The 68,843-nt window shown below is 55.9% G+C and overlaps 3 protein-coding genes and 2 non-coding genes across 5 annotated transcripts in view; 1 reads left to right on the top strand and 4 right to left on the bottom strand.

Moving 5' to 3' along the window:
- ATCAY (ATCAY kinesin light chain interacting caytaxin) overlaps positions 1–26,025 on the top strand; it is a 31,760-nt gene extending 5,735 nt beyond the window's left edge. The window contains exons 3-13 of the mRNA XM_038567784.1: positions 8,228–8,286; positions 11,041–11,262; positions 12,155–12,340; positions 12,653–12,755; positions 13,586–13,717; positions 14,418–14,504; positions 17,359–17,457; positions 18,139–18,174; positions 20,076–20,147; positions 21,657–21,689; positions 23,880–26,025. Coding sequence (XP_038423712.1) covers positions 8,228–8,286; positions 11,041–11,262; positions 12,155–12,340; positions 12,653–12,755; positions 13,586–13,717; positions 14,418–14,504; positions 17,359–17,457; positions 18,139–18,174; positions 20,076–20,147; positions 21,657–21,689; positions 23,880–23,889 — 1,039 coding nt within the window. The 3' untranslated portion in view covers positions 23,890–26,025. The remainder of the gene's footprint in view (positions 1–8,227; positions 8,287–11,040; positions 11,263–12,154; positions 12,341–12,652; positions 12,756–13,585; positions 13,718–14,417; positions 14,505–17,358; positions 17,458–18,138; positions 18,175–20,075; positions 20,148–21,656; positions 21,690–23,879) is intronic.
- MIR8802 (microRNA mir-8802) lies at positions 22,783–22,923 on the bottom strand. Its single transcript, NR_128742.1, is given in 1 exon segment — positions 22,783–22,923. It is a non-coding gene; the product is annotated as a microRNA mir-8802 (primary transcript).
- A 5,711-nt stretch (positions 26,026–31,736) lies between the features above and the next one.
- DAPK3 (death associated protein kinase 3) lies at positions 31,737–45,982 on the bottom strand. Its single transcript, XM_038567778.1, has 9 exons — positions 45,863–45,982; positions 44,918–45,057; positions 39,516–39,876; positions 39,149–39,278; positions 38,813–38,861; positions 38,102–38,128; positions 35,174–35,326; positions 34,416–34,461; positions 31,737–34,005 (listed from the first exon to the last, which is right to left on the bottom strand). Exons 2-9 carry the CDS (start codon positions 44,977–44,979, stop codon positions 33,469–33,471), a joined length of 1,365 nt encoding a protein of 454 aa, XP_038423706.1. The 5' UTR covers positions 44,980–45,057; positions 45,863–45,982; the 3' UTR covers positions 31,737–33,468.
- Positions 45,983–49,509: 3,527 nt separating this feature from the next.
- On the bottom strand, positions 49,510–58,748 carry EEF2 (eukaryotic translation elongation factor 2). Its single transcript, XM_038567777.1, has 15 exons — positions 58,592–58,748; positions 57,418–57,632; positions 56,341–56,522; positions 56,044–56,255; positions 55,386–55,564; positions 55,073–55,178; positions 54,516–54,629; positions 54,147–54,285; positions 53,782–53,977; positions 52,916–53,174; positions 52,375–52,482; positions 51,484–51,837; positions 51,017–51,199; positions 50,803–50,935; positions 49,510–50,219 (listed from the first exon to the last, which is right to left on the bottom strand). Exons 1-15 carry the CDS (start codon positions 58,592–58,594, stop codon positions 50,026–50,028), a joined length of 2,577 nt encoding a protein of 858 aa, XP_038423705.1. The 5' UTR covers positions 58,595–58,748; the 3' UTR covers positions 49,510–50,025.
- LOC119864850 lies at positions 55,641–55,705 on the bottom strand. Its single transcript, XR_005375326.1, has one exon. It is a non-coding gene; the product is annotated as a small nucleolar RNA SNORD37 (small nucleolar RNA).
- Positions 58,749–68,843: the final 10,095 nt, after the last annotated feature.

Below are 68,843 nucleotides of genomic sequence, written 5' to 3'. Positions count from 1 at the left end.
ACAGAAGGAAAGCTGAGGGGGGATCTTGGCCAGTGCCTCACAGCAGAAGAGAGGCAGGTACAGGGTTAGACGTCTGACGGGCGCCCCGGCCTGCCCTAACCTCCACCAGCAAGCGGCCGGCCATGGCCGTGGATTTGTTTGTCTCCAACTTTTTATTCTGACACAGTTCCAAACTGAGAAAAAAAAAAATTACAAGAATGGTGTAAGGCATATCTGTGAACCTTTCCCCGGATTTGCCAATTAAATTTCACTCCCTGTGATTTATCACTCCCTCCCCACCTCTCCCTCCCTCCTCTGCCGCTCTCTGCCCCTCCAAACATATACATCAGTTCCCTGTTTGTATCTCCCCATCCCGCCGGGGCAATGCCAGCGCTTCGTCTCTCCCCCAGCCCAGCACACGCGCAGAGCTGATTTTGTGTGGCACACACCTCAACAGCCCCCCCAAAATGTGTGCAGCCACTGGGGGTTCAGGGCGAGGAGCAGGGAGGGCTCTGGGCAGCCTGAGCATCATCGAGGGGCGCCCCTCCGCCGCTCTGCTGCGGCCTCCGCTCTCCTCTGCCCCAGTCTGCTCCGGATGCCACAGCAGGACGCCACGGTTACCCTTCTGCTCCCACAGTCCCGGAGGCTGGGAGTCGGGTCGGGGTCGGGGGGGCTGGGTGAGGGGGGGCTGGGGGCCGGCGAGGGCTCTGTCCATGGCTTGTGGCTGCCTTCGGGCCGGGGTCTTTGTGCCATGTGTGGAGGGATCACTCCTGTCTGTCTACCCCCCCTTCTCCTAGAGCCACAGCCCACTGGGATCAAGGCCCCCCAATGACCTCATGTGACCTTGATTGTTTCTTACCGGCCCATCTCCAAATGCAATCATATTGGGGGTTGGTCCTTCACTATGTGACTCTGGGGGCTGGGGGCATGCGATTCAGTCTAACATCCTCTTTGCTGAGACGGAGCCCCACTGCTGGAGCCTTTGGTTGGATCACTGAGTGGGGGTGGGGGCAGGGCTTGGTGCCGCCGCTGCCCGTGGTTCTGAGCGTACCCCAGGCCTTGGGACCCTCCCTGGGGGTGGCGGTGCTGGGGGAAGGAAGGGGAGCGAGATGAAGGGACAGACGTGTTGGACATCGCAGCACATTTGTCCAGTCTACGGAAGCCACCAGAGTGGCCAAGAAATAATCTGTTCGCCCTCTCTGGTTCCCTGGGTGGGGCTTTGGGGGTGTCAACGCCGTTGGCCCAGTCTCGAGCCTCGGGAAAGCCTCCCTCTACCCAGAAAGCGATTTCTGTGGTCATCGTGCACCAAATGTGGCCTCGGTCGGGCAGAGGCAGAGGCTGGCCAGCCCCGGAGGGGAGACCGAGGCAGCAGAGGGCAAGCTTGATACCCTCCAAGTCCTGGAGCACAGGCTGGGGTCGGGGCAGGGGGCAGGTCAAAGGTCATTCCCAGTCCCCTTGTCTCCAGCATGAGAGACCAAAGCCAGAGGCGGGGAATGTGTGGGTGGAACTGGACCCAACCGGGGAGGTCAGAACTGTGCTCCCCCCATCACAGGAGGTGCCCTCACCCAGTCTGCCCTGCGACAAGCCACTTCTCTGAGGGCCAGACCGTGACTCACCAAAGTGAGGTAGGAGGAGGCAGTTTGTCGTCGTCCCAGGAAGCAAGCAGTTAGTGGGTGCGACCGCTGGGTTCTGGGGCGGACGGCGGGGTAGCTGGAGGCCGGGCTCACTCAGAACCTCCCGGAGAACCCTGCCCCAGCCTTAAAGGCTAAGCAACTTTACCACACAGACAAGGCAGGAAGCAGCACTCTGGACGGGGGTGGGGGGGGTGGGGGTGGGGTGCAAAGGCACTGGGGCAGAGGAAGGGAACGCAGCCCAAGAGCCCAGCCAGATCGCGGCCGTGGGGCTGCAGGGTTCACAGACGGCACATCCTGGAGGGGTGCCCAGGTGGGAGGCCAGGAGTCCACATCGCGGGCAGCACGCGTGTCCCAGGGTTGCCGCACTGGGTGGCCTGTGATGACAGACATGTGTCCTCGCACGGTCCTGGAGGCTAGAAGTCAGCAGGACCCTGCTCCCTCCTAGGACTCCCCAAGCTCATTTCCCCCTACCAGCCTCTGCCCAAATGGAACGCCTTCCCCCAGTCTTCCCAGGCCACCAACCTCCTGCCTTCGGGTCTCCATTCACAAGTCACCTCCTCAAAGAGGCCTTCCCTGACTGCCTGCAACTGCACCTCCCCTCCTCCCCCTTCTCCTGGCTTATTTTCTTTGTGGCAAGTATCACCATCCTGCTTCCTTCACCTTCATCTATTTTGATGTAGGAACAGATGGTAGGGTTCGAAGCCAATGGCCAAGGAGGAATTCTTGAGAAGTCTTTGGTGCAAGGGTCCTTTGGGACAGGACCCGGGGGCAGGAAGAGCTGCACTGGGCTCGTGAGGAGTGGCCCATGATATTCTCTCAAGTTAGGGAGGGGGTTAGGGAGAGGCAAAGTCTCCAAGGTATTTTGGAAACAAGGCTCCCAGGACTCTGAGGGCTCTAGCTATTGTCGGGAAAATGTCATTTATCACCGTCTGATAAAACCTTGGTCAGGGCGGCCCGGGTGGCTCAGCAGTTTGGCGCCACCTTCGGCCCAGGGTGTGATCCTGGAGACCCGGGATCGAGTCCCGCATCGGGCTCCCTGTGTGGAGCCTGCTTCCCCCTCTGCCTGGGTCTCTGCCTCTCTCTCTCTCTCTCTCTCTGTGTGTGTGTGTGTGTGTGTGTGTGTGTCTCATGAGTAAATACATGAAATCTTAAAAAAAAAAAAACTTGGTCATAAGACCCTTCAAATGTATATTGGTGGGTCATATGCTTGGCAGATGATTGCTCGGAGGGTTATATCTTGGGGGGTAGAGATAAAGGAAGTTTCCAAAGGGATTTTTGTATGTCAGAGTAGACGCACAGGGTCCTGGGGTCGGGCTAGGGCTGCCTCTTGCCCTTGGCAGAGCGTCACATCAAGGCAGCCGAGTCCCTAGAGGAAGGTCGCTCTGCCTGTTGCAAGGACTTTGTCAGCGGGCTGTAGGGAGTAAGGAAATGGAATAATTTCCTTCTGCCTTTGTTTCCCACATCATATATGTCGACTCCATTGTTCTCTTTCTCCCCTCTACTATCAGTCAGGTTCCCCGCAAAATAACAGAACCAACAGTTTTTTAATATATCTACGATATCTAGTATTAATAATACTTTATATTAAAATCATATATTAATTATGTAACATATGTTCTATAATTAAATGTGTATATATAAATTACTTATATTTGGAAATTACTTATATTTGTGTTACTTTATTCATTTATACGTTATTGATATATATTATGCTTATTGTATTTTTGTGTCGTACATACAATTACATGCAATTACACATAATCAGATCTATAATTATGTATATTTTATATGTAATATAAAGTATAAAATATATTATATATTTTCTATATTATTTTGTACATGAGTATGTATATATTTTTTTGAGAGAGAGAGAGAGAGTGAGCAGGGCAAGGGGAGAGGGAGAGAGAATCCCAAGCAGATGCCCCCTGATGTGGGGCTCGATTTCACGCCCCGAGATCATGACCTGGGCGGAGATCAAGAGTCGGAGGCTTAACCGACAGCCACCCAGGCGCCCCGAGGAGGTGTGTTCTCCATGCACCTGACCTATTCCAAGGCACCAGCTCATGCACTGCGGGGACTGGCGGGTCTGAAACCCAGGGGGCAGGCTGGGATCGCAGGCGGTAGTGATGCCACCGTCCTGAGGGAAAGTTGCCTCTTCCTTGGGGAAACCTTGATGCCTTCCAGCTGCACGAGACCCACATCAAGGAGCGTCACAGGACTGCGGAGGTCACGCCTACCCAACACCTTGACAGCAGCCCCTAGATGGGGTTTCTGCGGCCGGACGAGTGTCTCTCTGCCCTCACTCCACCCTGCAGTTAGCCCGGAGCCCCAACGCCTACCATGTACCCATTAGCTGCGTGAAACGAGGTGCTAGCTCGGGTCCCTTTTAAAGATGAGGGAAACCGGCCCAGAGCAGGAAGGGCACCACCCCCAAGCATCGCGCTGGAGATCAGTGGTGGGGCGAGGGGTGCTTCCAGGCTCCCGGACATCCGCTCTGTCTCCCTGGAGCCTCGGTTTCCCTGTCTGCACCTTGACAGTTTGGCGGTGGCCGGGTCACAATCCTCTGGGTCAGCGGCCAGCATAGGATTTACGCGGCCCTGTCCAGGGTCGGGCGGCTGAGTCACATCCTGATGGGAATTGGACAGCCTGGGCTGCAAAACAGCGCAGCTTCCCTCCGGCTGGGGGGTTGGTGGCAGGACGGGGGGGAGGGGGTCCAGAGGGCCCCTGGCTGGATGGAGGGTGGGGCGCCCAGGCCAGTGGATTGTTCCCTGGTGTCCTCATTGGGGTCGTTGCCCTTGCGCTGACCGGACACAAGGGGGCAGTAGAGGGCAGTGGCCGGAATCTGGGCTGTCACTGGGTAGTTTCTACTCCCCTGTGCCCCGGGGGGGACCCCAGGCCGGCCTCAGTTTCCTCCTCTGTGCAGTGGGCTCCCCCCTGCCTCCTAGGGTGGCTGTGAGGAGCAAGTAAGATCATGCCACGAGCATTCCAAGCCGGCACGCCGCGAGTGCCCTGCCTGTGGGGTAAGTCGTGATTCCAGCTCGTTCTAGAACAGGGATTGCAGCCTGAGACCTCGTCGATGGGCGCTGGGCAGGCGGTGGACGTGCTAGAAGGAGCCAGAAGCAACCGCATCCTGGCGCCCAGGGGAGCAGGAGTGGCCCGCAGTCGGCTGCTGGTGGCTTGTCACCACTCGCGGAGGGCAGGTCCCTGATTGCAGAAAAGATAGAAATCCAAGTTTTTTGTGTGTCACGTCTCTGATTTGACAGCAAATGTAAAATGTTTCCAGATGCTGTGTGGGCAGGACAGAGCTGCAGGCGGTGCGCCCGCCGCCGGTCTGCAGGCTGGGGTCCCCCGGCAGGTGGCTGGTGTTTCCTGGGCTCTGGGGCCCTGGGCCCCTCGCGGGTCACCCGCAGTGCGGAGCAGGAGCGCCCGAGACAGGCTGGCTCTCCGGCCCTGTCCGCCTCTTCTGACTCTATTCCAAGCTTGTTTGCTTTTCTTTTAAATGAGGGAGGATTCACAGAGCGTGAAAGCGACGGGGTTAAGTGCACGGCTCAGTGGCATTTGGTACATTTGGAATGTTGTGCAGCCACCACCCCTGTTGCATTCCAGAACATTCCACCTCCCCAAAATGGAAGCCCCTCCCCATCATTCCCCGTCCCCTCCTTGGCTCCTGTGAGCCCCCTTCCCGCCCGTAGATGAGCCTGTCCTGCACGTGTCACACACGTGGACTCACACCCCCTGGGGCCTCCTGTGTCTGGTTCCCTCGCTGAGTGTCGTGGACTTGGGGTCTGACCCTGGGGCAGCGTGTGGGCTCCTCGCTCCTGCTCGCGGGCTAGTGACGCGCCCACAGGTGGGGGACACGTTGTCTATACCCCTTCGCCCCTTCATGGACACTGGGGGTGTTTCCAGCCTTTGGCTGCTGCAAACCTTGTCACCGTGAGCACCAGGGGGTGAGTTCTTCTGTGGATACGTGTCCTCACTTCCCGTGGGCCTGTTCTGACCTGTGACCTCTGCGAGGGAGCAGAGTGGGGTCCTGTTCCTCCCTTACCTCCCCCCCCATCACTGCACCTGGCGGTGGGGGAGGAAGTGGTTTCTCAGGGAACACCCGATGCTCCGTGAGCAGGAGGAAAGGAGAGAGAAGAGGAAGACAAGAGCCGACTCAGGCCCTGGCAGGAATGAATTGTTTTCTTTTTCTTTTTTTTAAGATTTTATTTAAAAAAAAGATTTTATTTATTTATTCATGAGACACAGAGAGACACATAGGCAGAGGGAGAAGCAGGCTCCACGCAAGGGGCCAGATGCAGGACTCGATCCTGGGACCCCGGGGTCACGCCCTGAGCCAAAGTCAGATGCTCAGTGAAAGGGAAACGCATTCCAGCACCCTCCTCTCCTGACCAGCACCCCCGGAGCCCGCACACCCTGCAGCCAGAGCCCCTGGCAGCCCGCGCTCTCTGCCTACACCTGTTGCCCAGGAGCAGAGGAGCCGGAGCGTCCGGCTCCAACTCGGGCAGTGTGAGCCGGGGCCCCAGGAGTGGTCCAGGCTGGTCCAGGCAGTGCGGCCTGAAGAAAGGTCTTATTTTGCAAATCCACGCTCAGCTGGCCGTTACAGGGGCACCAACGCATAGTTGGCGGCGTTATTTTAAAGAAATAAAACAAAACTTTACCTTTTAGAAGTTTCAGATTTACCAGGGGCGCCTGGGTGGCTCAGTTGGTTAAGTGCCTGACTCTTGATTGGGGCTCAGGTCACGATCTCGGGGTCGTGAGCTCCAGCCCCAGTGTCTGGCCTCCACAGTCAGCGGGGAGTCTGCTTCTCTCCCTCTCCCCCTTCGCCACCCCCACCCCCCCCAAAAAAATAAGTAAATAAATTAAGAGTTACAGAAAAGTTGCAAGAATATGACAGAAAGTTTCCATATATTCTGCAGTCAGCTTGTCCTGGGGTTTACATCTTTTTAAGATTTTATTTATTTATTTGAGAGAGAGAGAGCGAGAGAGCATGAGCAGGGGGAGCAGCAGAGGGAGAGGGAGAAGCAGACTCCCCGCTGAGCAGGGCGCCCAATGCTGGGGGCTCGATCCCAGGACCCCAAGATCATGACCTGAGCTGAAGGCTGGGGCTTAACCGAGTGAGCCCCCCGGGCACCCCCATGATTAACGTCTTACATTAGGAGACTGCATCTGTTACAATTAACAGATCAATGTTGACACATTCCTAGTGAGCGAAGTCCACGATTGATTCTGATTTCCTCAGTTTCCCCAACGTCCCTCTTCCGTCCCAGCATCCCCCAGGATACGCAGGCGTCACATCTCCTCGGGCTCCTCCCGGCTGGGACAGTTTCTCAGACTTTCCTTGTCTCTGATTCTGATGCCCCTTGACGGTAGCATGGAGGTCTGGGCAGGGCTTTTTTTTCTTTTTTTTTTAAGATTTTATTTATTTATTCATGACAGACAAAGAGAGAGAGAGAGAGAGACAGGCAGAGGGAGAAGCAGGCTCCATGCAGGGAGCCTGATGCAGGACTCGATCCCGGGACTCCAGGATCAGGCCCTGGGCTGAAGGCGGCGCTAAACCACTGAGCCACCCGGGCCGCCCCCGGGCAGGGCTTTTGTAGGAAGCCCCTTCCTTGGGTCTGTCTGGGGTTTTTCTCATGGCAAGGCCGGGGTGATGGGTTTTGGGAGGAAGACTCCGGAGCAAAGTGCCCTCCTCCTGGGGCCATCTCAGGGGGCACGTGCTGTCACCATGGCTTGTCACCGCGGACGTTGGCCTTGGTCCCCTGGCTGGGGTGGGCGGGCAGGTGTCTCCCCTGCAGGGTCCCTCGCTTCCTCTTTGCTGACTGTCCCCGCGTCCTGGCCCACACTTACAGAGAAGGGAGTCATTCTGTGTCCTTGATGACAGAGAATCTACATACATGATTTGGAATTCTATTCCACAAAAATTTGTCTCTTCCTCCTATTTATTTACTTATTCAATCATTTATCTACATCTTTATGGACTCATAGCTGTTTTTTTTTTAAGATTTTATTTATTAATTCCTGAGAGACACAGAGAAAGAGGCAGAGACCCAGGCAGAGGGAGAAGCAGGCTCCATGCGGGGAGCCCGATGCGGGACTCGATCCCAGGACTCCGGGGTCACGCCCTGAGCCACAGGCAGACGCTCTACCGCTGAGCCACCCAGGCGCCCCTCGTGGCCGTTTATTTTGTAGTTCTGGCTCAGAGTCCAATAATCCATGATGTCCTTTGTGGCTCGAACCATCCCAGCGGTGACCACGGAGAGCCTTTCGGTAGATCACTGGGTTTACCCGACAACGCCTTGCAGCATTTAGTAGCCAAAACGCATCCCGGGGACCAGACTCTGCAGGGTCACCCCTGAAAAGTGCTGTGCATATTCCGAAGGGAAAGTGCGTGTGATCCGCCCCCCATCCGTGGGCTTTGGCATTCTGCATCCAAAAGAAGGCAAGAAAGGCTGAACATCCATAGATGATCAGAAGGGGAACCCCCCCCCGCCGCTCTGGCACTGACGGGTTATGATTTTCTGCGCTGAGAGCAGGTGTGTCCCGGCCCAGCGACTCCCCAGAACTAACCAAGTCTTATTGTTGTTGTTGTTTGCCCTCGGCCCGGCCTGCAGGCCGCTCCCGGAAGAGACGGGGATGGACCCGCTTGGCAGCCCCACGGAAGACACGTCCTGTAAGTGTCCGCGCGAGTGGCCTGGGGCGCGCTGTTTCCAGCTCTCGCTCTGCGTGAGGTTGGACTGTAGAAATGTCAGGGGAGGGGGTTGTTCTGCTTGGAGGCCCGGAGGGAACTCAGCCACGGTGGGTCATGAAGTTGGCACGTGGCATTGCTATGTGTCCTTGAGCTGGTTGCTCGGCCATTCTGTGCCTCCAGGTCCTTATCTATTAAATGTAGGTAGTGAGCTTCCCACAGAAGGGGGTGTGCAAGGATTTAATGAAGCGACATGTATAAAGTGCCCAGGGGTTGCCAGGTGCAAAGTCAGGCCTGGGAAGGCTCTGCTGCTCCAAGCGCTCAGGAGGGCTCACAGCCCCAGGATAAGAGGGGGTCCAGGGCAGCCAGAGGAGCTCCCCTGAATAAGTCCTCCTCAGTGGCATCTCCTCAGAGTCCAGCTGCGGTCCCCGCTCTGCCCGCATCTCCCCCATGCAGCTCATCACAGCGCCCACCCTTTCTGAGGGAAGACTGACGAGAGAGGGACAGCCACATCCCTGACGTCACACAGCACTAGGAGCCAGGTCTGCCTGCGAGCCAGACGGGGGGCCAGCACGGCCCAGTTTTCTGGGGCCATTCAGGATGGTTGGTCACCTTAGGGTACCGGTCCTCCTCCCGGCCTGAGCACACAGGCTCTGCCTGCTGTTGTCACATCCCCAGAGGGTGATCCTGGTGGGTCCCTTCACCCCTTTGGGCCCTGTTTCCTTTTTTAAAAATTTTTTAAAGGATTTTATTTATTTATTCATGAGAGACACAGAGAGAGAGGCAGGGATGCAGGCAGAGGGAGAAGCAGGCTCCCCACAGGGAGCCCGATGTGGGACTCGATCCCAAGACCCTGGGACCATGCCCTGGGCCTAAGGGCAATGCTCAACCCACTGAGCCACCCAGGGGTCCGTGATTTTTATTTAGTTAAGGAGCTGGAGAGATAGGGTGGTGAGTTGTATGTGTCCACGTGGCTGGGCCACCCCACCCAGAGATGTGGCCAAGCATTATTCTACATGTTCCTGTTGAGAGTCACTTTTCTGATGAGATTAACATTTAAATGAGTAGACGCTGAGTAAAGCCGATTGCACTCCAGAGCGTGGGTGGGCCGCATCTGATCAGCCGAGGGCCGTAGAGGAAGAAGACTCCAGTGTGGCTCACCCTGGGACAGAATTCCTCTTCAGCCGTGAACACGGGATACCCAACAGGTTTCCGGCTTCCGTAATATGATGGTGGGGCAGGCGTGGGACACACAACCTCATTCCCAAAAGGAAAAATAGGAAGGAAGACAGAGATCATCGATCCCAGTCGATCCCAGCAAGTCTGAAGCTTGGCAGGACAAATTCTATCAGATTTTTTTTTAATTCTATTGGATTTTAAGGCTGGAGAGCACTCCTCTGGCTCGATGCTCTGTGCTGCGGGTGCCCACCCCCCACCCCACCCCCGTGGCATTACCCCCGCCTTGCTTCCCTGCTGGGGAGAATCGTTGTGCGGACAGCCTCTGTCTCCCTGTCACCATGCTGTGACCCCGCAGCTCCACCCCCTGGGAGAGGGAGCCCCATTTCTACCGAGCACGCTGGATGCACCGCGCCCCAGCCACGTGCTCCCGGCAATCACCACCTCGGTGTCCCCATCTGTAAAGTGGCTGATGCGACCTGCCACGCCGGGTCATGCTGAGATCGAGGCGTCACGTCAGTGGCGGGAGCACGGAACAGGCACAGAGTGAACAGGGCGGTTTTGTTTTTATCACTTTGTGCCAAAGCGCACATTTACCTCCAAGCCACTTGTGAAGCGGTCACCTCTGACCCGTGGCTCGGGGCCGGAGAAATTCAGAGAAAAAAAAGAAAAAGAAAAGTGAGGAGCTGGTGCATTTAATTGTGGATCGAGGAGCGTCTTCATCCGGTGAGAGAGGGGCAGGGCTCTCGCATCGGCCCATTTATTTTGTCCTCGATGGTGAACCTGGCCGCGCCTTCCCAGGGTCTCCAGAAGAGCGGGCTTGGGGGCAGCCGGGGGCTCTCCTCGCCCGTAGGGTAACCTCCGGCCCCCCCCCCACCCCGGTTCTGGCTCTGCTGCACTCACTGCGGGATCGGCTCTAACCCCTTGGGGAGGAGCCACCTGTCACAAGGAGACCGCGTGCAGGCTGAGGGTGTCCGGGAGAAAGCAGTGCAAGCCTGGAGGTTCGCGCACCCTGACCAGCTCCAGAGGGAGCACCTGTACCCCCCGTGCCTCAGTGTGCTCACCTGGCAAAGGGGATGATAACAGAACTTGCCTGGCATGGATATCAGTGCAAAGATGGCCCGTGAAAAGGCTGGGGGAGCACTTCATGGGGGGCCTGGCCCCAGTGCCGGGGTCGGTTCATGCCAGTTATTAAAGGGAGAGGCCAAAAGTCACCCGTGGGGGTTCATCCGCTGGCCGGATGCAGAGGGAGCTGTGGTCGCAGGGACTGGCGGGTGGGGAGCACAGTGTCTGGGGCTGGTCCGCAGGCCCCGGGGTGCCCCTGACCTCACTCACCTCATGGAAGTCGCATCTGGCAGATGGCGAGAGCAAGGCAGGCCCAGGGAGGCGAGGCGAGCTAGGAAGCAGCCCCTCCGGGCAGAAGGTTAGGGCATGAACCCCCACCGGCCCCACAGGACGTCCTCCGATTTCTAGATTTCTAGCCGGTCCGCACGATGGGGCTCAGCCCTGGCCGGGTCGGCGAAGCCGCAGCTGTTTTGTCTCCTTTCCCGGTTTTCCGAACAGCCCCTCCCAATGCCTTGAACTTCAACGGAGCTCATCGCAAGCGGAAGACGCTGGTCGCCCCGGAGATCAACATTTCCCTGGATCAGAGCGAGGGCTCCCTGCTGTCTGACGACTTCCTGGACACCCCCGATGACCTGGACATCAACGTGGATGACATCGAGACCCCCGACGAGACCGACTCGCTGGAGTTCCTGGGCAACGGCAACGAGCTGGAGTGGGAAGGTGAGGCCCGGGCACAGCAAAACCGATGGGCACAAGCTCGTCGCAGCTGGTCGTCCGTGCTGTGAGGCGTTGGGACAGGGTGGGGGGTGGGTCTCACCTGAGGGGCCATCCTGCCCCAGGGGTCACGGGGCTATGTCTGGGGCTGTCACACTGGGGGTGCTCCTGGGCCCACCCTGCCCCCCGGCGACTGGGATGCCCCGAATTTTCTGCAGTGGCGAGGGACAAGGATTGGTGTTACCCACTTATTCATTTTAAAAAGATTTCATATATTTATTTGACAGAGAGAGGGGGAGCGCGAGTAGGGGGTGCATAGGCAGAGGGAGAAGCAGGCTCCCTGCAAGGAGCCCGAGGCAGGACTCGATCCCTCTTTAGATGTTTGCTGGAATTCAGGACACCTGGGGGGCTCAGTGGTTGAGCATCTGCCTTCCGCTCAGGGCGTGATCTGGGGTCCTGGGATCGAGTCCTGCCTCGGGCTCCTTGCAGGGAGCCTGCTTCTGCCTCTCCCACTCCCCCTGCTGGTTCTCTCTCTCTCTCTCTCTCTCTCTCTCTCTCAAATAAATAAAATCTTAAAAACGAAAAGAAAAGATAGGTGTCTGCTGAGTTTTAGCCACAAAGTCACCCGGCCCTGGGCTTCTCCGCGCTGGGGGCTTCCCATCACTGACCCGGTTTCCTTCTGGAGAAGGTGGCAGTTGAGCTGGAGCGTGAAGGGAGAGCAGGAAGGGACAGTGGACGAGCAGGGGCTCCGGGCAGGGAGACACACATGGACCAGTGTCACAGGAGAAGGATGGGGTGACACGTCCACAGGCAGCAGGGCACAGGGGTCCCGGGCAGGAGGTTGCAATAAAACGTCTGGCCTCAGGCGTCCCTTCTGCTCGTCCCGGCCCGCTTCTAGATGACACCCCCGTGGCTGCCGCCAAGAACATGCCCGGGGACAGCGCGGACCTCTTTGGGGACGGCGCCACGGAAGATGGTGGTGCCGCCAATGGGCGCCTGTGGAGGACGGTGATCATCGGAGAACAAGAACACCGAATCGACCTGCACATGATCCGGCCCTACATGAGGGTAGTGACCCACGGAGGTGAGACCGCACCCCTCGGGCTCCTCCTGGCTCCAGCCAGCCGCCTGCAGGTCGTCGGAGGGCCTCTCTGAGCCTCAGTCTCTTCTGCAGGGATGTTACGCCCTCGTCTCTGGGTGGGCGCACACAAGGGTGCTCACGGGTGCCTGTGAGGGTGGCCAGATGGGGGTGGGGGTTGCTGACTCCCCCGGGCGAGGTTCTAGGACTCAGAGCTGTGCCCTCTGGGAAGGGGCCTGGCTGGCGAGCAGGTGGGTGCCTGGGCCGGAGCACGGGGCCTCTCAGAGCTCCCGCCGCTCACCGGCCGCCTGTCCCCAGGGTACTACGGCGAAGGTCTCAACGCCATCATCGTGTTTGCTGCCTGCTTCCTCCCGGACAGCAGCTCCCCCGACTACCACTACATCATGGAGAACCTCTTCCTGTGAGTGGCCGCTCGCTCCATCCCGGCCCGGGGTTCTGAACGCCCCCCCATTGCCACCCGAGCTTACTGAGCATTTACCGTGGGGCAGCCACGGGCCCAAGCACTGCGTGTGCAGAAACACCACCAGTAGGTGCTGATGCCCCTCCCTCTGCAGGTGCGACACCTGCCCAGGACAGCCTGGTCCAGTCCTGTTATCAGGGAGACGGATAATACACCTGCGGGTAACAGAAAGGGCTCGCAAATCACGATTAGTCCTGTGTTTGTTATTGTGAAGATTTCCTTCTCACCCCGTGGGGCTGGGGGGCCCGTGGTTCAGAGGATGACCGGTCAGAGCCGGAAGAAGCCGAGAAACCAGGGAGCCCACCCCCCCCACCCCCCACTGACAGGTGGGGAAGTAGAGGCTGAGACAGAGGAGAGGATTTCTCTGAAATGGCTCAGGGAGGAAGGGGCAGGGACGGACCCCAGAGTGGTGAGGTCCGATGGGGGGGCTGTCCACGGGGTGCCCGTTCCCCACCTGTAACTGGGGCTGTGAGACCCACCGCTCAGGATTAACCGAGACACTCTATCCTCACGCGTATAAAACACTTGGTGCCTGGTAAGTGCCCCATCAGGTAGTAACGACTGCTGTCGGTCTGTCCACTGACACGAATCTCGAGGGGGCTGCGTCTACCCCTTCCCCCGCCCCCAGCGAGCCGGGAGGGCCGCCGGCTGAGCAGGTGTGGCTGGCATGGCGGGGGCGAGAGAGCCCAGAGGCCAGGTGCCCCGGGTGTTCAGCCGTGGGGACCGCGGCTCCCTAACTCTTGCCCCCCGTCTCCCGCACCTGCGACCAGGTACGTCATCAGCAGTCTGGAACTGCTCGTGGCGGAGGATTACATGATCGTGTACCTGAACGGGGCCACCCCCCGGCGGAGGATGCCCGGCATCGGCTGGCTGAAGAAGTGCTACCAGATGATCGACAGGAGGTGAGTGCGGCGGGGCCGCCTCGGGGGCGAGGGCGCGTGGAGGCTCACCCGGAGCAAGGGACCCCCGGGCCCCTGCATGGCAGCCGTGTGGTCGTCAGCCCGGCCCCGGAGGCGGGCGGCCGAGGATCGCTGTGGGCAGGGCTGGGAGGGGGCGTCTGTCCCTGTGCCTCCGGGCTCCCGGGGGTCCTCGGCCATCCTGGGCGTCCCTCGGCTTGTAGACGCGTCGCCCCATCTCTGCCTCCGTGGTCACATGGCCTGTCCCCCTTGTGTCCGTGTCCAAACATCCCCTCTTTGTAAGGACACTGGTGACAGGATAGGGTCACCCTGCTCTGGCATGGCCTCTTAGCAAATTACCTCTGTGATGACCTTATTTCCCAATGTCCTGATCCGAGGTGCAGGGGGCAGGGCTATAGCATAGGAATCGGGAGGGGGGGGCGATGCAGTTTGACATGACTGTGACAGGTGCTCAGAACCAGGTGGGGGAGCGGCGGTTCTGGAGCAGGTGGCAGCGAGGACTAGACATCAGGGTGGCCACCTGCAAACCCCACAAAGCAGTCACGCAACCCAGCTTCACGGACCCCTCTTCCCCACCCCCTGGAAACTGAAGACAAGCGTGGCCGGACCAGGGAGCGCAGGGGAGGAACCACCCCTTAGCTCCTCCCTTCCCGGGGGCGCTCCCTCTGCTCCCTCCTCCCCCCAGATTGCGGAAAAACCTGAAGTCCCTCATCATCGTGCACCCGTCCTGGTTCATCCGCACCGTCCTGGCTATCTCCCGGCCCTTTATCAGGTAAGGACGCTGTGCCCTGTGTGGGGCCCCCACTCGGGTCATGGGCCTCTGCTGTTCTATTCCGGATTTTGCAGCTTCTCTAGGGCGACTACGTATTGTTGCTTTAACCCGTTTTCAGCCGTAGGTGCGGTTATTGAGGAACAAACAGGAAAAATAATAGCAGGCAGCCCCCCGTATTACGTGTTGGATCCCTCTTAACATTTACAACCGCAGCCTGAGAGGCCGATGCTGTCGCGAACTCCTTGCCCGGATAAGGGAACCGGGACCCTGTAGGGTCAAGGGACCCAGCCCGGGTCACGCAGCCAGGTCGCTAGCCCACGGAGTCCCCAGAAGTGGGCCGAGCTCCGTCCGCCACAGCATCTGCGCAGGGACCCCGAGGACGCCAGGAGGGTCCGAGCCCCTCCCCGCAATGATGCAGGAACCCTGTGCGTTGGGGTCCTCGAGACTCAGGTGTGGTGATTCACGGCAAGGGCTCACAGCTCAGAGCAGCTGCTACGGTTTGCTGCAGGGGAAGGATGCAGTGAAGGTGCAAGGGACGAAGGTGCACGCGGGCGGGCGTCCAGACTCCACTTGTCCCCTCCCGTGCGGCGAGCTCCCCTTGCTCTCCAAGGTTTACACCGGGTTTAGCCACACGGGGATGGAGTAGCCAAGGGTCCGACCTTAGCTGCTGTCCTCGGGTGGCCCAGCGGTCACACTGACGTGATGTGCCCGAGACGCCCACCACGAGTCACACCCTTGACACAGACTGTGTGACAGGGTCCCGGCCCAGGTCACCAGGGCGCTCCTCGCGGGTGGGGCATTCCAGGAGCCGCCAGGCGGCCTCCCCGAGCATCAGGAAGCCGGTTCTTTCTTTTCGATGTGCAGGCTTTGGGGACCCCCACCCGCTGGGTTCACCGCGCGATATAAGAGCACCCGACATGCAGATCAAGTAAAGCGAAACTAGTCGTAGGAAATGCCCCAGTCGATGGCATAAACCCCATATTGAATCCAATATGCTTCAAAGCGTTGAATCGGATCGAGACCCTTCAGGGGCGCCTGGCTGCCTCGAGCCGCAGAGCACGTGTGCAGCTCTTGATCTCAGGGTCATGAGTTCGAGCCCCGCGTTGGGTGTACAGACTGCTTACGTAATAAACTTGAAAAGAAAAATCCATCACATCCACATTCCCAGTTCACGATGTGTGGCGAGGTTGAGGGAAGGTCCACGCTCTGAGAGGGTCACGCTCTCGGCGTGAACAGTTTGCAAGGAGGTGATGTCAGACTGTGTGTGTTCAGGGACTTGGTGGCACCCTGAAACACTTGCACACTAGTAAAACCAGGTAAGTGCGCTAATCACGGGCCGCGTGTGCTCATGATGAAACCCCCCCTCCCCCAACCGCTGGGCAAAACGGTGAAGACGTCCTCCTGCCCAACAGAAGCTCGCTCTGCCGTCCTTGGCACCCCCAACCGGGAACGTACGTTTGCCCTGATGCAGGTAACTCTCTCACTTGGGATTGCTTTCCCACGGCGAATTTTGAGGGGTCAGGTTTGAGTTTCTATTTTTTCTAAGATTTTATTTATTTATTCATGAGAGACACAGAGAGAGAGGCAGAGACACAGGCAGAGGGAGAAGCAGGCTCCGTGCAAGGAGCCCGATGCGGAACTCGATCTCGGGTCTCCAGGATCACGCCCCGGGCTGAAGGCAGGCGCTAAACCGCCACCCAGGTGTCCCAGGTTTGAGCTTCTAAAGAAAAAAGAGGAGGCGGGAGAGAAACATGAGCTTCCCCATTTATAAGCCTAGGAAGGTGGAGGCCATTCTGAGCTCGCCGGGAGATAGGACGTGGGCCCCCCAGGCAGACGGAGCCTTGTCACCGCGGAGATTCGGGCACAGTGTCAGGGGACGGGCACGGTGGGCATCGCGGGGCCGCAGCGGCCGTGCTCTCCGCCTGTATGGATAGCCCGGCACCCAGAGCAGCAGGTGCGGGCTCTGCGTACCCTAAAACCCTTCCTAACGGATCAGATCGTCCACCCTCAGAGCCCCTGGGCCTGGACGCACTCAGGTAACATGGACACGACTCCTGCCTGGCTGGCTGAGGCCCACGCCCTGCCCCCGGTCCCTTCTCGAGACAACTCCATGTTCCAAGAATAACTGGGTTGGGTTTTTTTTTTTCCTTTGTATTAAAAAAAGTGATTTGAACTGCATGAAGGCAATTGGGGCCACTCATTGTGCCGCACATGGCCGCTTGTGACCCTCCGTGGGGGGACACCTGTCGTCCCGAATCAGTGACCAGCCGCCTTCTGCCAAGCAGCCGCTTTATTTTTCCCTAATGGACACTGCGAACCGTGTGATTCCTCATCTGTCCCCCTGTGCATCGGCTGCGGGAAAGCTGGAGCCAAATTCTTATCTCATCTCTAAAAATAGATATGAAACGCCTTAGCACACTTCTGTACATGTTTGGCTTTATCTTCTCTCTTTTTTTTTTACTGTTACTCTATCATTTTATTATTTCTGTAGTGCTGTATGCTCCGGGCCTTATGTTTGTCGTTCAGCAACATCGTTTGACCTTGAAAAAAAGGTCATTTAACACTTTACGTGTTACCGAAATTAAGTTTAATTAAATGTGAAAAAAGTAGTCGCGGCCATGAGTTCACAGCAGCATGCTGGTGACACAGCCCGGCAGGGACCCTGCCCCTTGACCCTGGGCTCTGCTCTGTGCACCCCCACGAGGGGCGGGGGTCGAGGCTAGCCTGGGCAGCCAGGGAGGTTTGAGGGAAGGTGCTCGGGACATCGTGCAGGAGGCTTGTGTGCTCATCCCCGACTGCCAGCGCCCCCTCCGGGCCCGGACTTCAGGCGTCTGCCCCCCTCTCCCCCCGCCAGCGTCAAATTCATCAACAAGATCCAGTATGTGCACAGCTTGGAGGATCTGGAGCAGCTCATCCCCATGGAACACGTGCAGATCCCAGACTGCGTGCTGCAGTAAGTGTCCCTGTGCCGTGTGAGTGTCCCCCGTCCCCAGCCCCAGCGATGCTAGCCTCCTCATCTCCCCTCTCCGGGATGGGGGTGGTGGGGACCAGCCTCTGGACGTGAGTGGGAGCAGCGGAGCAGAGGGGAACACAGTGGGCATCTAGCGCAGGGCAGGGGCCGGCAAGCCACGGCCCACAGCTTGTTTTATAAATAAAGTTTTATCGGCACACAGCCACGCCCGCCCACTGACGCATCAGCTGTGGCTGCTCCCGAGCTGCCTCTGCATGGAGTAGCGCGGCTGCAAGTGGCCTACAAAGTCGAAAATATTTACTCTCTGGGCTGTTACAGAAAAGCTGCCCCGATGTTGGGGTGGCGGCCAGCCCTCATCAGCGAGGATGCCGCTTCCTGACGGCACTGCTTCAGTTGCTGGTGCTGAATCAGGCAAAAAAAAAAAAGAAAAAAAAAAAATCTGCTGAGTGGCCTGTACCCCGCGCTGGAGTTCGCCAGCGAGTCAGGTGTTCCCGGCTGGGGCGCTGCGGGCCGCTACGGGGCTCGCTCTCCGCTCCGGAGCCTGGCGTGTGTGCACACCTGACAGTGAGCTTTTCTCCCCTCCCGGGAGGAAGGACATCCCGCCGGGGCGCCTTCGGGGGGCAGGAGGGCCGCGGCCGACCGGCTGTGCTTTCTCTCTTCCAGGTATGAGGAGGAACGGCTCAAGGCCCGGAGAGAGAGGTCTGTGCGGGGCGGCCGTCGGGCCGGGGCCGGGCCGGGTCGGGCTCACGTCTGGGGGGCAGGTGGGGGCGTCAGCTGAACAGGGGCCGGTGACCCCCTACACACACACGGCTGGGGGCCTTGTCAAGGGCCTTGAATCAGACCCGGGTTCGAACCCCGTCGGCCCCACGGGCGGGTTACCGTGGGAGATCAGGTCGACGGGACCCCCCGGCAAAAACAGTGGCTCATCGTCATCGTGATTAAATTATCGTGCAGCGTCCTGGCCCCGGACACCCCCAGAAACGCCCCGTCGCTAACTTACTGGCTCAATTTTCACTGGTGGCATCACCGTGTGTGGCGGTCACGGGGCCCCGGGGCTACTCCAGGCCCACCCTGTCACGGGGCCCTGCGCCATCTCCCCTTCACCCCACCCCGCTCCCCACCGCCCGGAGCAGGCCAGAGCCAGGGCTCCTGACAGCATCTTACCGCCCAGGAACCCAAGGGCCGGAGTCGGCAAGGCAGCTGCCCCAGGCCGCACCCCGAGTCTGGGAGACGGGGCGGGGCGATCCCTGCCAGGCCCCGTGCCTGCCCTGGGGTGGGGGGGCAGGTGGCTAAGACAGGGTCCTGGGCTCTGCAAACAGCCCGGGAGAGGGACACGGCGCCAAGGAAGGAAGGGGGAGCCCGCGGCAGGGTGGGCGACATGGGTGGACGGGCCACAGAAGGAGCAGAGCTATGGTGGCCTTGCACGATGACGAGCCGAGGGCGACAGGGAGGGAGGCCGAGGGCAGGCGGACGCACCAACCCCAGCCTCCTCCCCTCCCCGTCCCGCCTTCTGTCCTCTCTCTCTCTCTCTCTCTCTCTCTTTCTCAATGTTTTATTGTGTTAAATATATATAACATGAAATTCACCATCGTAACCCCCGGTAGGCGCACAGCTCGGGGCACGAAGCACACTCACCCCGCCGTGCACCGCCCCCCACCGCCTCCAGAACCTTCCATCTCCCCACACGGAGGCCCCGTCCCCAGGAACCACTGACCCCCGCCCCCCTGCCCCACCCCTGGCTCCCACCACCTCCTCTGTCTCTGTGGACGGGCCTCCTCTGGGGACCTCCTGGGAGTGGGGTCCTGCGGGAGGCATCCTTCTGGGTCTAGGTCCCCTCCCTGAGCCCGGTGTCCTCGGGGTCCATCCATCCACGTGGGGGCAGGTGTTGGGGCCCCTTCCTTCCCGAGGCTGGGTCGTATCCCGGGTGTGGACAGAGTGCACTGGGTTTATCCTTCATCCACGATGGACACTGGGTTGCCCCCACCTTTGGGCTGCTGTGAACGGGGTGCAAACATCCGTTTGGGTCCCTGTTTTCCCAGATGGAATCACTGGGACAGCTGGTAATTCCACTTCTAAGAGGTAGAGGAACGGCCACGCCGCGCTCTGCGGCAGGGTCACTGTCTCGGGCCCAGTCCCGCAGCCTCTCCCGGCTCATCGTCGCTGCAGCTTCTGGTTTTAGGACAGGAGCCCCGCCCTGGGTGTGAGGCGGAGATGTCTGTCTGTCTGCCTTTCTCCTCCCTCTCTGCCCCTCTCTCCATCTCTCTCTCCCTGTCTCTCTGAATCTGTCTCCCTGAGTAGTGCCCCCCCATCCGGGCCCCCCAAGCCTTAGCTGCGGGGGGGACAGAGACCAGCACCACAGGCCAGAGTCAGGGCACAGGGTGGCAGCATCCATGCCACAAGGGCCACAGGACGAGGGCACAAGCATCTGGGATGATGGGCCACCCCGGTCAGGCCCCATCCCCGTGGCCGCCTCTGCTGCCAGTAACCCCTGGGTGATCTCTGCACCCTGGGGGCCTGTGCAGGGGCAGGGAGACCCCCGACACTACCCGCAGAGACCACAGTGGCCAGCTTGTCACCCTGCCGCCTCTGTCTGTCCCCAGCACCAGGCCGCAGCCAGAGTTCGTCCTGCCCCGGTCTGATGAGAAGCCAGAGGCCGCGTCGGCGGAGGACAGGTGAGCGTGCAGGTGACCGTGGCGAGGGCCGCCGAGCCCCCAAACCCCTGGTGAGCGTGCCCCCCACGCTGTCGTGACAAGGGCATAAGAATGCGGGTGTGAACAGCCAGCATGATGCCCACTCCCTTGTGGGGGCTCAGTATCGGGGTCCCCCTTCCCTCCACCCGGGCTGCCCCTCGGGGACACCGCAGAGGCCGGCTCAGTCAGTGGAGGGTGGGACTCCCAGTCTCCGGGATGTGACTTCAAGCCCCACGTTGGGCACAGACAGGACTTAAAAAAGTAAAATCTTTTAAAATAAATAAACATGGGGGCACCTGGGGGGTTAGTTGGTGAAGCATCTGCCTTTGGCTCAGGTCATGGTCCTGGGGTCCTGGGGTCCTGGGATCGAGTCCCACATCAGGCTCCCTGCTCACTGGGGAGCCAGCTTCTCCCTCCCTCTGCTGCTCTGCCTACTTGTGTTCCCTATCAAATAAATAAAATCTTTAAAAAATAAATAGGTAGGTAGACAGATGAACTAACAGTCAATAAAATGGAAAAGCCTGCTCCTCTCTGGGGCTCGGCTGCCTTCTCGGGGCCACGGGGGCTCAGAACACACGCGCCCACCGTGCAGCACGACCCTGGATGGCCGGCCATGGTCCCCCCTCTTCTCCGGGGGCTTCCTCACCACAGTGAAATTCATGTGATGTGCAATGAACTATTGTGGGGTATTTTTTAAAAGATTTTATTTATTTGAGAGAGAGAGAGTGCGCAAAGCAGGGGGAAGGGCAGATGAGGAAGCAGACTCCCTGCTGAGCAGGGACCCCCCCCCCAACTGGGACTCGATCCCAGGACCCTGGGATCAGGACCCGAGCCAAAGGCAGATGCCTCACTGACTGAGTCCCTGAGGCGTCCCTCAATGAACCGTTTTTAGTGCCCATTCCAGTGCCCATCACCCCACGAGGGACCCCAGACCCATTGAGCAGTTGCTCCCATTCCCCCTCCCCTGTTCTTTCTTCAGCAAATATTGTTACAAGTCCTTTAGCACCTTGCCCTGGGACGGGCAGAAACACGGCGCGGCCCTGGCCCTCTCCCTGCCACCCACCGCCACCTGGCCGGCCTGCCTTCTGCATCTGGCCCGGGTCACCCTCCATCCCTGCCCTGCACGACCTGGGGGCAGGGGCTGTGTCTCGGGACCATCCCCTGCCCCCACCCCCTGCATCCAGCACAGGCCAAGGGTAGGGACCGTGGGTGGCTGAGGCTGGCAGGTGACTATCATGCCACTCCGCGGGGGTGGGTTTGGCCTCCCCAGGCCAGGACCCTGAGGCACATTACTGGTCTCATTTTGGGTTAGTGAGGAGCCTCGGCCCCTCTTCTCCGGACCGCCTGGCTCACTGACAACCCAACAGACACGTGCTGATGCTTGCTTGGCCCCAGATGACGACAGGGCCGTGCTGGCCCTCGTGGAGCTCGCGGCCAAATGCCAAGGCTCCCCAGATAGGCCAACGACATTAAGACATCTCTCTTCCACAGGTCTGCTCTGGCCACGGAAGATCAGGAAACAAGGTGAGGCAGAAGCAGGGCCATCTTGGTGCCCGGTTTTCCACGCACGTGGAGCCTACCCCATGGGAACTGCCCCACGATTTATTGTCTGGGGTCAGAGGGGCACCAGCTATCAGGACAACAGGGTCTTCTCTGTGGCAAGCAGCCTGTCCCCGCACAGCTCCAGGGGGTGCCATTGACAGGAGGCCCCAGAGCCAGGCTGCACGGCAGCCCTGCCTGAGACGCGTGCCTGGAGCCAGGCCATGTGGAGCCTGGACTTGCTATCTATCTATCTATCTATCTATCTATCTATCTATCTATCTATTTACTTTTTATAGCTATTTATTTTTAAATTTTAAGTAGGCTCCACGCCCAACATGGGGCTTGAGCTCATGACCCCAAGATCGAGAGTTGCATGCTGTAGTGACTGAGCTGGCCTGGTGCCCCAAGCCTGGGCTGTATTACTTAGCCATGGGTACACTGCCTGCCCACAGCCAGTGTCAGCGTCCACACCTGTTCTAGATGCCAGGAGAAGCCTCTCAGCGTGTGTGTATTGTGGGGGGGTGTCCATGGAGACCACCCCCAGGTTCAGGTTTGCTAGAATGACCCACAGGACTCAGTAATGCTGCTATGCTCACGGTTATGGTTTAATACAGCCGAGGAGTGATGAATGCAGGTGAAGATCAGCCATGAGCAACGGTGCATGATTCCAGGGCCAGGAGAGACCAGGGCAGGGTTTCCAGCAGTTGCCTCCTGGGGGACTTATCCAGACAGCCCTTAGTTCTCTCAGCAGCATGTGGTAATACACAGGTCATGCCGCCAACCAGGGACACTCTCCCCCGTCTTGGTGTTCGGGGTGTTTGCTGGGGGCAGTCCCTTATGCATGGCTAGTCACCCCCAGGGCTGACCTCAGCCTCAGCTCCTGTAGAGGCCGGGCTGATCCCCCCATCCTAGGTCACATTGTTAGCACAGACTCTCCCATGTGGCCCAAGGTCTCCAGGTGGACAAAGGCACTCTTACCAGGCAGGGCCCTCCAAGGAAGGACTGCGTTACCTCCTGCGATCTGGGAAAGGGCCGTACCTTCCTTTGGAACATGCAGCAGTAAGGGCTAACCCTTGACCACACGGTCTCCTACAAATCTGGGACACGGCCTGACCACATGCCTTAATAGCAGCTGCTCGACCGGGAGGCCCCAAGCCGAGAGAGAAACATCAAAAATGGTCTTAGTGGGTGCCCAGGTGGCTCCATGGTTGGACGTCTGCCTTCAGCTCAGGGCATGATCCCAGGGTCCTGGGATCGAGTTCTGCATCATGTTTCTCCCACAGGGAGCCTGCTTCTCCCTCTGCCTGTGTCTCTGCCTCTCTCTCTGTCTCTCATGAATAAATAAGTAAAATCTTAAAAAAAAAAAAAAAAAAAAAAAAGGTCTTAGACCAGCACTGCCCTGGGTACACTGAATGGAAGCAAGTTCTCGGTACATCTCCGAGGTCATCTCAATCCCTGTCTTCCGGAGATGACTTTGTGTCCACAGACACAGAACATGCAAGGAAGGCAGCCACCATGAGTGAGAGCCAGCAGATACAATGAAAAGCAGGGTTAGACTCCTCGTGGGAATCCTCAGGTAGGGGTGATAAATCAAGATGTTTTAAATGATCAAAGATGAGGCACCTGGGTGGCTCAGTCGGTTAGGCATCCGACACTTGATCTTGGGTCAGGTGGTGATCTCAGGGTCGTGAGACCAAGCCCCATGTCAGGCTCCTCACTCAGCGCGGACTCTGCTTGTCCCTCTCCTCCTCTCTGCTCCCTTCATGCTTGCTCTCTCTCTCTCTCTCTCTCTAAAAATGAACAAATAAAATCTTTAAAAATCATTAAGGACATGGAAGAGATTGTAGGAAGCAATGGATGGATGGACAGACAGGTGGGTGAGTAGATGGGCAGACGGAGGAACAGAAAGATGAGTGACTGATTTGAAGTGTCCCTCTGGTCTGATTGGTGGCGCCAGCCCCGGAGCCCCATTCCACTAAGGCTGAGAGATAGAGAGAGAGAGGTCCCCTTCAGAACCACATCTGGAGGGTGGGTGGCGGGCAGGTACACCTCTTGCTGCTGAGGACCCCCAAAGCCGGAGAAGATCGTGCTCCTGGATTCCACACAGGGATGCATCCCCTACTTTCTTTAAAAACAATCCTAGTGACCTGGTCTGTGTTTATTCCTCTCTAGCATGTCCTGAGGTGACAAGAATGCAGAGAAGAACAAGAAAGAAGATTCCAGATGCCAAGAAACCTCTGTCAGACGCCCTCTGGCCCTGGACCTCAACCCTGCCTCGCCCTGAGTCCCCGTCTTCGGGGTGGGGGTGTGTGTGCCAGTCCCCTCCATCCATCTCTGAAACCCAGCATCCTTTTTAGCTGCTTGGAAGCATTTTTGTTTTGTTTTTTATTATTTAAACAGCGCAGTATTCGTGTGTTCCAGAAGGGGCCCTGGTTCTCAGCCCTCCACCCCTCCACACTCATGAGCTCATGGCCAGGATGAGCGAGCGGCTCAGGGCACGACCCGTGTGTCCTGGACGGCTTCAGAGACCCCTCCCACTGCGCCAAGTCCTGGTTCGAGACCCTTCTGTCGTTTGTCACCTGGCCCACGTTGGAGCCACCGATGCCCACCAGCTCCCTGGCCGGATCTGGATTCGTTCTTGTGCCTTTTCTCCTAGAATATTCCCTGCAGCTCTGGGCATCTGGCCTGGAAGCTCAGCCGCCCAGCAGGGCCGTGCCCCAGGGACCTCCCAGCCTTCCATTTGACCAGCTCCCTTCATCTCTTGTGACACCCGCCATCTCTGGGAGCATCGGAACCCACAGCACACAAGTGCGCTGCCGATAACCATCCCTGCCCTGCAGTTACAAAGCCGCCCCTCCCAGTCTAGAACATTCTCAAGCCCCTTTAACATGGATGCCACCGCAGGGCAATCCTGATCAATCAATACCTCCTACTGAGGGAATGAAGTCTCCCCACTTTCCTGAGCCCCCTCCACAATCAATGCAGGGTTGGGATGCGCCCCTGAAGTTCCCCCCAAGGGGACCCGGCTCCGAACTGCATGAAGGAAGATACAGGGTACTGCAGATTTGAGTATTTCGAAGTTCACTTGGGAGAGCACATCCTTGTAGCCCGGACGCTGTGGGGACCTGCCGTCAAAGGGGGCAAACTGACCTTGGACAAAAGACAGACTTTCCTAATGCAGCCCAAACCCAGGGCTGGCCAGGTTGGCCTCTAGAGGTAGTGAGTTCCCCACCGGTGGAGGCATTTAAGAAAAGGCCGGCAAGTGCTTGCAGAATGTGGCCCTCTGCGGTCCCCTCCAGTCCTAAGAGTCTCTATTTATATAAACCTGAGAACTGGGATGGACGCCTTCCCCCGGCCCCTCCTAAGCTCACGCAGCTTCTTAGCCGTGGAGATGGTGAGTGTGGGGTTCCTGGCCCCGGAGGAAAGGTCAGATGCCTCTCAGCCTGGGACCTCAGGTGTTTGGGAGGGGCCAGTGGTGTTTGGTGCCGCACACATGGCTGCGTGGGAGGGGGTCCTGCATGTCACGGGCCGCTCCCACCCCCAACACCAGAGGCTCCTGCCTTGGGGAACGCGGGGTTTCTGAGCGCTCCTGGGCCTGGATCCCCGGGACACTTGGGGGCGGGGGGGCTCTTAAGTGTGTGTTTCTACCGCGTTTCCCGAATGTTGAGTGAAGGACAGGCCTGTGGCCCGGGCCTGGTGACTGTGTGTCACCTGGAGCCCGAGGCAGCGGAGGCTGGCAGGCGCCGGGTGCGAGCCGAGGGCTGGGACCGTGCGGGCTGCCCGGTGCCAGGGAGGCGACAGAGGGAGAGGAAGCGGCAGACCGCAGCCCCAGACGAGCCCGCAGCTGCACGGGGACCCCCCGGCTGGCCCGCCGCCCTCGGACCACCAGCAGCCACAGACCCCGGCAAGCAGGACCCAGGACCCCGGCTCAGCCGCGGCAGCCCCTCCAGAATAAAGAGGGACCCCGCGGTGGGGGGCGCTGTCCCCAGGCGCACAGCTCCGTCCCCACGGGGCCACCACGTCCAGGCCAGCCGCTGCCCGCACTCAGAGCGCCTTTGTGCAAGGCGTGCGTCCCGGGGCGGTCGCAGCCAAAACGCAACGGACCCCGGGCTTCGTGGGAAAGGGACCCCGGGTTTTCCTCCCATGACACGTGGGATGTGTCCCAGGTCGTAGCTCACATGTCCATCCTCACCACGGCGAGTTTTGTGGTTTTTAAAAAAAGAAACCCTTCATTATGATTACTGTCGTGATGTTCAGACATCATCTCCATGAGCTTTGGGGGATTTTTATGTGGAAATAAATACGCGATAACTGAGAAGGGAGGTCTGTTCCTTTTGTCCACTTCTCCGAGGTGTGGCGGGGCGGGCGCACCGGCCTGAAGCCCCCGCCCGAAGCCCCCGCCCGGCAACCTCGGGCAACCTTGGGTGGCCTCAGGTGACCCCCCAGCCCTCTCTGGAATCAAACCTAGCCAGCAGGTAACAGTAGTAACAATTTAATAATCATATACCTGTTCTTATTACTCTTCCGCCCGCTGTCCCCACCCCACCAAGTCCCTCGTGACCCTGAGGGGGTTCTTGAAGCCTGACCCCTTCACTCATAAATGCATGCGGTCGCTCATCTGCTGGCACTGGGGGTCCTGCAGGGTCCCCGCTCCTGCACACTGCTCCCGGCCTGGGGGTGGGGAGCTCGACCCAGGGCCTCCGTGGGGACCAGGATGAGGGGCCGGGTGCTGCTCTGGAAAGAAGGGTCCTCTCTGATGGGAGACCCGATGGGGAAGCAGCAGGCAGCAGGCAGCCGGGGGTGGGGGGTGGCGTCCGGGGCAGAGGGCCCCGCCGGGCACAGGGCTGGGGGCTGGGTCAGCGGCCCGGGTGCCTTAGTGGGACCAAGAGCTCACTGAGGACCTAGCCTCTCTCTCCCTCTTCTAAATTTACCATTAGTGGCGTGTAGAACATTCACGACACTGTGCACCTGTCAGTACTATCTAGTTCCGGAACATTCCATCTCCACCAAAGGGAAAGCCTGTCCCCACGAGCAGTCGCCCCCAGGCCCTGGCACCCACTAACCTACTTTTTTCTCTCTCTGTGGATTTGCCTGTTCTGGACGTTTCACACAAAGGGAATCCAACACTCTGTGGCAGGATGGTCGCTCTTCGTGACCTGTGGACTGTTTGGGGATAGGCAGGTCGCGTTGTGTGCCAGGTGAGCTGACGCCAAGCGGCAGGCGGCCTCCCAGAGGTGCCCTGCCAGGGCCCCCGTCGGGGACGTCCCTGTCCCCCGTGGTCTGGGCTTCAGGCCCCACAAGGAGGCTCCCAGGAAGCTCTGGCCACTGAAACTGGGGCGGAGGCCATCCCCCCTCCCCCGCACCAGCTCCCTGCCCGCCTGCCAGCCAGGCGCCTGGGGGAGCTCAGGGGTCACAGTCCAGCTCAGAAACTGAGGCCCACAAGGGGCTGTAGGTGGGAGGAGAAGAGGTTGGGCCACTTGCTCCCTCTGTCCCCGGTGGCTGCCTTCCATGCGAGGGTCACACCCCCGGTGACCTCTCCGAACCTCTGAACCAGGTCAGTCCCGCTGTGGCCGAGCAGGGAGTCCTTAATGACCAACCAACCGGATGACACGTGTTCAGTCTCCCTGGGGTGTCTGGGCCACTGCGGTCCTGCCAGCAGAACCAGGGGACACACAGGGCAGCCCCAGAGGAGGATGTCAGGGCAGGGGAAGGGCAGCACCTGCTCGGGCTTTGTGCGAAGCTGCCTCTGGTCACACGTAGACAGGGAGTGTCAGAGAGAGCCAGAGCCAGACAGTCGCTGGGGCGGAAGAAGAGGCTGCGCTCAGCGTCCACTGCAGGCGGGAGAAGCCCTAGGTGTCGCGTGGGGGGGGACACGGGCGCGTTACAGCCAAAGGGAGGCGGCTCGGTGGACAGAGGTCGCTGTCAGGAGACACAGGGGTATGGGGGGAGGGGGGCTGCACAATCTGACTTTCCCAGTCTCAGCACCAGAAGTCCTGTGTCATGGAGAACCAGGCACGCGGGGATGCCGGTCACCGTATGCGTGCCCCCCACCACCCCGGGGCCACAGATGAGAGGTAGGAAGGCCTGCGGGTCACGGTCAGGAGGGCCTGGGCCCCCGAGCCCACCCACCACCCATGAGCCATGCAGCTAACAGCTCAGGACCCTGCGTCCCTGTACACTTGGGCCAGATTTGAATCTGTCAGGGCACTTAAAACGAAACAAAAATCAAAACCAAAAGACACTCTTATGAATTCAGTCGTGCCCCCCCCCACCCCGCCACCAAAGGTTCATACACTGGAGCCCCAATATCCCAGGACCTCAGAATGTGACTGTATTTGGAGGTGGTTCAGTTAAGGTGAGGCCACGAGGCGGGGGGCCTGGCTGGCTCAGCACGTGGAGCATGGGACTCCTGATTTCAGGTCGTGAGTTCAAGCCCCATGCAGGGTGTAGAAATGACTTAAAAATAGTATCTTTAGGGATCCCTGGGTGGCGCAGCGGTTTGGCACCTGCCTTTGGCCTAGGGCGCGATCCTGGAGACCCAGGATCGATTCCCACATCGGGCTCCCGGTGCATGGAGCCTGCTTCTCCCTCTGCCTGTGTCTCTGCCTCTCCTTCTCTCTCTGTGACTATCATAAATAAATAAAAATTAAAAAATATATATTAAAAAAAAAATAGTATCTTTAAAAGAAAAAATGAGGTTGGGGCGCCTGGGCAGCTCAGTCAGCTAAGCGTCTGACTCTTGGTTTTGGCTCAGGTTGTGGTCTCGGGGTCATAAGAGGGGAGAGCTGCGTCGGGCCCTGCTCAGCACACAGTCTGCGTCTCCCTCTGCCCCTCCCTGTGCTCATGTGCTCACTCTCTTCTCTCTCTCTCAAAATAAATAAATCTTTAAAAAATAAATGATGTCACAAGGGTGGGTGGGCCCTAACCCAACATGACCTGTGTCCTTACAGGAGAGCAGCTCAGAACGGAGGGGGGCACCATGAGAAGACGTGGGGAGGAGACGGCCTTCTCCCGCAGGGCGGCAGGGGCAGCAAGGGGCAGCAGGGAGGACAGGGGCTGGCGGGGCACAGAGGGAACGCTGAGCCTTTGCAGGGCTTTCTGGCGGCAACTAGTCCACAGGGGCTCCTGCAAGTCCTGAGCACACGGTGCATGTGCTCCTGAATGCTGGACAGGTGTCTAGCAGCTGTCTGTCCGCTCCCTACGCTCCCAGAGCCGGCCTAAATAACAGGGGTTGCCCTGGTTATTAATAGCAGCACCGAGTGTGGTAGGGAACCCGGCGGCTGAGGGCTTGGCCAGCCCAGGCCTCCTCCCTGACACCTGCTCACAACCCCAGGCCAGGGCACAGGGTACAGGGCATGCGGCCTGCCGCTGACCTACAGCAAGGTGGCAGCACCCACGGACACAGTGTGGTGTGGGAATTCCTACATCCGACACCCCCGCCAACCTAACAGGACTTGTGCTTAGGGGGTGCCTGTTGTGCTGACCACCTTTCCTCCACCCCTCACTGCCCGCCTGGGAGATACCCTAAGGCAGGGCCGACATGGCAAAGGGAGGAGGTGTGTCTGCCATGAGCCCAGAGCCTGATGAGGCTGTGCTCAAGCCCGTCAGAGACCCTGTCCCTGGGAAGCAGGGGGGACTGACCCCCCCGCCCCCCCTCCGGCTCCCACCACCTCCTGTTTCTGTGGATGGGCCTCCTCTGGGGACCTCCTGGGAGTGGGGTCCTGCAGGAGGTGTCCTTTTGGGTCTGGGTCCCCTCCCTGAGCCCGGTGTCCTTGGGGTCCATCCACGTGGGGACAGGTGTCAGGGTCCCTTTCTAAGGCTGGGTCGTATTCCAGTGCGTGGACAGACACCATGTTCTTCGTCCATTCATCTGTCAATGGACACTTGGGTTGTGTCCACCTTTGGCTACCGTGACCTGCATTGAAGCACGTATCTTGACCCATTTAATCCTCAAAACCAACCGAAGGTTGATTCTGTTCTGGACATTTCACAGAGGGGGACACTGAGCCACGGAGACGTGAAATGACCTGTGCACAGCCGCAGAGCGCCGAACGCGAGCCGCGACTCTGGAGCTGGGCGGTGTGGCTCCGGTCATGACTGAGATGCCTGTGCCCATCCCTGTGCCCACCCCCGCGCCCTCTCCGCAGCCCGTGTCGGGGCTGCATGCGGGGAGAACCCAACCCGCCCCGGGGATGCCCACAGTGGTGGCCTCGCCTGCTCAGACTCGGCTGCCACCAGCTTCGACATCTCCGAGAACACCGCACTACAGGATTACAAAGCCCTCTCCGAGCTCCCACCGGACCCTCACGGCGTTGGTGGGGAAGGGGGATCACCACCATTGTGCACTTGGGCGTTGTTTGCAGGAGGGGGTAACGCACCTGAGGTCCCTCTGCAATTGCTGAGCTTTGTTTTGAGACAAACACGAAGCTTTACACCCTTCCCTCCAATGAGCTTCACACACACTGCAGCCCAAATCGGGGCCAACCTAGGGGCAGCTCTGCCCGGATTCCTGCCTGGAGGAGGAATGCAATCCACGGCTCCCATAGTCCATCCTTCCAACACACCCCGGGAAACCGGCATGATGACACCCCCACTTCGCACAAGGCGAAACCAGACGGCAGGAGCCCTCACCCCGCACACATGCTCCATGGTCCATTCCACTCCGAAGGAAGATGCCGGCCCAGCACTAACACGCGTCCCAATCACAACCCCTTAAAGAGGGGACGAAGGCTCAACAAGCAGTGTGGCCGCAGAGGACATGAGCAGAAGGTCAACTGTTCAGGAAGCACACAGGTGGCTGTGGCTCACCTTCCTCAGTGTATCCGTCAGCTACTGCCGTGTAACACAGGACCGCGCATGGTGGCCTGAAACGACGCACGTTCTCCCCAGTGTCTGTGGGCCTGGAGTGCAGGCACGGCTTACCTGGGCCTCTGCTCAGCGCCCCTTGATCCAGGCCTGGGTCTTAGCTCTCGGCTCCACTGGGGAAGGGTCTGCTTCTGGGACCATTCGTGCGGTTGGTGGGCTTTACGCCTTGCTGGCTGTTCCCCACCACCTGGGCCTCCGGCGTGGCAGCTCCCTTCATCTAAGCAGGCGAGGGAGTCAGCTAGCAAGATGGGAGCCACAGTCCTACGTGGCCTAAGGAGGGAAGTGACCCCCATCACCTCTGCTGTATTGTTGGTTAGGACCCACCTGGGGACCAGCCTCCTCTCAGGGGGCAAAGCTCCATGGAGGTGAGCTCAGAGTCCGTGGGCCAATGTCCAAGTAACTATATTAGCTCCACGGGCTCTGCTAAATGCCTGCACGGGCCAGACACCCTGGCTCGTGCCCTGGTGGCCCAAGGTGGCTCCTCAGGCCCTCAAATGGTGGAATGAGGAAGCAGGGGCTGAGCTGTGTGAAGCCACCCAAGATAACCCAGGTGGGAGGGGTGGAACCAAATTGTTTCCAAGGCCAGGACACCTGCCCGTTACCCTTAGTAGACGCAGGGAATCTAGGCCTGCAGCGTGGCCGACCCTGGATACTGAGCAGGTGGGTGGAAGTCCGAAGTGGATTCCCGTTCCTACCCAACCTCAGAGCAGCTGGAGATATGCCTACTCCCTCCTCTCCCGCATCAGGACAGACATGGTCTCAAGCTCCCGCCAACGCCTCCCGTTGCCCACCACAGTGCCCAGAAGGTGCGAGAACGGCTCAGCACTGGCTGGAGGCTGGACAGGTGCTGTCTACCGGCCCCTGGGGCCCCATGTGGTCTGGAGTTTACTGACCCCACACACATCTGGGCGCCCCTCGCCCACAGCTGGCCCACTGCTCTTTGCGGTGTGACATATAGCAGAATTGGTTGCTCGGTCATCATCCTAAAGGACCTGACAGCTGGACACCATATGCGGGCCAGACCGGGTCCTGGGCTGCACAATCCAGCTGCAGAGAACAGTTGGGGACAAAGGGAGAAGACCCGAGGTCTGAGCAAAGAGCTGAAATTTACTGAAATGCCAAACTTGAAGTTGCTAACCAGGAAGAGATTAAAAGGGAGAAATGTTATGGTACCTCAGATCTCAAATTTTTAAAATTAAAATGCAAAGACAAGACGAACAAGGAGAAATGTGCCCTGAGGTGTATGGGATGAGGCAACAAAATGATGGCTGGGGGCTCCCAGGAAGGAAGTAGGAGGGCTTCTTCCTGGAACATTCCAGACCCGGGGGCTGCACAGAACAGCAGCAGGGGCGATGAGAGCGCCGCTCACATCCCTCCCAAGAAGATGGGGTGGCCCAAGCTGGGGCCCAACGTGGGCAGGGGAGCCTGTGTGTAGCCTGGTAGTGTGTGACGCAGGACAAATGGACAGGAAACCCCTCTGACTTCACCCTGGCTGCCTGGAAGCTTCTGGTTCATTACAAGGAAATGAGACCAGTCCAACCCCAAGATCACGCAGCCTGCAGCCCCCATGATGCCCTCTTCTTCCCAAGCACAGGGGCAGCAGCGGGGAGAAGAGACGGGCCAACCTGGCGAGGCCCCGGCAGCGGGTAACCACAAGGCTGGCTGCCCCTGCCCGGCCTCACAACACACACAGCTGCATGTCGGGGAAGTGGGGCTTTATTTCCCTTAGGCTTGCGGCACACATGCAAATGGGTACAGCTGAGCTCGTGGAGGGGTACACAGTGGCTCCTGACCCAGCCCTGCAGACAGGCCTAGCACATGGGGGGACACCTCTGTCTGACCTCGCAGCCGGGTCCTGAGGTCCTGGCCAGTCCCACTGCCCGGTTCCTCCCTGCACTCGGCCCAGGTTGGCTTCTGCCTGGAGAACTCCTCCAGGGCCATGGGAGGGCTGCACAGATGTCACTCGCTTAACCCGACCTGCCACAGGGAACGTGCGCAGAGCACTTCACGTTCAGGTGAAGCCCAGACCTTAGGGCACCTTCTCTGCCACGTGACCCTGCTCGAGGGCGGCACCTAGTGGCGGCGATAGTGCTGCCCACTGCAACCCCTCCACTCCTCTCTGTCGGGGGCATCAGGCCCTGCGTGGGGCGGTGAGGGGCAGCAGGGGGACAGGGACTGGTGGGGCACACAGGGGACGCTGAGCCTTTGCAGGGCTTTCTGGGGGCAACTAGTCCACAGGGGTTCCCGCAAGCCCTGAGGTGAAAAGGGAGCACTGGAACAGGGACTGAGGCTGGGGCGTGAGGTCGGGGCGGGGGGGGGGGGGGGGGGGGGCGTCCTCCACATGCACGGAGGCCACAGGTGCTGCAGAGGAGCGTGCAGCCCAGACGGCTCCTCTTCCCACCCAGGGCTCCCTGGGCTTCTGCAGCAGGGCACCATGCCTGGTAACACAACCCCCAGGACCCACTCCAAACTGACGGCTTGAGGGCTAGGCCATCTCCACTCTGGCCCTGGTGCCAGCTCAGACCTTGGGGTGCAGTCAGGATGGGGGATGGCGGGGTCCCCACGAGAGACCCCAGGGGAGCTGCCTCCCATGGCTAGAAGAGGTGGGACTTTGGTGCCCAGCAGAGGCAGGGGAGGCCCCTCTGATTCTAAGCCCTGGATCCTCAGCAAGGCTCCCAACACAGGCCCAGCACAAGGCGGTGTCCCCGCCAGCCCAGAGTTCCCCAGGTGGTGCTGCCCCAGAAGCCCCAGAGTTGCCAAAGCCGGAGGCCAGAGGAGCTCAGCCGGCAAAGGTAGCACTGAGTTCCCAACCCCCACCCCCGAGAGCACATCCCAGTGTGGCGCCACTCCCGCCAGAGCCCAGGAGCAGGGTGAAAGGTGCCTCGGCCACGCGGCCCTAGCGTAGGCCACACTCCACCCCCTGCAGCTTCTCCTGCTCCATGGCGCGCACCAGATCCTGCACGAAGCGCATCTCGGAGGCCACCTGCTTTGCCAGGGCCTCGTAGCGGTTCTCGAGGCGGCTGAAGCGCCGCTTGAGCCCACTGGCCCCCAGCAGGGCGCCCTTGGCCTCCTCCTGGGCCTGCCGCTGCAACGCCTCCGTCTTGTGCAGCTCCTGGCGCAGCCGCCGCAGGTCCTGGCCGATGCTCTCGTTCTCCTCCCTGTACCAGGCCTCCTTCTCCTCGTAGATGGCCGTCAGCGCCTCGATGTCCTCGTGGAAGAGGCGCCGGCTGTGCTCCAGCCCCCGCAGACCCTCCTCTGCCGCCGCCACCTCCTCTAGCACCTTGGAGAAGCGCTCAAAGTTGACATAGGTGTTGTTGGGGGGCATGCTCGAGTGGGACTTGATGGTGTACTCCTTGAGGCGTGCCGTCTTCAGGCGCCGCCGCTCGGGCTTCCGGCCACTGTCTTCACGCCGCACGTTCCGCCGCCGGATCGCCTGTGGAGAGAGGCCCAGGGCCTGGAGCAGGGGGCGGAGGCGGCCACTGAGGGCCACATCCCACCCTCCACCAGCTTTCCCGGACAAAGTTTCATCAGCACGGGGCCACCTTGCCCGTTCAGGCAGGGTATGCGTGGCTCTGGCACCAGAGACCGCAGAGAGGAAAACACAAGACTCTCCGGCCCTTTACTGCTGCCCCTGGCAGACGTCACCCATTCTAGGAGTTTCTGTGGGAGGGTGCCCTGCTGTGTGCAAATGGGCTGAAGAGCCAGCCAGCATCACAGGGAGCCGGCACCAGCACCACCTCAGGCGCACCCCATGTCCTCTGCCACCCAGGCCCACTCCCCTGGGTCCCTCCCTCCCTTGTCACACATGGCATCCTTGAATGGGAGCAGCCCCGCCCACCTCACCTTGATCCAGGAATGCTCCAGGCTCTGGGCGATGGTCATTCTTCTCCTGTAAGAGCCCCCCACCCTGGTTAGTCGCACACATTCCACGTGCTCTCTCCTCCCACAAGGCTGGTGGGGAACCGAGCAGAGATCAGGGAAGGGTTTTCCAGGCTCTCCCTGGCACTTCTGCTCTCCACCCCCACCTTAAAGGACTCCCACATGTGGGCCCCTAGGGACTCCCCTCTGGCCTGGGAACAAGTCCCTGAAATGACCTTGAAACCACCTGTGCCCTCCAGAGCATCTGCCCTGCTCAGCCAGACACAGGCCCTGGGGCCTTCCATGCTTTCTCAGAGGTTTTGTGAATCAGGGCAAGACCTAACGCTGGGTCTTGCCAACTCGGGAGCCCACAGGAGGGACCAGGTAAGTAGCAGGAATGGGTGGCTGCACCAGGGCAAGACTGTCACCAACAGGAGCCCCTCTCCAGGAGTGAGGGCTCTGTGACACCAGAAGTTTTAGGTTTTCCTAGGAAAAAAACCCAGGAATCTGGAATTTCACATGAAAATTATCTTAAACAAACAAACAAAAAATTATCTTAAACATCAGCAAGGACTTAACAGCTCTTAAAGAGACACAGCGGAAGCCAAGCTAAGCACACTGCCACCCCAACCCCCAGGTATGTGGAGGGGACTGCATGGAGGCCCGTGCTCCTGGGGGACCCAGCAGCCTTCCCTGACAGCCCCCTGCCCCCCCACCCTCTCAGCCCGGCCTGGCGCTCCTACTTGGGGTCCTTGACAAGCAGGCGGCGGATGAAGTCCTTGGCCAGCTCGCTGGTGTTGCTGAAATACTCCTCGTCAAAGTCGTAGTTCACAGCCGAGATGTTGGTCAGGGTCTCCTGCTTGGTCTCACCCAGGAATGGGGAGGCGCCGCTCAGGCTGGAAGGCAGACACAGGGCTCAGCGGCCCCTGCGCTCGCTCCACAAACAGGCCACTGCCTGGGCTCCCAGCGGCTCTGCCCTGCCACCTCGGGGGGCCGAACACAGAGGAAAGCAGACGCCGGGCCCTGGGTGTCCCCCACATCCCCTGTTACTTGCACTCAACCAGCCCGTAACCTTCCACCAGAAAGCACAAAATCTTCCCCCCTGGCCACTGATGGGCACTGAAGAGTGGGCAAATGTCCCTAAGGAAGCTTGAAGCACCCGTCCTAAACATTTAGTGATCACGGGGAAAGCTGTTGACTTCCCAGAAGGGTACCCTGGCTGACGTCAGCACTCGGCCAGGGTGCACATCACCAGAGATGACACAAGGACGTCGTGTGCCATCCTGATGGTGCTTGGGGGCCACACTACCATCTCGTGAGGCTCTGGGCACGTGGCACTGTGACAATAACAATTACACTTCCGGTCCTCACCCCAGTCCTCAGGCACAGAGCTCCCATAAGCCTCGCGCTTTCCTAAATGCTACCAACTAAGAAAGTGGCAACAACTGTTCTGACATTCGGTCTCTATCCTCGGTTTCTGAAGCGGCTGCAGGGTGATGAGATGAGAAGAGCCTTTTGCCGACCATCAAGAGCGCCTTTCAACCACACCAGAGTTTATGTGAACAAGGCGACTTCTGGAAGTCACCCCAGATGACCCTGGGATGGGGCTGGTGGTTGGAGGAAGCAGCCATGAGATTAACAGGATGGAACCGCTGGCCCCACCCCTGACCTCTGGGGCAAGAAGAGGGGCCAGAGATTGATTCCATCACCAACAACTTAATCATGCCTACACAATGGAACATCCATAAAATCCCTCAATGAAAGGGCTTGAAGTTTCCAGGCTGAATGTCCCCACGTGTGGAGAAGAGGGTGCACCCCCAAGTCCACGGAGACAGAAACTCCTGCGCTTGAAGCCCTCCCAGACCTTACCCTACTACGTGCCTCCTCATCTGGCCTTTCATCCATATCTACGGTCTTCATAATTAACTGGTACCAGAAAGCACACTGTTCTGAGTTCTGTGAGCCCCTCCAGCAAGCTCTCCAGGTCGAGGGGGTCAAGGGAGCCTCTGATCTGATAACCTGGCCTGTGGCTGGTGGCAGAACTGGGACCAATCCCTGAGCCACCTCCAGGCTGACGGCGCCAGAAGTGAGGGACGCTGCGGGATGCGATCCAGGGTGGGGTCCTGGACCACAAAGAGGCAAGAGCAGGAAAACTCTGGGATTCTACTTGCTAGTGTTGTACTGGGCTCATTTCTTGGTGTTGACAGATGCTCTTTAGGGCACTAACGCTGGGACGCTGGGTGAGACACACAGGAATTCTGTACTGGCTCTGTAGCTCCTCTGTAAACCTCAATCTTTATTTTTTTTAAGATTTTATTTATTCATTCATTCATTCATTCATTCATAGAGACAGAGAGAGAGGCAGAGACACAGGCAGAGGGAGAAGCAGGCACCATACAGAGAGCCCGATGCGGGACTCGATCCCGGGTCTCCAGGATCACGCCCCGGGCTGCAGGCGGCGCTAAACCGCTGCGTCACCGGGGCTGCCCAACCTCAATCTTTAAAAACAAAAACTGGGAAAAAAAAAAAAAAAAAAAAAAAAAAAAACTGGGGATCCCTGGGTGGCGCAGCAGTTTGGCACCTGCCTTTGGCTCAGGGCGCGATCCTGGAGATCCGGGATCGAATCCCACATCGGGCTCTCGGTGCATGGAGCCTGCTTCTCCCTCTGCCTGTGTCTCTGGCTCTCTCTCTCTCTCTGTGTGACTATCATAAATAAATAAAAATTAAAAATAAATAAATAAATAAATAAATAAATAAATAAATAAATAAATAATAAAAACAAAAACTGACCTAATAAAAACCTGTCTTAACAAACCTTTAGAGTGTATCGCTCTACCATCTGACAAGGGAAGAAAAAGCAGTGGGAGCCTGCTTGACGCAGGGATGGAGATGAGGAACAATCCAACCTGAGGGAATGGTGCCTGAGGGAATGAGGTCAGGGAAAACCACTCTGCACAGAGCAGGGCTCTCCAGGAGCCCGAGACAGGAACTGTCTTTCCCTCCTGCGCAAATCCATGCATTCTTCACTCATCCATCCACCCAACCACCCATACAACCATCCACAATCCACCCATCCATCTACCCATCCATCCACCTTTTCACCCACCCACCAGCCACCCATCCACACATCCACCCATCCATCACCCACCCACTATCCACCCATCCATCTATTCATACCCACCTATCCACTCACTCATCCACCACTCACCCACTATCCACCACCCACCATCCACCCACCTATTCACCCACCCATCCACCACCCACCATCCATCCACCTATTCACCCACCCATCCACCACTCACCCACTATCCACCACCCACCATCCATCCACCTATTCACCCACCCATCTGCTACCCACCATCCACCCATCCATCCACCCACCCATCTGCCACCCACCATCTACCCATCCAGCCATCCACCTATTTATCCACCCATTCACCTATTCACCCACCCATCTGCCACCCACCATCTACCCACCCACCCATCCAGCTATTCACCCACCCATCCAGCTATTCACCCACCCATCCACCACCTACCCATCCACCCACCAAGTTCACTGAGCACTCTGGTGGGTCAGAGCTCATAGTCCCCATCCCTGCACAGGAGCCATCCTGACCCTCCTCCTGACCCAGGGCCTCAAGAAATGCAGGAAGCATCAACCGGGAACTCACAGGATATAGGTGATGACTCCAATGCTCCTGGAGAGAACACACAAGAAGAGAAGTCAGCTCAGCAGTGGGCGGCAACACCCCAATTCTCAAAACGTCTAAATGGCTGGGGATCCAGAGTCCAGGTGGGGAAGCCAGAAGCCCATAGCCTGCTCTCCTTCCAGGGTCTGCATGGCCTCCACTAAGAGCCTTCCTCTCTCCCACTCTGGGGGTCTCAGGATTGGACGCTTGAGCTCGTCTGGCCACACCCACCTATCCAGCTCAGAGCAGGGGAGGGGTTGCAGCAGATGCAGGACTCTATGACGCCTGCTGTGCTCAAAAGTGGGCTGACACACTTTCTACAAAGGGTGAGACAATGAATATTTCACACTTTGTGGACCACAGTCTCTGTCGCTTATTTGTCTGTTTTGTTTTTAACATCACCTTAAAAACAAAACCATTCCAAGCTCACAGACCTGTTCTGGCTGGTGGGCCATTGTTTGCTGACCCCTGTTCTAAGGCAATGGTCTACCTGGCCCAGGCCCATACCCAAGAGCATCAAAACCATGAGGATGGGCTACGTCCTACCCTGTGGTTGTGGCCCGGCAGCTCCCATGGACAGTCAGGGGACTCCCAGAGGAGCAAAGGTGCTATATGCCAGGTGTGTTGTGTGCTGGGCTCAGCGCCAGCAGCCCTACCACTCCTTGCCACTCCCTGCCACTCCTTGCCACTCACCACATGTCTGCTTCCAGACCCAGGGGTTCATAGTTGACAATCTCTGGAGCTGCAGAGACAGAGAAACAGAAGGTACAGAGTCAGACGCTGGGTAGATCTAAGGCAACAATGGGGACACAGCCACAAGGAGCAGCACAGCCCACCTGCAGGTGGGGGGCAAGGCCGGCTCTGGGGGCAGCAGGCCTGACCTCATGTACCTAACACCAGGACTCGGGAAAGGAAATCTGAGTGAGGTGGACCAGATGACCAGGGGTTAGGCCTGAGGCACGCACGCAGGCCAGGAAACCTCAAACGGTCCCACAAACCCTAGCCCCAAAGCACCATGCAGCGCCATACCCACAAATTCAGGGGTGCCGAAAATGTTCTTGAACTCATTCCCCGCTTCGATCTTGTGGGCGATGCCAAAGTCGATGAGCTTGATCCGTGGGTTGGGCACGTTCTTGTCTAGCAGCATGATGTTTTCTGGCTGGGGGGTGGAGGAGGACTCTGTAGCTCTGCTGGCCCAGGGTTCCCAGGGACAGCCTCGGCTCTTCCCTGGGAACCCCTCATAGGTGGCAGGCCTGAGCTGGTCTGTCTCGACCCCTAGGCAGCAACGGGGCTGCAAGGGTGCACTCTGTGCCATAAGAGCTGGACCCCCTTCCCAGCCCCCCACCTCACCTGCCCAGTTGGTCCCCAGCTCCCTCCCTGGCCCACCAGGGCCCACCTTGAGGTCAAAGTGGGCAATGCGCTTGGAGTGCAGGTAGTGGACACCATCCAGGATCTGCTTGAGGAACTGGGTGGCCTCGTCCTCTGTCAGTGACTCCTTCTCTGCCAGGAAGTCGAAGAGCTCCCCGCCTGAGACCAGCTCCAGGATGAGCACTACGTCAGTCTTGTTCTCAAAGATGTCGTGCAGCGTGATGATGTTGGGGTGCCGGATCTCCCGTAGGATGTTCACCTCCCGCTCAATCTCCTCCCGGCTGACTCCCCGCCGGCTGGACGACAGGCGGCGCTTCTTGATGAACTTGGCCGCATACTCCTTCCCAGTCCCCTTCTGCCGGCATTTCCGCACAATCGCAAACTGGCCGCTGCGGGGACAGAGGAGTGAGTGGAGCCCTGTGAGGGACTGGGGGAGTGGAAAGGATGCAGCTTCTGAGACAGCACCTTCCGGCCCTGCCCCTCTGCCTCTTGTTGGGGGGGGGGGGGGGGGGCGGCTGTTAGGTGTGTTCAAAGCGGCCATGGTATTTCTGCACTGCAGAGGGCAAAGCAGCCCCTCGGTGTTTGCAAAAGGGAATTAAGTCCATCCCGGGGTCGGTGGAATCCCACACAGCCAGGAGAAAGCAGCAGACTGGGAGACAAACTGAGGACCTGCTCGGGGCAAGATGGGCTTGCTTACAAAGGCCTGTGCAGTGGGCAGGAGGCCTGAGGGCTCGCCACCATGTCAGAGAAGGGGTGGAGGCTCAGGGCAGCCAAGAGCGGCTTTTACTTTTACGTAACACAATTCTAGACTGATTTATCTTTCCCTGGTCTATTTCATCATTTTTAAAAACCTAAGAAAAAAGAAAAAAAGCCACTGACTTCAAAGGGGCTTCTTATTCAACTGGCTGAGTGAGAGGAACACACCCATTTTCAAACTGACAGAGGATGGGGACCGGAGCCCACACCCATGGAAACGGGCTACTGGTTCCCCAAGAGCTTAGACACTGTTTCCATGCGCTTCTGCAATTCCCTCCAGTGTCTGCCCAAGAGAAACGACAACATAAATCCACAGAGAAGCTTCTACGCAAATCCTCAATCAGCCAGATTCACAGCAGCCTCAAGAGGGAAAGAACCAGATGTCCATCGACAGATGAACATAATGTGTCCACCATGCATGGGCCCATCCCTCTGCCGTGAATAGCAGTGAGGTGCCCAAACACACTGCCCTGGGGACAGACCCTGAGCCCACGACACTCAGGGAGGGAACGAGACACAGAAAGCCACGTGTTGAGTCCACGTGTGGGACACATCCAGAACAGGGTCATGCAAGGACAGGAGGGGGCTCGTGGGGGCTGGGGGCTGGGGGAGGGATGGGGAGTAACAGCTGATGGGGATGGGGTTCCTTTTAGGTGATGGAATATTCTGGAATTATTTAGGGTAACAGTTGCAAAACCCTGTAAATACACTAAAGATCACTAACTTGCACACTGTAAATGGGTGAACTGTACAATATGTGGATTATAGCTCAAGACAGCAGTTATTAAAAGCGAAAGAAAAAAAAAGCGAAAGAGAGAGAAATCCTATTTACTGCACTCCAGGGAGCTGTCCAACGTCCCAATTATTTTGCTATCCAGGAACTTAGTTATATTAACTTACTTTAACTCAAGAGTTGGCTGAAAAAGGCCAGACAGTAAATATTTTTAGCCCTATGGGCCATGTGGTTTCTGTCATAATTCTTGTGTGTTTTTACAACCTTTGAAAAAATAAAAAAACATTCCAGGTTCACAGGCAGGCAGGGCCACACTAGGCTGGGGCTGGATTTGCCCACAGGCCGTAGTCTGCTGACTCCACATGCACAGGAACCAATTCCAAGACAAAGCACGTGCTCCACAAAGAAAATTTTAAGACACCACCAGGGATCCAGAGAAAAGATGATATGACCTGTCGGGGAACTGAAGGAGAGGGCGTAACGGGAGGAAGGAAGGGCAGAGACTGGGAAGGTGGGTGTCCGGGCAGGCTCTCTGACGCTGGGGATGGCAGAGGGAAGACAGGCCAGGCAGGAGCCCAAGAACAGAGACACACAGACTAATGAGGGACGCCGTTGCCAAGCCAGCAGGGCCCCCGAAAAAGCTGAGGAACCCAACTGGGTTTGTTTGATAAGCGGACCAGGCAAAGTTCAAGGTGAGCAGGTGGGAGGTACAAAATTATTACTAACACACTGGGTTGAACGACAGCCCCCACTAAATGCCCACATGTGAATCCCCAAGACCTGTGAATATATCACCTCTCCTGGTAAAAGGGACCTTGCAGGTGGAAGCAAGTCAAGGCCACCGAGGTGGGGGTGACCCTAGGTTCCTGGGGGGCCCAGCGTGCTCACTAGGTCCTCACAAGAGGGAGGCAGAGGGTGGGAGTCCCAGAGACGAGCAGACCTTGCGCTGCTGGCAGTGAGGACAGAGGAGGGGCCTCGGGCCAGGGAGGCAGCGTAGGAGCCGGGTCTCCCTGGGGCCCTGGGGGGACCAGCCCTACAGGTCCACTACAGACTCTCGACTCCCAGACCTTTCACATAATAATTGCACACTCTTCTAGGCTGAACTGTGATCACTGACAGCAGTGACAGGAGACTCAGGCCTCGCCCCCCCCAATCCCCTGAACCTGCTACAACAGTCTCCTGGGTACATCATGCTCCTGTCCCCTCCATATCTCCACTAACTCTCCCGCCACCTGAAATGCTTTCCTTTCTCTTTTGCCTACAGCAGCCAAGCTAATTTTTCCAGGCCCACCTCCAGTCCCATGACAAACTCCTGATGGTAATGCCATTGAACGCCGAACATTCACCTCATACCAGTGGCACTGTGCTTCGAGCTAGACGTGGGGCCTCATTTTCAAATGTATGGATTATTTTTCCCTGCTTTATTCTGAGCTGAGCTAACAAATGAAGAGCAGTAATGCTCATGGAAACAGGTAAAAAGATGCTATTCTAGACTGAACTGTGTTACCCCAAAAATCCATGTTGAGGTCTTAACCCCCAGCACCTCAGAACGGGACTATCTGGAGACAGGGCCTTTAAAGAGGTGATTCAGTTAGAAAGAGCTCACAGGAGAGGCTGAACCCAATCTAATCCAAGCCCTTTTAAGAGGAGAGCAGAACAGATTTGTTCTGACAGAGGGACAGCCCTGGGAGGCCACAGGGAAAAGATGGCCATCTGTACATCAAGGAGAGGCACCTCAGAAGGAATCAGCCCCAGTGACACCCTGATCTGTGCCTCCTGCCTCCAGGCCCGGGAGAGCATAAACCTCTGGTTCGTGGCCCCCTGTCCCAAGCCAGCCCAGGTGCACACATCACTCTACCAAGGCAAAGCCAGGGTGAAAGTCCACACTTGTCGACCACAGACTAATTATTTATTTCCCAAGACTATCAATGTGAACTAGGAAGAAAGAATTCCCCAACCCCTCCCAAGCACACACACAAAGAAACTTGCTTCCAGTTCATGTGGCCCCATCCCCCTGGAACAACAAAGTGTCGCCCTGTTTTAGTCCTGGTCCTCGTTGCCACGGTGATGCTTGGCAGCTAACTCCCCAAAGACAATCAGCAACTGGCCTCAGGGAAGACCCTGCCTGCCTCTGAAACTGAGAGCTCCCTGCAGCAGCCACCTGCCACCTGCCAAAGTGCAGAGCAAGCATGGGAGAGGATGCTCTCAGGGGCAGAAGGATGCATGCTCTTCCTGACGTGCAGGGCTGCTCTTCACTGGGACCTCTAATGGGCCTGTTCCAGGGGGGCAGGCGGAAGCCTAATGTTCACCTCTGATTCCAGAATGCCTGGGCTTTGCACCCAGCAGGGCCTGGTCTCAAGGCTTGACCCCCACATGGCCTTGGACAAGTTGCTTCCCTCCTTTCAGCCTCCACTCCTGTATGAAACGGGGAGGGTAAGCACACCTGCCTCGTAGGTCCTTTCGCAGATGAACAAAACATAAAGACAGACTAGAATTCAGACGTCAAAACGACATCCGTAACTCATACAAACTGCAGCACAGTGCTCACAGTGTCCTGTCCCTTGAACCCTTCACCTCATGGTTCTCTGAGCACAACTGGGATCACCAGAGCAGTGCTGTCCAAGATGACAGGCACCAGCCACATGGTGGCCCACAGGCCAGTCCAAACCGAGATGTATTCTGAGTGTGTATCACACACCAGACCTCAAAAGCTTCATATCAAAAAGAAAGGTGGTAAAATTTTTCATTCATAATTTTTATTGTGATTACAAGCAAAATGTAATAGTTCAATCTATTGGGTTAAATAAAATATATTAAAACTATTAAAACTGACACAGCTACTACAAAACTTCAATACACTTCTTAGGTGGTGAACATCATATAGGTTGCCTGGATCCTTGTAATGGCTGCGTAATATTCCACCCACAGAGGCAGTGGTGCTGGGGGGACCACTGAAGAGGCTCCCCGCCCTTTGTTCATATACAATCCTTACAGCAACCACCCCTGTTCTTGGGTCACTGGGTTTGCATATGCATGTATTCCCGCTGAATTAATTCCTAACAGTGGAGCTGGCGAATTAAGGGGAATCTACATGGGACACTGGCTGACTTTTGCCAAGCCACCCTCAGCAGGAGAACCTAACACATTTTCAACAGTAAAGGATGAGATTGGGCAGGGGGCATGGGGGAAGAGAAGGGGACGGGGTGAGGGACCCTACATTCTCTACGACTCTATTAAGGAAATTCCTAAAGGAGAGACTTCAGAATCCCAAATGAGCCTGAAACACTTTCTCAGCCAAGGCCTGAGGCACGACTCAGTTATTTACATTCCCTTTTGGTGACATCATGGGTTGGTCAGCAGAGAACTCACCAAATAAGGTTTGAAGCTGGAGGGGGGGGTGGGGTGGGGAGGAGATGGTGACTGGCTAGTCTGAGGCAGGGTGTTCTCAGGGGACACTCAAGGCCCCGCCAGACAGGAAATCAGCTGCCTGGCTGGAATGGGAAACCTCCGCGCTTTCCCACAAGAATGCTAAACAATTGGCAGGGACGTGGGCCCAGACAGGAGGCCTCTCCTGCAAACGTGCCCGAGAATCAATCACCTCCCTCAATCAAGACAGGCTTCAACAGAGGGACAGACCTTTACCAACAAACACCGCCACCACCTACCGCTCTCATGTCACGTGCCAGGCGCTCTGGTAGGCGCTCCATGCGTTCCACTCTATTTTTCCCCGAAGGAAATGCACAGAGAAGGTCAGAGCAAGAACGTGCGGTCAGGGCCACCTGACTCCAAAGCCTAAATTCCCTCCGCCAGCACATGCCACTGACTCATTCGCGCTGGAGAGGGGAATGAAGGACAGGAGGGGGGATGCGATCTGGAAACCCCCGCAGCGCCTCTTGCTCTTGCCCATGCCCGGAGCCCTGGCGGCCACAGGCCCTGCTCACCTGCCCAGCTCCTCCCCCATCTCATAGTAGTCTTCCACGTCTTCCTGCCTGAATGTGGACATGGTGGGCGGCCTGCCTTCTGGTGCCCTCCTCTCACTGAAGGCTGGCGACAGGACCTCAGGGAGTCCCTGAGCTGTGACCTGGAGGAGACAGGGAAATAGGGAAGAAGTGAGACACCAGCCATTACTCCTAAATGGAACAACTAAGTTCCCCCAAAACTAAGTTCCCCGATCCTCGGCCAGGGCACGTGCATGTGGCGCCCGGGGTGCTTTCCTGTTATCCCGCTCGGTGACCACACCACCCAAAATGTTGGTGGCAACCCCACTGTGCCCGCTTAGCCCCGAAACCTCCCCCAGGCCCACGCCGCCGGCTCCCCTCACGCCGCCCCAGCCCTTCTCTGCCTCTCCCTCCCAGGCTTCTCCCGACCTGCTCATCCAAAGCCCCCCCTTCCTGCAAGTTCCCCCACACTCCGCACACCCTAAGCCCCGGGGCTCCGCACGCCTGCCCAACTTGCTGAGTCGGCGCGGCGCCGGCCCCCGCAGCTCCCCTCCCCCACTCCCCCCGGACCCCGGCCGTCAAGCTCGCGCCAGCCCCCGCCGCCGGCCCCTCGCCCCGGCCCCCGGCGCCCCGCCCCCGAAGGCTCCCCCGCGGAGGCCCCCACGCCGTCTCCCCCACCCGCAAAGGGCCACACCGCAGAGCCTCCTCCTCTGCCCTCTGCCCTCTGCCCCGACCCCGGGGCGAGCTCGGGGGCAGACCCCCCGCAGGTGTCTCCGAGCCCTAACCCCCGCTAGGAGCGCCCCGGAGGCCGCCACGCCCCTCGCAAGCCCCGACCAGCCCCTTCACCGGCCCGCTCAGCCCGCGGGTCCCCGGACGTGCCCCCGCGCCTCCAAGAGCCGCCCCGGCCTCCCCCGCCCGCCGCCGCCGCCGGCCGCGCCCGCTCCGCACCCTCCGCGGCCCCGCGCCCCGGCCCGCCGTCTGCCGCGCTGGCTACCGCCGCCCTCCTCAGCCCCGCCGCCTCGGCCACCGGGACGCTTCGACCCGCGTCGACGTCACCGCGTCCGCCAGTGCCCGCCCCCCGGGGGCGGTCCCCGCCGCCCATTGGCCAACGCCCCCGCCGCTCGTGACGCCCCGCCCCCGGCCGCCTTCCAGGCCCCGCCCGCCGGCGTCCGGTCCTCCGAACCCGGATGCCGCCTCGCCACTGGCTGACACTTTCGCCCTCCCGCAGCCGATTGGCTGGGGCGGACGTCGGGCACACTTAGGAAGTCGGAAGGCCGACTTCCGGCCCCGGGCCGCCCCGCCCACTCTCCTCTGACCTGGGTCCTGAAGCCGAGGAGCTCGGTGCTGACCCTCTGCATCCCTCTTACCTTCCTAGAGCTCGAGATACGCGAAAGCGCTCCCGCACGACCGCTCCTGGGGTGGGCCCAGGCACGGCTTTCGTCCCTGACTTCAGTTTCCCCCTCCGTAAAATGTTACCCACATCCCAAATGCATAAACAAAAATGCAGATGAGGCCGGTCAGGTGTTGCCATTCATCCTTGAGACATTTCTGATTCCTGTTGTCTCAAGACACGGGATGAAGCAGCTAGTTCGTACGAACCACGCAACAATCTTAGGAGGTAACGTATGTTAACATTTCTCTCGTTCTACAGACGGGGAAGCCGAGACCAGAGGTTAAGTAACTCACTGGGAGTCACACAATGTCATGGCTGAGATTCATTCCCAGAAAGACCCGAACCCAAAGCCGGTGCTGCACCACTGCAGATGCCATGTGACTAAAGACCCCAAGTCTTGAGCGTCCCCGACTATCCTGACCTCATGCTGTTCTGTCCTCATTCACCCCACTCCAAGCTCATTTGCCTTCCGATTTCAAACATTGCACTCCCACCCACGTATTTGCACAAGTTGGTCCTTCAGCCTGGAGATCGCCTTTCTCCATTCTTGTTTAAAGTACCTCCCACACCCATTGCCAACTACATATTACATTATGGCACACTTGTCACAACTAGTGAACCAGCAATACATGATCATAACCAAATCCATCGTTTATTCAGATTTGTGTTCCCGAACATCATCATCCTCTTGTATCAAATCTCATCCGGGATCCCACATATTCAGTCCTTAAGAGTCCTCATCGTTTCACTTTCCTTTTAGTGACATTGACAGTTCCAAGGACTGGTCAGGTATTTTGTAGAATGTCCCTCAACTGGATTTGTCTGTTATTCTCATAGACTGGGGTGATGGGTTTTAGGGAGGAAGACCAAGTCCTCTTCTCATGACACCGTATCATGGGCCCAGGTTATCACCATATTGCTGTTCACGTTGACCTTGGTCACCTGGTTCCAGGTAGTGTCCGTCCGTCAGGTTTCTCCAGAATACTTTTCTCCCCTTCCCATGCCGTATTCTTTGGAACTAACTTATGTAGATACCACACTTAGAGTCGGATCATTTTTCTCGAAATAACCCAATAAAATATAGTAAATTAGACTTGGGTATACGGCATTTTCTCAAAAACCTTATCACAAAGGCAAACAATGGACAGGATTTGTTGCCAATGGTCAAATTTTAACCACTGTAGAAAAAAAAATCCAAAACTTGACAGTGATTTCCTGATACTTCAACCCTTCCCTGATGAAACTGTTCCATGAATGTGACCTTTCAGTATTTAATGAAATGTATCCACTGGAAAAACAGCAAACGTCGTATACCAGTATTTCCAAGGAACTGATGCATGGTGTTACAAAAGCATGCATGGGAAAAGGACACAAAGTGCAAGATGGAGCCAATGGAGTTTAATTAACAGCATGAAAAGCTCATCGATACGATTTAGGATACCACATAATTAAATTACCACTTGAGTTTTTGGTGTTGTATCAAAGAATACCCACACCAACCACCTGAGAACAATTCTTAAAGTGCTTCTCTTCTCCAAGGACAGGAATGAAGCTGGATACGCTACATAGAATCCAACCAAAACCACGTTATCACGATAGACTTAACACAGCAGACGTGATAATCTGGCTTCTATTAAGCCAGAGAGTTCAAAGATTACAAAAACGTTGAATACCACTAATTTTTTGGAAGGTTCTTTTCCTCATAAAAACATTATCAAACAATGGGTTTATTATCTTTAAAACAATTATTCTTAAATCTCTCAAATTTTTAAACATGGTTAAGCATCAGTAGATAAAACCCATGTAAACAAAAAGGATCTTTGGGGTCCTCGATATGATTAAGAATATACAGGTGTCCAGAGACTAAAAAGGTTGAGAACTACTGGCCTAGAGGGACAAGAGTTAAAATCGATTAAAGGAAAACATGTAGCCAACAATACACACCCACACACACACATACTTGAACACGTTGATGCTTGGGAATAATTTAACACAAAGACATAATGAAGTCAGGTCAGCCCCTACAAATGTAATCCTTTTGAAATTTACAGCTGAAAATGCACAACTAGACTTGCTGTTAGCAAGCCAAACACCCCAAGTGACATATGAATTTAGAATTTAAAACTTAAAACAGTCTCCTCTTCAATTTACAGTCCTATCTTTTGACAAATTGCTGGATGTTAAAAATGTGCAAAACTAAATGCAGTGAGGTATCCTGGATTGGACCCTGCAACTGTGTAAAGGACTTTAGTGGAAAACCAAGTAAACAGTCAATTAGCGCACCTTTATAACATCTTTGCACCTTTTCTGTAAATATAAAATTATTCAAAAATAAATGTTTACAAAAGTGCAAAAAACACACGTGCCCTTCAAGCAATGTCAGGTTTTGAAATAAGAACAACTTCCAAAAGGGCGCTTAGATGGCTCAGCCTGCTGAAGTGTCTGATCCACCGTCCTGACACTCAGACCCACATCAGTATTCTGGCTCAGCAGGGAATCGGCTTCTCTCCCTCTCCTCGTGCTCTCAAAAGCTTCCCACCAAGGAGTGCTCCCTCCAAATCTTAAACATTTTCCAACTTTAAAAGGACCTTGTTGGCAGATGCTAGGGGTCAGAGACTGCACAGTACAACTTAGATGGGCAGAGCTGTGCAATGCAGGACATCCATCATCCCTGGTTCCCGCCTTTTAATTACTGATAGTGTTCGGCTCCCATCACAGTTATGGCATCACTGTTAAAGCTAGGTTTTTTTCAATCCAAGGAAGATTAAAAGGCATGAAGTAGAAAGATCTTAGTACTACATTCTGTCTAGAATTAAAACGTTGAGGTTAAAATAAAAATCTATTACATAGGTGTGTCACTTATATTCCCACTTTTAACTTCTGAATAACCAATTGTGGTTGAATAAGACAACTTGCCTGGCAGGTGATGGTTTCTTCTGTGGTTTTCCCTCACTGGGACAGGGCTCACTTCAGAACCCAGAAGCCACACCAGCCAGGGGCTGCCCCTCTGTACCACATGGGTCCATGAGGCTCCGCCATCCCATCAGCTAGCCCCATGTGCCAAAGGGGAGGACTGCTGGGCTCTAAAAAGGTACTTCAAGGTCAGGTTTAACCTGCATTGCAGTATCACCAATGGTGGGGAATGGCACAGGGGAGCCCACTGCAGCCTGACTGGACCAAGGAAGTCACAGGGACACACACAGTCACCACCATATCAAATTTATTATTCCAATGGCACTAATACAGCTGGAGGTGCTCACGGTGACACCGCACAAAGTTTCCTGCCTTCTAGCTTCTGTCCAAAAAGAAAGGTCTACCCGCTCGTTCCTTCCCCCTTTCTGGGGGGAAATCCACTACGGGCCATTTACCCAAATAAACCTCTTAATGCGTTTTTTTGACATTTGAGTTTCTGAAATGGAAAAAAAAAATGTTGAGTGTCCCATCCCGCCTCCCCCACCCCCACCGGCCAAATAAGTCCCTGCTGCTAGGGCATTTGTTGCCTCTGAAATTTTGAAATAAATATTGAAAGAAACGGCATCAAGTGTTCACGTTGAGTGATGGCACTAAGTGGGCCCCAGAACCTGTCAGGTGGAGCGTCACTGGACAGTCTCGAGGTGTCATGGAGAATGCGAGGGCTTGTTGCTGTGGTCGATCGTCAGCCGGGTGCAGGGGCTGTGCTGAGTCCCACCTGGGGTGGTGGGCTGCAGGGGAGGGCTGCCTACAATTTGTCCAGGAAGTTGTCCAGGGCAGGGATGCCTTCCTTCAAGCCTTTACGCTTGCGTGTTTCAGCCACCACCTGGCTGGGGCGGCTGGTGTTGTCGAAGGGATCCCCGGGCAGGATCTGCCAGTGGTCAAATACGCACTGGGGGAAGGCCTGGCCACCGGTGTTGGACCTCAGGTCAGCAGTGAAGCCTGTGGGGAGGGACAGGGCTTACTAGCAGGCTCAGGAGACTTAACTCCCACTACCTCCATGGCAAAACCCTGGAGGAGGCGGCAGGGGACAACAAAGGCACAGAGATCACAGAACCTAATCAACCCAAACTGGATCAGACATTAAACCTAACCCTGGAATCTCACCCAAGCCTTGCTCAGAGAACACTAATTTGTAAGAGAGGCAGTGTTGGCCATTCCCTGGGCCTCCCCCCTCTGCTCATCCACAGGATGAATCTGAGCTACAGCCCAACTGCTCTGCTGCCCTTGAACATAACATTTCACCAAGTTACACATCCCAGGGTGGTCTTCTGCAAATTCACCATTTCAAGGGATCTGCTTGTTGAGTGGGCCACACTCTCCTCTGAACTGCTGTTCCAATGGCCCAAATGGGTGGGGGCTAGGGCAGCACTTTACAGATTCCATCAATGATTCAAATATCAGACCCACTCTAGAATGTGCCAAAGGCAAAACCCAGACATATCCTAGACCAGGTTTGCCCGGAAGCCATCTAGCCACAATCAAGTGGGCATTCGAGGAATGATGCATTGATATTGAGACTTACCAAAGGACTCATTCACAGGCAGGTAGGCCTTCACAACAAACATGGGAGTGCCGGCCACCTGGGACTCCTCAAAGACGTGACCTCGCTTCCTATTCAGGACACCATAGATGCCACCAACCACTTGTTCTGGACACTGTCAGGAAAAAATGGCCATTATAAGCAGTTGTTGGGCAAAAAAGAGCCTGTTAGAATTAAGAGGACCAAGCCTCCCCACCTGAATCTCCACAAGGTAGATAGGCTCCATAAGCCGGGGCTGGGCAGTCAGCACACTGGCGTAGAGGCAGCGCCGGGCAGTGGGGATAATCTGGCCACCCCCGCGGTGGATAGCGTCTGCGTGCAGGGTCACATCGTGGACATCGAAGCGAACACCACGCATGTTTTCCTCACACAGAGCACCCTGCAGAAGGAGCAGAGACTGTCATCACTGCAGCCCTTCCCTCCAGAATGGATCACATAGCTTCTACAATGCCTCCAGGTCTCTAAACAGACCTGTTGGGTCCTGCCCCACCAACCCCACCCTCCCTAACATTCCCTTCCCAGAAGGCAGGACAAGAGCCCCCACATCACCCGCAGTAAACTAAGGACATATCCTAAGATCCCAACAGCTGTGAGCATCCCTGGCCTGAGAACACCATAGGTGACTGATCCACTGTCAGCTAGACACCCAAGCGACCCACTCACCTCTTTGGTGGCCCACTGGAAGCCAGCTACCACGCTATCCTTGATCTCGTTGAGGTACTGCACACCCTTAGTGATATCAGTGAGGACGTTGGGGCCAGTGCCGTCAGGCCCGAAGCACCAGATCTTGCGGGCCTCAGCCACATCCCACTCATACTTTTCTGCCAGATAGCGGGCCCGCTGCTTGAGCTCCTGGCGGGCAGACACCTCACCCTTGTCAATGTCCTCAGCCAGGCCGTCAGGGAAAGGCCGTGCCTTCATGTACAGCCGGTTGTGCTTGTTGGGGGACTTGGACAAGCAGAGCACATTCGACTCCTCACTGACGGTCTCACGATAGGAGACAACAGGGTCAGATTTCTGCAAAAAGATTGTTAAAGTCAGGCCAGCCTCCAGGAAGCAGTGACCACTCAAGATTTACAGTATCTTCCTGATTCGATTCATGAATGTAACATATACATGGATGGAGCTTGGTGCCTTGCAAAAGCAAATGAAATCCAAACCACCCTGAGACTTGCTACAAAAACCTAAATGATCTGTATCTTAGAAGTTTCCAAGCTTTTAGTGTATGGAAAACAACACACCCCAGGATGCCTGAGTGGCTCAGTGCTTGAGCAACTGCCTTCAGCCCACATCAGGCTCCCTGCATGGAGCCTGCTTCTCTGCCTAGGTCTCAGCCTCTCTCTCATGAATAAATATCTTAAAAAGAAAAAAAAAAAAGCAGGGCCCTCACACTGCAACCTCAACCATTCTGAACACATATGCAAACGGTTTCCTAATAATAGCACATTTTTCTGACAAACACATCAAGGAAGCGTGGACTATGCAGTCTACTTGTCCTGCTCTGTACTGGAAAACGCAGGCCTCCAGCCATCTGAGCCCAGAGCCAGGCCTCACCTTGATGGGAATGCACGCATGGTCCTCCTCCAGGTCCTTCAGACAGATCTCCAGGTGCAGCTCCCCAGCCCCCGCGATGATGTGCTCCCCGGACTCCTCAATGATGCACTGCAATGGGCCAGGAGTTAGGCTCTGGGCACGGACCCCAAGACACTCAGAGACCCCAATAAATTCTAGGAACAGGTATAAAGCTCCAGGTTTCCCTCCAGATAGAGAAGACCAGACCCACCAGAAATGGGTTTTGTGGCAACTCAGGGCTCGTAAAAGGCAGCAAGAGCTGTGTTTTTGCTATTCTCGTTAACCTCACAATCTGCTCCACAGCCAAACCATAAAAATAGAACTGGTATACAAAGAATTAACTAGATTTCTCAGAAAAAAGCCACCACCTTGTCACACAGTAGCTCTGCCAGGGAAAGTGTATGCTCAGCACACACCAGACTTTCCAAGATTTGAATATCCGTAAATCTGTGACAAGCCCTATGTAAGCCACAAATTAACCACTTGCACCGCGGTGTTCCCATCTGCCAGGGCACCCACCTACCTGCACCATGGGGTCCGACTTGGCCAGCCGTTTCAGACCCTCCACTAGCTTGGGAAGGTCAGCTGGATTCTTTGCCTCCACAGCAACCCGGACAACGGGGCTCACGCTGAACTTCATCACCCTCATGTTGTGGGCATGCTCAAAGGTGGTGATGGTGCCAGTCTTCACCAGGAACTGGTCCACTCCCACTAGACCCACAATGTTCCCACAAGGCACATCTTCAATAGGCTCAACATAACGGCCCATCATCAGGATTGTTCTAGGGAAGACAAAAAAAACCCTCCAGATCCCGAAATGACCCCAAAACACCCCTTCCTTCTAAAGCCTGTGGCCATCCCATCCACCTGAAATGCTGATGTGAACCCAACTCCCAGAGCCTCAGGCCCTAGCCCTAGTTTCACCTTATCAGCCCAGTTCCTGTGACAATAAGTCCCAGCTCTCTTACCCCAAAGCAGAAGCCACCTGCTCCTCCCCGACTCCCCTATGTAGGGCTCCACACCCAACCTAGCACTGATAGGACTGTCACGGGAACCTGAGAACCAATGAAAATCAGGGCTGCAAGAAGCTGGAGAGATGGAAGTTCACTCTTCCCACTACCCACACCAGGAGCCAGGGAATGGTGACTACCACTAGCCTCTCGAGACGGCTCTGCAGATGCGTGCCACCACCCTGACCTTAGGGCCAGGTCTGTCCAAGTCAGAACTAGCGCAGTGCGCCTCACCCAGACAAATCACTCCCTCCCTCAGCTTCAAGGGTCCTCCACCCTTCTCTGGACCACATTATGTCTTGTCACCCTCCCTGTGGAAAGAGATAATCTTGGATATGGACCAGACTGGGACGTACCCAGGAGCTGCTGGGCACCTCACCTCTGGATGGGCTTCAGGTACAGGTCCTCCTTCTTCCCAGGGGTGTAGTTGGGCCCCATGATCCTGACTTTCAGGCCAGTGGACACCAGCCCCGAGAATACACGACCAAAGGCGTAGAACCGACCTTTGTCGGAGGTTGGCACCATTTTAGAAATGTACATCATGAGAGGGCCTTTGGGGTCACAGCTTTTAATGCCTGTGAAGAGGAATTCCCAAAACAAAACATGTGATTCCCTCAGAGCTCACCCTCACAGAACCCTGTGACCTGGACTTGCCAATGAGCATCACCACCTGACCACAGCCACAAAAATACTTAGGCCTCTGCCCAACAATCTAACCCCAGGACGCAGGTGATCCTCACATACCCATGGCTGCCTCGTCGTCTGGGGGGCCCTCATACAAGAGCTCACAGCGGTATTTCTGGGCTGTCACAGGGGAAGGCAGATGGATGGTGATCATCTGCAGCAAAGCATCCCCGGCAGGTAGCCAGCGGCGCATCACAGCCTACAGGAGAAGACAGGGAGGTCAAGCAAGGCCCAAAGCCCTCAGAATGCCATGCCCAAGGTCCTGGTGAGAGGCACTTAGATTCTGAGCTGCCCCTCCTGGGGAGGTGCCAACAACACAGATCCCCTGACCACCCTGTTGGTGATGGGGACATGACTGGAAGATATGACAAAGAGCTCCAGTCAGTGCAAAGCTGGTAGGCCCACCCCAAGAGGCACATCCGCATTCACCTTCAGAAGTGGTTTGCCTTCCTTATCTTTGTCTTCACTGTCCAGCTTGATGTCCAGCTTTTCAATCAGCTTTGCGGTCTCCTCTTTCTTGAAATTCATGATCGCATCAAACACCTGACAAGTCACAAAAACAGGAAGATGGGGGATCCCTGGGTGGCGCAGCGGTTTGGTGCCTGCCTTTGGCCCAGGGCGCGATCCTGGAGACCCGGGATCGAATCCCACATCGGGCTCCCGGTGCATGGAGCCTGCTTCTCCCTCTGCCTGTGTCTCTGCCTCTCTCTCTCTCTCTCTCTCTCTGTGACTATCATAAATAAATAAAAATTTAAAAAAAAAAAAAAAAAAAAAAAAAAAAAAAAAAAAAACAGGAAGATGGGTTCAGGAATGTTACTGGAAATGTGCAGCTGCTTCCTACCAGGCAAACCTCACCCTCCTCCAGCACCCACCTGTCAACCCAGCTCTGCCCAGCCAGTTAGGTCAGGTAACAGATCCTCCGGGAGCCACCAGGCCCAAGGACAGCCCAGGGGACGCACATCCATGAAGCACACTCAGCAGCTCACCTTGAAAATAGGGTCCAAGATGAGCTGGCAAAACGTCCGCGGTAGCTTCTTGCCGTCAGGGCTGGTGGCTGACTTGCTGAATTTGCCGTTGGCTGGATCAAAATACCTGGCAGAGGAGTACAGGAGTATTTCACCAACTCAACGATGGTAGATGGGTTGGAGAAACAGGAGACCCAAGTGAGTGAGGAAACCAAGCTGGGCAGAAGGACCCTACAGACGTTTGGTGGCCCTTAGTCATGTTCCCACCACTGCAGGCAGGTCCCTGCCCCGGCACACAGGTACCAGAGTGCCCTGCACCTCCCCCAGTACTCACCGGTCACCCCACAGCTTCTTCATCATGTCCTCCACTTTCTTGGCCCGCTCAGCAGGCCCCAGCTGGCCCTCGCCCTTGGCAGCAAATTTGGCCACATACATCTCTGCAAACTGCTTCAAGGTAAAGGCCCAACCGTGGAGTCCAGACCCAAAGCCAACGGTCCCAAGTACAGGGTCGATCTGTGAGGGTCAGAGAACACTATGAGCGGAAGTAAACAGCTGTACAGAAAGCACAAGAGTCCCTGGGCACCATGGGCCTCAGACGTCAGTTTTCTTCAACAGCCATCAGGTCAAAGTGAAGAAATTTTAGTCATCACTTACAAGGCCCAACTCTACGCCATCCCCTCTGGAGGAGCAAGGAAAAGGTGTGCATAAACTTGGTGAGCACAGACAGCAAGCAGAACCCACTACCCCACAGCTCCCCCCCCCACCCCAAGTGCCAGATGAAATAGCTACAAAAATGATCCAGGCCCCTTGTCACTCTACAGGTCCTGGCAAACCTTTCAGAAGTGCTATCAATAGTCCCCAAGATCAGCACCCTCTCAACCAGAGCCCTTCCAGTGCGAGTTAAGGACTGTGGTTCCCCACCTTGGGAGACGTGTGACATCAGCAAGCTGGTGGAGGAACCCTCACTTTCAATAGGCAGTTAAGCTACTTACCATGATGTTGCCCATGGGACCGCTCTCGCCCTCCCCATACGTAGAAATGATGACGTTGACGTTCTCCACAATGCGCTGGAAGGTCTGGTAGAGCTCCTCAGGCTCCAGCTGCAGCTCCAGAAGAGCCCGGTCCATCTTGTTCATCATCAGCACTGGCTTGATGCGCTCTGCAATGGCCTGCCGCAGCACCGTCTCTGTCTGCACGCACACACCTGGGGATGGGCATCTCCATCAGCCAGAGGAGGAGGTAATAGCCCCCGGGTCCCAGCCACACCGAGGGGGGTACTTATCGCTTACCAGACACACAGTCCACTACCACCAAGGCACCGTCGGTGACACGGAGGGCGGCAGTCACCTCTGAGGAGAAGTCCACGTGCCCCGGGGAGTCGATGAGGTTGATTAGAAAGCCAGAGCCATCCTTACTCTGCTTGATAAAGTTCAAGTCGTTTTCGGAGAGCTCATAGAAGAGTGAGATAGCCCTGAGGAGATTGGTGCAAGTTGGATCGATGGAAGCCACGTTTCATTGCCCTCCCAGTGACCCCTGGAGTCAAGCCCAGGTTCCTGTCCAGGGTTAATATGGCTTTCTTAAGTATCAAGGAGATTGTAAACGGTTAAAAAACCAAGTCCCACACTACAAAAACACCACAACCTGTTTCCTCTCCTTGCTAATTACTTCTTCCTGCAGACAGATTTCAGATTTCCCACAAAGAAACCATTCCACCCAAGCAGCTTTGCCCTCAGCCAGGGAGGTCCACCTCCCTCCTAGTACCAGCTACCAATAGCAGCCTCTGGGAGTCCACCTGTGCAGCCCCTTCATTCAGGTTATTCCCAGGCTCAACACACTTGCTTCCAAATATTGACCCTGTGCCCAAACTATATCTAAAAACCCTAAACTATCTCTTTCCCTCCGTTGTCACCTAAAATAAATCTCAAATGACCTAGTAGAACCTCACAAACAATAGATAATTGGCAGCTACAGGCACTACTTTGAATGCCCTTGCTCAAAACGGGGAGCCAAAAAACTGTCGCTGCACAGCATAAGATTTTTGGCAGCGTCCTTATGCCAGTGGCACTACCCCCACACTTCTCCAGGCACTGCCCAGAGCCCTGAAATGAAGCTGCCGGGTTAACCCTCTTTTCAAGGCTCCCCTGCCGCCCCACCCCAAGCATCACTGCGCCTCTCCAACTGGCTGCACTTTTCCATCACTCCACTGCGCCTGTCTGCCTCACAGTTCAGAATCCCAACCCCCAGCTGCTCCAATCATCTCCCCAGCAGCCCCAGGAACACGGTAGCACCTGCCCTCTGGCTTCTCCACCCAAGACCTGGGTGAGGACCTCCCTCCCATCCTCCCTAGGATATCAGAGCCTGCTCACGTGGACTTGATGGTGATGCAGCGCTCCTGCTCGTCCTTCCGGGTGTCAGTGAAGCGGGTCTCCCCAGCGCGGGCGGAGGCAATGATACCGGCCTTGCACACCAGCGAGTCCGTCAACGTGGACTTGCCGTGGTCCACGTGGGCGATGACGGACATGTTTCGGATGTTGGCCTTCTTGTCCATGATGGCCCGGATCTGGTCTACCGTGAAGTTCACCTGGGCGGGGAGGGGAGGAGGGGAGGCTCAGGCCTGCCCAGGCGGCCTTGGGACTTCACAATCGATGGGCTGCCAGGCCCCTGCCAGGTGTGCACACTGCAGCTGGGCTGGCCCCAAACCACCACCTGAACTCCATCTGTTTGCTGACACCCCTTGAAAATGCCACTTGCCCCGTGGGGGGGGGGGAGGGGCAACGCCGCCTGTCACGGACACACCGCAACTCGGGCGGGGACGAAGTCTCTGGCCCCGAGGCCGTGACTTCCCAGGGCACACGCTGGTCAGAGGCAGCCCGGCCGCTGCAGGGTGCAGGAAGGAGGAGGCTCCCCGCAAGCCCCATCCCCGCTGCCTTCTCCCCGGCCTCTCCCAACCGGAGATCCAAGGTCATCCCTCCAGCTGGGGGTCACACGGGGCCAGCGTCCCCCGGAGGGACGGCTGGGCGGGGAGCTCGCCCTGCCCCCCGCGGACGCCAGCCTCCATTTGCAGGCCGGCTGTCAGCTGTTCTGAGCCGGGACGCGGACGCGCCGGGGGCACAGGCAGGCGGGCGAGGGAGGCCCCCCGCGCTGGGCGGGGGGAGGGGCTCCCCCCCCCCCGCGGACCCCCCAGCTCACGACCCGGGTTACAGAAGGCGGCTCCCCTCGCCGCGCTCCCCACACGGCGCCCGCCATTACAGCGTCTGCCACATCATCACCACCACCACCACCCCCCCGCCCCGCCTCGGCCCCAGCTCCGGACCGGCCCGGGCTCCACGCGAGGCGGAGGCGCCCCCGGAAGCGGGGAAGGGGCTCGGCGAACGGCGCGTCGCGCAGACATGGCGGCGGCCGCTTCCTCAGCCCCGGCCCCGCCGGCGCCGCCATGTCTTCTCCACGTCCGGGCGGCCCCAGCGCTCCAAGGCCGAGAGCGCCGGCCCCGCGGAGGCCCCGCCGCCCTCCCAGGCCGCCCGGCCCGCCGGCGTCGCTCACCATGGTGGCGGATGGCGGTGGATTCTCCCAGGTAGATCCGAGCGAGGCGAGTCGCGCCGAGGATGGCGGCGACGACGGCGGAAGAGAACGTTGACGTCAACACCCGACCTTTTATAGGCAGAAGCCGGTTGGGCGGGTCATCTGACCGCGCTGCGGGGGCGGGGCGAGAAGCAACGCCCTGCGCAGGCGCAAGGACGCACTCCTCCGGTTAACCCTTCAGGCGCTGGCGTGGCTGCGGGAGCTCCCGGGGGCGGTGGTCTCCCGGGACCTGGGGGCACGCCTCCAGAATGCGATGCTCAGGTGCAGAAAGCGAAAGGCGCCGTTTTAGCTGAGAATATTAATCGTAGCAGCTCTATCAGCTTCCAAAATGCCATGCACTTCTGTTAAGAGCACTTGACAATGGGAAAAGGGTCTGTGGATTGTACCGCAGCCAGTTTTCTGGTTTTGCTGTTATGTAATGAATCCACTGAGGGACAGTGGAGCAAGGATACTCGACACCTCTCTGTACTATTTTTGCAACTACCTGCCTATAATTATTTCAAATATGAAAACCTTTTTTGAAAGCAGATGTTAATCACACGCTTATCCCACAAAGATAGATTGGCTATCTACTTCACCAAGAACTGTGATAGGTGTAGTCGCTATAGCAATAAACAAAACACCTTACCAGCCCCACCACTTTACCTGCTCTTACACTAGGTATTTGGGTTTTTCTGAGCCTCAGTTTCTTCATCTGTAAAATGGGGTAATCGGTACTACTTCACTGGGGGAAGGAAAGAGTAAACACATGCAAAGGGATTAGCTCTGGTGCCTGACACAGCACCCAAAGCACGTCAGCTCTCTTAATTAGCTATCATTGCTATTAATACAACATTTATTTCAGGGACATGGTTTGCTATGTCTCAGGCACAGGGCTCAGCGCTTTCCAGGTGCCATCTCATTTTCTATTTCATTTCCTCTCCAGCCGGAGGTTCACAAGTCTATTTTGCATTTGTGTCCTAATGTGACCCTAACAAACTATTGTATTCAGGTCTTTGGCTCGAGAGAACAAATCGGCATGCCATTCCATATCTCTATTCTTTATAAAGAGCCAACCTCAATGCTTGGTACGAAATACATGCTTAGGAAATATTTCTTGCATCATCAGTGAACAGTATTCTTACTAGCACAAACCCCATAAGGTACATCTTCCCCTACACTCATGCTGTCAAAATGAGAGGGACAGCATGGCTTTTCCCCAGCTGGGAAGAGGGAAGATGTGTATCCCCAAAAGGCAATGCTAGATGGAATCTGAGCTCAGCCTGTGCATCCCTCCTTCCACAAATGCTTTGCATGTTTTGCTTTGTAAAGCACTGTCCAGCCCTGATTGCATTTACACTGATTGCATTTACACTGAGGGTTGATTCAGGGGCTTTATTTTTGTTTAAGATTTTATTTATTTATTCATGAGAGATACGTAGAGAGAGAGGCACAGACACAGGCAGAGAGAGAAGCAGGCTCCATACAGGGAACCCGACATGAGACTCGATCTCAGGGCTCCAGGATCACACCCTGGGCCGAAGGCAACACTAAATCGCTGAGCCACCAGGGCTCCCCAATTCAGGGGCTTTAAATACCTACATCTGTGTTCACGACACATTTGATGCTAATTTTTACAAGGCAAATGTATGTGCCATTGAAGGACACGTTTTCAGCAGATGGGTATCCAGTTTCCCATTCTTAATGCATTTTAATTTTTATTATTTTTTAAAAAGATTTTGTTCATTCATGAGAGACACAGAGAGGGAGGAGCAAGCTCCATGCAGGGAGCCCGACATGGGACTTGATCCTGGGACTATGGGATCAAGACCTTAGCCAAAGGCAAATGCTCAACTGCTGAGCCACCTAGGAGCCACCTAGGCATTCCCAATACATTTTAATCTTTATTTTTTTTTAATTTATTTTTATTTTTATTTATTTATGATAGTCACAGAGAGAGGGAGAGAGAGAGGCAGAGACACAGGCAGAGGGAGAAGCAGGCTCCATGCACCAGGAGCCCGATGTGGGATTCGATCCCGGGCCTCCAGGATCGCGCCCTGAGCCAGAGGCAGGCGCTAAACCGCTGCACCACCCAGGGATCCCCATTTTAATCTTTAAATGTATTGAGCACCCACTATGTACTGGGCTCTGTGTCAAGCACTTCTCAGCACTTCCTTGCAAACTGGAGCATTTCATTGATGAAAAGCAAAGGTTTTCATTATAAGGGGGAGCCAGTGTGCTCTCAAGTGAATAGAATGTTTATTACGAAAACTCCATTTAGTGTAAATTGAATAAGCAGGGTTGAATTTAAGAAGAATAGTGAGATTTAAGTCTTTCCCTCCACTGCTACCCTGGGGGGGGGGGGGCGGTGGCGCGGGTTCTGTCCCACAGCTACAGAGATGGGACCAGGTATTGGCAGGACACCTGTCCCCATCGCTATCCCCAGACCCATGTTGAGCGGAAGCCTGGGGAAGGATTTGGGTCTCAGCAGAGAGCAAAAGCCACAGCCAGGTTCAAGGTCTGCGGTCATAAATACAGGCCTAGGTTAAGGGCGGAGAAGAACCCTGAGAAAAAAAGTCACCTCTGCAGGGAGGCTCAGCTGCGCATGCGCCAGCCCAGTCGCTGGGAGGTCCAGGAGGCGACGGCAGCGGCCCCTGCTGACCTGCAGCTGCCATTGCAGGCCCCTCGGATCTGCTTTTTTTTTTTTTTAACGTGAAAATGAATTTATTTCAGTAACAATGCAGTGATTACTCATCATTCAGTATTTCCTAAAGACTGTCAGAAATCCAGAAGTCATTCCAACACAGAGCCCATGAAAGAATCCAATCCACTAAGTGCTGCTTACTATTTCAGGCCACGGATCTGCCTTTTGATGCGCATTGAGCGCTTATAGGATGTTAGCCACCGCCCTCCCAATCAATGAATTAATTCACTTAATCCTCCTCACCCCGGGCTTTGGCTAAACTCCTTCGTGCTGCAGAAAACGGAGACTCCCAGAAGTTAAGTGATTTGATCAAAGTCTCACAGCTGATTAGAGCAGAAACAAGTGACTCAGAAAGACATGGTTTAGTACACACATAATGGAAGGTTCTTGAACCTTAGGAAGGACAAACATTCCTGCACCTGCCACAATGTGGACGGACCCGGAGGACACCAGGCTCGGTGACAGGACCCAGACCTAGATGGACACCTCCTGCAGGACCCCACTCCCAGGAGGTCCCCAGAGGAGGCCCGTCCACAGAGACAGAGAGGAGGTGGTGGGAGCCAGGGGTGGAGTAGGGGGCGGGGGGTCAGTGCTTCATGGGGACAGGGTCTCTGAGTGGGAAGATGGAAGGTTCTAGAGATGGATAGTGGGGGTGGGTGCACAAGAGTGAATACTTAGTGCAATAAACTGTATAAAGTGGTTAAAATTGGGGTGCCTGGGTGGCTCCTAGTTGGTTAAGCGTCTGTCTTTGGTACAGATCATGGTCCTGGGGTCCTGCTCAGTGGGGAGTCTGCTTCTCCCTCTGCCCTCCCCCTGCTCATGCTCTCTCTCATGCTGTCTCTCAAATAAATAAGTAAAATATTTTTAAAAATGGTTAAAATCATAAAAGTTATGTACATTTTACCACACACACAAAAAGACATGATTTAATCAGGGAGCAACTCTGCCCCACTACTATTGCCTGGACATGGTTTAGATCTGGTTGTAACTGCAGCCAGACATGGTGTGTTTCAATTCTGGTTCTGCCCACACTGGCTGTGTGACCTTGGACATGTTACTGAACCTCTCTGAGCCCAGATTTTGCATGTAAAATATTGAATGATTACAGAACCTATTTTATTATGTGGCTCTTGTGAGGCTTGGAGAAAATAATACCTACTATACAGTATTCCCTTAAGAGTTTACTACTGTTAAAATTAAAAGAAAAAAAGGATTTAGTCCTGTTTGGTGCTGAAGGGTGTCCCTCACTACCACCACCACCACCCAAATAATATACTGAAGTCCTAACCCCCGGTACCTCAGAATTTGATTGTATCTGGAGAGAGGTTTTTTAAAGAGTAATGAAGTTGTAATGAGGTCATTACAGCAGGTCCTCATCCCATGTGACCTAAGTCCTATTGGTCGGATTACGACACAGCAAGAAGTTGGCCATTTAATAGCCAGCAAGGGAGACCACAGGAGAACCAGCCCTGCCGGTGCCTCGATCTCGCACTTCTGGCCTCCAGAACTGGAAGACAACAAATACTTGTTTGAGCCCCGCAATGCAATGTTTTGTTATTAAGCCATAGCAAACGAATACAGCTCCGATTATGGGATAGAAACACTAGATTTCATGCTGCACCCATTCCATCGAAGATTTTTATTAATTTATTCATGAGAGAGAAACAGAGAGAAAGGCAGAGGGAGAAGGAGGCTCCCCACAGGGAGCCTGAAGTGCGACCCGACCCTGGGGCCCTGGGGTCACGCCCTGAGCCAAAGGCAGACAGACACTCAACCGCTGAGTCACGCAGGCATCCCCCTCCCAACACCAAATTTTTAAACCATGATAGGACCAACATTATTATGGATTTTTCCCTTTGCCTCAGGGTCCAGCACGTCTCCCAAACAGCTCTTCGGTGCACAGTTCTGCGAGATGCCTGCGTTGCCTTCAAGTCCCAAGAAAGCAGTGTCGCGTAGCATCCTCCCAAAGCAGCCTTAGGGAGAGACAGATTGCGCCCCAGGGAGGGCGGAGTAAACAGGTTTAGGGAAGTCTGGCAAGGCGAAGTGGTGAGCACGGCAGCTCCAGGGCAAAGCTGGTGTCCGGGTCACTGAACTCTGCAGAGGCCTTAAAGAAAAGACAGACTTGCTTCTCCCCTTCAACAGGGTTCCTCCAGGCAGCCCTGAAGCCCCAGTTTGCACAGACTTAGGTGGAGAGTCTGGGAGGTGAAGTAAAGGTGACCCTCTCTCCCGCCCCACTCGTCCTTAGGGACTTGATTAGAGCCCTTGGCAAACTGTTTTGCATTTCTTTGTTTTTAAGCTGCCCCTAGGACCTCCAGCCCGGGGACTTTCCAGGGGCCCCACCCCATCCCGCCCGCCAACACGCCCATCAGCTGGGCGGCCTGGCTCCACCTTTTCGCCTGGAATTCTTCACATCCCTCAGTCGGGGAGCTTCTCCGATTATCTCCTGGGAGAGTCCCTGCCCTCCAGGAGCTGACGAGCTGGTGGAGGAAATAGTCAATCAAATATTTGCACAAGCTGAACCTTTCTAATTGGGCTTGGAAGGAGAGATAGGCTGAGCAAAGATGATAGAACAGGGAGGGCTATGACCTGGTGGGGTGCGGGATCAGGGAGGGCTGCTGGGAGGAGGTGGCTCTTAAGCTGTTACCTGAAAGGTGAAAAAGCTCTCACTGAGTAAAAGTGGAGACGGATTAGCAAATCCAAAGGCTCTAAACAATGAAAGCCCAGTGGCTCTCTACCTCCACTACTGCCAACACAGCAGGGAGTGACAGGGGAGCTTCGGCGGCACTGGCCAGGGCATGACTCCAGGACAGAAGACCGCTGACTTTCTTCAAGGGCCAAGTGGAAAGCAGGTCAGCTTTTTGGGTCCCCACAGTTTCAACCACAGCCTCTGCGGGGGTAGCATGTAAGCAACCGCAGACAGACTATGAGAAAGGGCACAGCTGTGTTCCAATAAAACTTTATTGATGGATGTTACAATTTGATTTCACGCAGTTTTCACAAGACATCGAAATAGTCCGCTCCCAATCATCTAAAATGGGAGAACCGTGGGACGCCTGGGTGGCTCAGGGGTTTAGCACCTGCCTTTTTAAAAATATGAAAGCCATTCTTAGCTCCTTGGGGCATACAAAAGCCAACAGTAGGGTGGATCTCGGCCTGGGGCTGCAGGTTGCCACTCCTTGCTCTAGGAGGAGGGTGTCCCTATAATTTATCACCCAAATAGGAACATTTTATGTTGACATCCTTGTGACTGAAGTTTAACCAGTTTTACAGAAAGGGCATAAATCAAATGTGAAAAAATCTGATGCCTCTTCGGAAACTAAACATAGCACAATAATCGACGTGAGGATTAAAGTACAGACCGTGGCGCTCAGTTGGTTCAGGGTCTGACTCTTGATTTTGGCTGGGGCCATGATCTCAGGGTTCTGGGATGGAGCCCCACAGGCTCAGCGGGGAATCTGCTTGAGATTCTCTCCCCCTCACCCCACCCCCTCACCTTCTGTCTCCCTCTCTCTATCAAAATAAATAAATCTTTAAAATACAGACTGCAACCCGAGTTCAGAAACCCTAGAAATGCCCTCACGTCTCTTCCAGTCACTACCACCCCAGATAAAGCACCATCATGTCTTCTAACCACACAGATGAATGGGGTGCTATTTGTGAATTTTGTGTATGTTCAATCACGCAGCACGGCCTATTCTCAATGCTGTCTTTTCCTTTTGAGACCCTGGCAATATTGGTCCATTTCACTGTTGGTGGGTATTTGGGTTGTTTCCAGTTCGGGGCAGTTATGACTAACGCTGCTGTGGAACATTCTAGCACATGTCCCAACAGCATTTCTGTTGGGTACATACCTCCGAGTGGAGTTGCTGAGTCATACAACCGTGCCTGATTCCAGCTCCAGTGGATGCATCCGACTACCAAAGTGCAAACCGGGATGATTTTGAAAGCAAAAAGAATGTCCCAGGACCCTGGGACATGTGGTTCCCCCAGAGTATAGAGGAACATATGAGTAGAGATGCCAATGAGAAGAACCTGATGTTTGGCACGCCTCCTGTAAGCCTCAGTTGTAAACTGGAACAGGTAATCCTCACTCTGCATCAGTGGAGAGCACCCTGGAGCAATTCCGTCCCCCCGTGGGACACCGGGCTGTGTCTGAGGACATCTGTAGTTGTCACAACTGGGTGTGCTCCTGGCATCAAGTGATGCTGCTCCACACTCCACCCCACAGTGCCCAGGAGACCCCACAGTGCCCAGCATAGCCCCACTTTAGAAAATGATCAGGTCCTGAATATTCACAGTGTGGAGACTGAGCGAAAACCTATTGTGTGATCTTTTTTTTTTTTTTTTTTAATAATATGCTCTACGGGGCGCCTGGCTGGCTCAGTCAGCAGAGCATGTGAGTCTTGATCTCGATCTCAGGGTCATGAATGGGAGCTCCACATTTGGGGTAGAGATTACTAAAAATAAATAGTTCTAAATTTTTATTTTTATTGTTTTTGAGATTTTATTAGTTCATGAGAGACACACAGAGAGAGGCAGAGACACAGGCAGAGGGAGAAGCAAGCTCTGTGCAGGGAGCCTGATGTGGGACTCAATCCCGGGACGCTGGGGTCACGCCCTGAGCCAAAGGCAGATGCTGAACCACAGAGCCACCCAGGCGTCCCTAGTTCTAAACTTTTAGAATGTGAATGATATTCATCTATCCTGCATATATCTAGTGAGCACCTCCCATCTGCCAGACATTGACTGAGGTGCTGGGGACTCCGAACAATCATTCCTGTTCTTGTGGGGCTTGTATTCCAGTGGGACATGGCAAGGAGAACCATAAATACACAAATACCATATATTGTATGTCAGATGGTGACAAGCACTATGGAGGAAGCCGAAATAGGATTAGGGGCTGGGAGGACTGGGGAGCAGATGGTAGTACAGATTTCACATGTACAAGGATATAGCAGAGCAGACATCTGATCAGGGAGAGAGCAATGTGAGTGTCCGGGGGAAGGGCATTTGAAGTGTGTGTGTGGGGGGGACAGCATGTGCAAAGGTCCTGGGGCAGGACCATGCCTGGAGTGTTGAAGGAAGAGTGAGGAGGCCCTGTGCCTGGCGTATAGTGAGGGAGAGGGAGAGAGGGAGGAGGGAAGAGCAGGGAGGGGGTAGGGTGTATCTTGCAGAGCCTTAAGGTCCTCTGGGAGGACTAAGGCTTTTACCCTCCAGGGAGCTGGAAGTCCTGGAGGGCTGTGGGCAGAGGAGGGCAGGACCTGACTCAGGTGTTCACGGCTCCCCTCTGGTGGCTGCTGCAGGGAGGACAGACTGCGGGCAGCAGAGGACAGTGGGGATCTTGCTGGTGCATGCCCCCTGCACACTGGAATACTAAGCTTTAAAGGGAGAGAAGCACTGGCACTCACACTACAACGTGGATGGACCTTTTTCACATCATGCTCAGTGAAAAGAGACCTAAAGGTCACATACCATATGATTCAATTTGTAAGAAACGTCCAGGACACAGGCACCTGGGTGGCTCAGTTGGTGAAGCGTCTGCCTTTGGCTCAGGTCATGATCTCGGGGAACTGGGATGGAGCCCCACATCAGGTTCCCTGCTCAGCGGGGAGTCTGCTGCTCCCTCTCCCTCTGCCTGCCGCTCCCCCTGCATGTTCTCTGTCAAATAAATAAAACCTTAAAAAAAAGAAATGTCTAGAACCAACAAATCCACAGAGGCAGAAAGTAGGTTAGTGGTTAACAGGGGCTGGGGGAGGAGGAATGGGGAGTGAGTGCTAAGGACTACAGGGTTTCTTTTTAGGGTGCTAGAAATGTTTTAAAATTAGAACATGGTGCTATGAAAACTCGCTGTACACTTAAAATTGATTCTGTCTACTTTGCTCCATCCCCTCTGCCCCCACCCTGGTCCAGGACCTCATCCTCACTTGTCTGGGTGACTGCACCCACATCCTCCCAGGTCTCCTGCCTCCCTGTATGGCCCCCCCACCACAGTCTCCGATTATTCCACAGCCGCCAGAGGGATGTCTATAAATGGAAATCCTACCGTACTCTATGGGCTAATTAACTGTATGTGTCCACTTTGCCAGGCCATGGTGTGCATATTTCATCCAACAGTATTCTGGATGTTTCTGTGAAAGTATTTTTGGATGAAATTAACACTTGAGTCAGTGTACTAATAAGCAAAGCAGGTTGCCCTCCTTAATGTAGTGGGCCTCATCCGATCAGGTGAAGGCCTGAATAAAACCAAAAGATTGAAAAAAAATTAAAAAAAAAAAATTAAAAAAAATTAAAAAAAAAAAAAAAAAAAAAAGATTGGGACACTGGGGCTCAGCGGTTCAGTGTCTGCCTTGGGCTCAGGGCGTGATCCCAGAGTCCCAGGATTGAGTCCTGCATTGGACTCCTGAAGGGAGCCTGCTTCTCCCTCTGCCTGCATCTCTGCCTCTCTGTGTGTCTCTCATGAGTAAATAAATAAAATCTTAAAAAAAAAAGACTGCCCTTCCCCAAGCAAGAATCCCGCCAGCAAATGCATACATATGTATATACATGCATCCGTATATGCAGACACACATCCCCACGTGTGCATGCATAAACACACATGTGCATGCACACATGCACAGCGTACATATTTACACACATGCACACATATACACACGCATGTGTACCTGTGGATCTTCTATACTGCCTGTGTGTTTTTTTTTAAAGATTTTATTTATTCATTCATGAGAGACACACGGAAGGAGAGAGAGGCAGAAACACAGGCAGAGGGAGAAGCAGGCTCCATGCAGGGAGCCTGATGTGGGACTTGATTCCAGGACCCCGGGGTCACACTCGGGCCGAAGGCAGGCACTAAACCACTGAGCCACCCGCCTGTGTTGTTTCTATGTAACGTGTATCTTATTACACATACACAGGGTATCTGTAAAATATATTTGTGACATACATATTACCATCAACACCCCAAGATCCTTCTTTTTCTTTCAAGATTTTTATTTATTTATTCATGAGAGACACAAGCAAAGGGAGAAGCAGGATCCATGCGGGGAGCCCAATGCGGGACTCAATCCCAGGACTCCAGGATCATGCCCTAAGCCAAAGGCAGATGCTCAACCACTGAGCCACCCAGGCGCCCCAAGATCCTTGTTTGCCTCATTCTCCATAGAGTATTGATTCTCCTCACCCTCGTGGCCCAAGACTGTGCACCACATGACCACCTTGCAGCCAAAAGCAAAAAGGGAAAAGAAGTGTGCATATCACTACCATAATTGGCTAGAATTTAGTCACGTGCCCACACTTAGATGCAAGGGAATCTGGGAAATGTAGTCTTTATTCTGGGAGGCTGTGCCAAGCTTAGCAGAGGAAGTCTTATTACTGGCAGAGAGGACAGATACGGGGGAACAATTCAGCTTTACCATCCTGTGATAATGCTAAGAATGCTGTGAGCCTTGCTACCTCTTGGAACACCCAGCACAAATTTTTCTGCAAATCACACACTTCCAAATTTACCAGTTCAGAGTTTGGGATATATGTGTG

Source organism: Canis lupus, chromosome 20 (genome assembly GCF_011100685.1).
Source record: "Canis lupus familiaris isolate Mischka breed German Shepherd chromosome 20, alternate assembly UU_Cfam_GSD_1.0, whole genome shotgun sequence".
Classification (NCBI taxonomy): Eukaryota; Metazoa; Chordata; class Mammalia; order Carnivora; family Canidae; genus Canis; species Canis lupus.
This window is presented reverse-complemented; position numbering and strand designations above follow the sequence as displayed.

Bases quoted from the DNA above. Each gene is read 5' to 3' on its own strand.
- DAPK3 (XM_038567778.1), bottom strand. From the start codon at position 44,979: ATGTCCACATTCAGGCAGGAAGACGTGGAAGACTACTATGAGATGGGG. The intron at 39,877-44,917 runs GTGAGCAGGGCC...CTGTCCCCGCAG, and splicing joins ATGGGGGAGGAGCTGGGCAG to CGGCCAGTTTGCGATTGTGC. The intron at 38,862-39,148 runs GTATGGCGCTGC...CTGTCTCTGCAG, and splicing joins CGGCACCCCTGAATTTGTGG to CTCCAGAGATTGTCAACTAT.
- EEF2 (XM_038567777.1), bottom strand. The intron at 55,179-55,385 runs GTGAGTACTGGG...CTCCTCTGCCAG, and splicing joins AAGAAGCTGTGGGGTGACCG to GTATTTTGATCCAGCCAACG. The intron at 51,838-52,374 runs GTGAGGCCTGGC...ATCTTTTTGCAG, and splicing joins ATGCGTGCATTCCCATCAAG to AAATCTGACCCTGTTGTCTC.